General features: G+C 43.5%; 3 protein-coding genes across 6 annotated transcripts; 2 read left to right on the forward strand and 1 right to left on the reverse strand.

The window, feature by feature from the left end:
- The first annotated feature begins 4809 nt into the window (after positions 1-4809).
- Positions 4810-7968, forward strand: LOC146383227 (stanniocalcin-like). The gene is made up of 5 exons (XM_084932557.1): positions 4810-4996; positions 5520-5662; positions 5736-5843; positions 6213-6316; positions 7436-7968. The coding sequence occupies exons 1-5, from the start codon at positions 4885-4887 to the stop codon at positions 7731-7733; spliced, it is 765 nt and encodes a 254-aa protein (XP_084788683.1). The 5' UTR covers positions 4810-4884; the 3' UTR covers positions 7734-7968.
- A 1613-nt stretch (positions 7969-9581) lies between these two features.
- On the forward strand, positions 9582-25783 carry LOC146383228 (uncharacterized). 2 transcript variants are annotated; one of them, XM_084934469.1, is made up of 12 exons: positions 9582-9715; positions 10121-10262; positions 10858-10982; positions 15963-16129; positions 16224-16347; positions 16760-16947; positions 18579-18723; positions 21767-21903; positions 21998-22121; positions 22809-22999; positions 24468-24615; positions 25380-25783. In XM_084934469.1, the coding sequence occupies exons 3-12, from the start codon at positions 10901-10903 to the stop codon at positions 25454-25456; spliced, it is 1383 nt and encodes a 460-aa protein (XP_084790595.1). In that variant the 5' UTR covers positions 9582-9715; positions 10121-10262; positions 10858-10900; the 3' UTR covers positions 25457-25783. The 2 variants fall into 2 exon arrangements, with proteins under 2 accessions (XP_084790595.1, XP_084790596.1); XM_084934470.1 differs by having other exon boundaries at positions 9600-9745.
- A 2991-nt stretch (positions 25784-28774) lies between these two features.
- fgfr1b (fibroblast growth factor receptor 1b) lies at positions 28775-47584 on the reverse strand. Of its 3 annotated transcripts, none has more exons than XM_084934474.1 (17): positions 47348-47584; positions 43213-43341; positions 40871-40972; positions 40620-40792; positions 40416-40539; positions 40083-40273; positions 39792-39936; positions 39520-39710; positions 37976-38121; positions 37523-37644; positions 37129-37239; positions 36837-37027; positions 35629-35751; positions 35475-35545; positions 30243-30380; positions 29726-29831; positions 28775-29223 (listed from the first exon to the last, which is right to left on the reverse strand). In XM_084934474.1, the coding sequence occupies exons 2-17, from the start codon at positions 43307-43309 to the stop codon at positions 29128-29130; spliced, it is 2127 nt and encodes a 708-aa protein (XP_084790600.1). In that variant the 5' UTR covers positions 43310-43341; positions 47348-47584; the 3' UTR covers positions 28775-29127. The 3 variants fall into 3 exon arrangements, with proteins under 3 accessions (XP_084790600.1, XP_084790597.1, XP_084790599.1); XM_084934471.1 differs by having other exon boundaries at positions 39508-39710; positions 40871-40975; XM_084934473.1 differs by having other exon boundaries at positions 40871-40975; positions 47348-47583.
- Between the last annotated feature and the right edge of the window lie 11283 nt (positions 47585-58867).

The raw sequence follows: 58867 nt of genomic DNA on the forward strand, positions 1-58867 counted from the left end.
ACAGGCTGAGGATGAGCTCAAAGCGGGATCTGACTGACAGAAACAACAGCATCAGCTGATCATCTCAGAGAACCGGCTCTGATCTCTGACACGATGATGTTGTTAGTGAAGCTGGAGGCGAAGCTTCGGACTGCAGGCTGGGTTTACTTTATGCTGCTCTTGTTTCTCAGACCGAAACTTCTTCATTAAAGCCAGAAACGGTAACATCTTGTGAAAATTGGTTTCATTTTTAGATCGCTGTCAGAAACTCTTCATCCAGTTGTAATGAAACTGGAGTCGTATGGATCCCACAATGTGTGACCTTTGACCTCTACTCTGGCCATGGAACTCACACTAAATATCTTTTTTGAGGTTTGACACGCACACACACACACACACACACACACACACACACACACACACACACACACCATACTGACAGTTAACCCCGCCTCCCTTCATTGCTGTGATTGGCTGCCCAGTATGCCACCCTGCCCTTAGACTTGGTGTTTTTCAGCTTACGTCACTTCTTCTTGTGCTTTTTAAATGTGTGCAGTAATAAAACGTTGTGCTGTGTTTCTTGTTAGATAAATGTTTTCAGCAGGAAGTGAGTTAAACACCTGAGGATGATGATGTTAGAGCGGGGGGTTGGACACGTTTACTCTTTGATGGTGCTCGGACCTGTGCAGAGGACAGATGAGGCTGCAGGATGTTTCCTTGATATCGAGCTTCATGCTTCATATCATAAACTGTGATGAAGATGAGGAGTTCTGTATTCAGCAGGAGCTTCGTCCCTGAACATGATCCTGACCCCGGGTTCACCTGCATCGCTCACACTTCATCAGACAGGAAGCGCTTACACACAGAGCAGCTGCTGGTGTGAGTGAGTGAGGCTCAGGTAGAGCGGCTTCATAAGAATCTTTTACTCCTCCTCCTCTTCATCCCTGCCCTGAATGAGAACATCAGACTGTGTACAACACAAGAACAAAGCTTCAGACAGCAGACAGTTCACTCTGACCTCTGACCTTGCTCTGTTTCCTGGGAACAGAGTGAGAAAAGAGTGAGCAAAGCCTGAAAATTCACGCACCCGAGTTTTTGTTGAACCTCCTGACAAATGAAATATAAACCTTGCACCCGTTTCACATCTATGGGCATTTTTGTACCTATTTAAAAACTTTCCAGAAAAACTTATTTCAGTTTTTCTGAAAAAAGAAATCACACTGCTGATGCAGAAGTCTCCAAAACTCCCCCAAACTCTCCAAAGCTCCCATATAAAATATAAATCTCCTGGTGTTCAGGGCCACGCTCAGGTGAGGGGCTGCTCTCAAGTGCTGCCGTTTTTATGGCAGCAGGTTTTCCGTGGGGGGAGTTGATGAAGCATGACGGGTGCAGATGGTTATCAGCACCTTTGACCTCCGTGCTGATGAAGTCAGCAGAGCTGTGCAGGTTCACCGGTTCCTCTGGTCGAGCGTGTCTCCATCTAAACGTGGGAGCTGATAAGACACGTCGATTTTTCCACACCACCCACAAAACGCTGATGATGAGACAAAGAGCGAGTTTAACAAGATCCAAAAAAGAGAAGCCGAGCACTTCAGTCGAACAAGACGAGGAGCAGAGACCTCTGATCACCTGTTCGCGGTTTCTGCTTTTATGGATAATCAAATAATGAAATGAAGGTCTTTGTTTTCACTGGTTCTCACTTTAAAGACATGTTTCATGATTGCTGTGTATAGGTTTTTTTTTCCTTGTGCTTTTCTTGTCTTTAATAAAAGTTTAATTATTGATTATTCAGTGAAACACGTCTGACTCTCATTATGATGCATCAATTATCAACCAAGTTAAAATGGTTTCATGAGTTTTTAGATGAGATTCTGACATTTCTGTGGATGGCACACATACCTATATTTAAATAACTGATCTGGCAATACATCACGTTAAACCAGATGTTCTCCCTCTCGCCCTGGTACCGGGGGCATTGGGGTTCAAACAATTAAAATGCATTGATATAGTTTACAGTTAACATACGCTTTTAAGCAGAAAACAGTAAACTTATTTTAAGACAATCATGCAGAAGCTCTCAATGTGGTGGGCCACATTTGGCCTGCAGCCTGCAGTTTGAGACATGTGCTGTCAGATTAAGGACCTATAATCAGAATCAGAATCAGAATCGTGTTTATTGGCCAAGTATATGTGCAGACACATACAGGGAATTTGGTTCCGGTAGATGGTGGCTCTCAAGCATAGCAATGTAAAACACACACACACACACACGCACGCACACACACACACACACACACACACACACACACACACACACACACACACACACGTGTCTATATATACACATTACACATACATACACAAAGCTGTGTAACCAACTATAAATAACAAATCTAAACTTATATACATAAAATACAGAAATGAATGAGGTGGAATGAATACTACAAAATGTACATAAGGTGCAGCTGCAGTCTGGCAGTGGGAGCAGTGTGACAGGTCAATAATATGACCTGTATAATAACACAGAGAAACCAAGAGCAAGAGCTTGGCGACAGCGGGAAGGAAAAACTCCTTTCAAGCAAGAAGAAACCTCCAGCAGAACCAGGTTCACGAGGGACGGCGACTGGCTGCTGGTGAAAACAATAACATGATTGATTTTATACACAAAACCTGATTAAATATAATTTCCTCATCAACAGCACATTACTTATTGAAATCTGATTAGATTATCAACAGATCACCATAAAGATACACAAACTTGGGTCCACTTGCTGCATTTGCCAAACGTCCTGTCAGGAACCTTGGTGTAACTCTTGACTCAGCTCTGACTAAATCTCTGGTCCGCTCCTGTTTTTATCACTTGAGAAACATTGCTAAACTGAGTCCCATTGTATCACGCTCAGAATTAGAAATTGTCATTCATGCATTTGTTTCATCTTGTCTGGATTATTGTAATTCTTTGTTTACTTGTTTATGTAAAGCCTCTTTGGAGCATCTGCAAGTTGTTCAGAATGCTGCTGCAAAGCTTCTGACCAAGTCCTCCAAGTACTTCCATGTCATACCCCTGCTGATCCAGCTGCAGTGGCTCCCTATTAAATTCAGAATCCACTTTAAGGTTTTGACCTTGACTTTCAGGGCTCTGCATGGACAAAAACCAACATATATCAGTGAACTTTTACATCCATACATTCCCAGCAGGTCCCTGAGGTCATGTGATCAGGGCTTGCTGGTTGTCCAACACATGACCCACGTGACCCCCAGACTGTGAAACTCTCTCCCTTTGAGCCTGAGATCTGTGGACTCAGTGGTCGCTTTTAAAAAACAGCTAAAAACTCATCTTTTTAAACTTGCTTTTGGTTGATTTTTATTTTTACGTTTTAGCTTCTGTGAAGCACTTTGTGGTTTTTATCTTGAAAGGTGCTATATAAATTAAATTTTACTTTTTTTTTTTACTTTACAGCAATCACACACACACACACACAAAGCACGGATCCCACGTACAGGACATGCCGATCCGGTACGGAAACTGGACATCTCACAGATTCCCAAAGTCCAGATTTCATCGCTCTTCAATCAAAATTCACTGAACCAGCAGCAAAAGTAGATCAAAACTACACTACACGTCAACACCCCCCCACCCCCCACCCCTCAAGAAAGCCTAATTTTTACCATTCAGTACTAAAGCAATTTCAAGTTTCACAAATTATGCCAAAATGCAAAACGCTTAGCTGTGTCTAGTAAAACCTCTGTCATCATTAATAATCACAGTTACCAGTAAAAATCTGTTTAAATAACATAAAGGTTAATAAGTGTCAGGTGAATGATGTTTTTTTAAAAAAAATAAAGTGCTCATAAATGTTTTCATGTTGTTTTAAACTGAAGGAGAAAAGTAGGCTAAGCTTCAGCATCACACTGACAACCAGGACGGGACCACCAGACTCCATTCAAAAATCTGCGAAATGTACCTGGACAGACCTGTGAGCAAGTACTAAGTACTTTTACTTTACTCCAGTTCTCGATCCTAGTTTGTGTGTGTCGGTGTGTAAGTGCGTGCTTGTTTGTTTTCTCTCACAGGAAATCTGGAAACGTGACTGGAATTAAACACATCCACTTCCCACGGTAAAGAAAACACATCACAGTCACGTCACAGCAGCAGCATAGCGAAACCTTCCGCTTTAATTCCACCGTTAGTGTTAGAGTGAGCGAGGCTGACCTCGTGAATGTGACCTTATCCCGAGTTGATAGGAGACATTAGGCTCGTTTATCCTGATGCTTTTATTCTGACGCTGCACACGTGTACATGTAAACACAGGTGAACTTCCGGATGTTGATCTTCGGTGTTTAGATTCAGGGTTCAGGACTACCACAGGCACTGGCTGTCGCTGACCTGCCGGGAGTCCGTCGGAGTCTCCAATATTGAAATAATATTTATTTAATATTTTTGCAGCATTGAATTAAAAGTATGAATGCAGCAGTGCTGGTGGAGGGTTCGGCTCATTTAACCTTCCACAATGTGAACAGTTGTTCGCTCCGATCAGTTGACCTCATGTTATCATGTTAAAGCTCTGCTGTACCTGACACCATATTCATGTTCAGGTGTGCTGAGGTGACACTTGAGCTCAGGAGAGTTTCTGTCACATTAAATCAACCCTGAAGTCCAAACTTTATGCGCTGAGTTCACTGCTGCTCGGAAATTCCTCCTCTGCGTGTGGAAATAACCAATTAACTCCGCAAGTTCATTACTCCTCAATAAACCATTAACAGCCCCCCCCAACCGAAACCTTCCGCTCTGATTGGTCCGAGCCCCGCTGACTGTGTATAAATGCAGGAGACTCAGCTGGAGACAGCAGACACACAGCACCTTCTCCTCCTGCTGCTTCATCTTTATCCTCAGTGTGAGGCACCATGCTCCGCGGCTCCGCTCTGCTCCTCCTCCTCCTCTGCTCCTCCTCCGCCTTCGAGCCTCTGCCGGAGGAGGCGGCTCCCCGCCGGGCCCGTTTCTCCGCCAACAGCCCGAGTGAGTACTTCTGTTACTGCACTCACAGTACTCTGCTACAAGTACAAGTACTGCAGTGAACGCGTTAATGTTTGGAGTCTGTACCTGATTATTACCGGATCAATAAGCTGATATTTGATCGGTTATTGGCTTTAAATCTTCTAAACACAGCAGCAGGTGTTCTTCATCACTCTTCATCCTCTCACTTCTGTCTTTCGTTAAAGTATTATTAGCATAAAAACTGTCTTTTAAAAGAAAGCTGAAGTTTGATCAGCGACCATTAATGGACTCATGTATTGGTTTTTGAAGGGGTGGGGGTGATCATCTCAGTTCCAGTATTGTACTGATAACTTTAGAAAACTTCCTGTCCTCCCTATTTGTAAAAACATAATTTATGCGTCACTTTTTTCTATTCAAATCACATTTTCCTTCCATTTGTTTGCATCATATTCAAGTCACATCTGTCCCATATGCGACTGCTTGATGGGTCAATCATCTGGAAAGCTCTGTGAGTCCAGTGTGAAGCATGTTTGTGTGTTTGCAGCTGATGTAGCCAGATGTTTGAGCGGCGCCGTGACCGTCGGCTGTGGGTTCTTCTCCTGTCTGGAAAACTCCACCTGCGACACCGACGGGATGCACGAGCTCTGCGAGCTGTTCCTGCACACCGCCGCAAGCTTCAACACCGAGGTTAGTGACTTACTGTCCACCTGTCCTCCACCTGTCCTCCACCTGTCGTCTGACCTCAATGTTCTCTCCACAGGGTAAGACGTTCGTCAAGAAGAGTCTGCACTGCATGTCTCAGGGAATTTCGGGCAAAGTCTTCCAGTCCATCCGCCGCTGCAACATCTTCCAGAGGATGATCGCTGAGGTTTGCCAGCTCACAAACTTCTATGCTGCCTTATAAAAATCACTTCAGTTCTTTTTTATTTAGCTTTTGCTCATGAAGTTAAAGCTCCATATTATATAGATATTAAAAATCCCAAGGAATGTCTCACAGCAGCAGCTGGTGAAGGTGGGGAAGACAAACTCTCCTTTAACTGCAGACAACTCCAGGAGAACCAGGCTAACCTGTTCAGTGTCTCCATCAGTTTATATATGAAAACACCTGTATCACTGTTAGCTTTAACCTCATCCTTTTAGTGTGGTAGCATCCTGTTACCTCTGCAGGTTAGCAGGTTAGAGGAGAGGAGAAAGTGCTTCTATGATCCTAAGTCAGTGTTTGTCCATCTCATCGAAGGTTCAAGAAGAGTGCTACACCAGCCTGGACATCTGCACTGTGGCTAGGACTAACCCTGACGCCATTGGAGAGGTGGTGCAGGTGCCTACTCATTTTCCCAACAGGTGAGCACCCAGTACACATACAAAATGGTGAGGCAATGCTCGCACCTGCTTTAGAGTGGAGATGCTAAAGCAATAGCACGATAGCATACATGGTACCTAATTTAGCTTCTTAGCATGTTTTATAAATCTATAATTATAAAATTGGCCTTAAAGTAAAGTTGCAGCTACACCTCAAAAGTACATGCTACTGCCCCTCAGCTAGTTTCTGGAGGATGGCCAGTTAGAAAAGGGGGACATTTAGGGAGGGGTTCTTAAAGAACTTTGGGCTCATACAGTAAATTTCAGTGTGTGGTTTGACAGACATGGTATTCGAGAGTCCCATCTGTCCTCTCACGTGCTGTTGTATGGTACATATTTGCTGCTGACCACTGTTTTTTCATACTGTACATTTTTACTACATAGTTTACTGTGGACACTGTTAAGTGGAGCCTGGAGTAAAACCTTCATGTGATGTTTGTATAGTGGTGGCAATTAAAAATATTGTTGTAAGAACGTAAAAATATCTTAAGAACAAGTTTAAGAGGAATCATTATATTAGCTCCTGTCTCTTTAAGAACTCTTAAAAAAGCCCTTTTTCTTCTGATTGGACACCTTCCGGAAGCCTGCTGAAGGGCGACTCCTGGTGCTTGTAAACTGTATTACTCACTAACAAAGAATTAGTTTTACATTAAAGTTATTTCTCAGTTATAAATTGAGTTTCATCTGGAAATTCCAGAACTTTCTTTTTCTTCTTACAGTTTGTGATATTTGTTCAATTGTGTTATTGAATTAGATTTTTTTTTTTTAAACTAAGAATCTAATGTTCAGACGTATTCTGTGTTGTGTTTTAGTATTATTTAGGTAACGATTTCAGGCTTTCATCTTTGATAGTTTTTGAGATATTCATGTTCAAACATGGCCTCAGTCTCAATGTGCAGAAAAAACAGGCCCGAAATGGGTCGACGGACAAATTTTAAGAAATCTTCAGCCGTTAAAAACTTTTTTTGATGTATGAAACTAAACTTTTACACCACTTATTATAAATGTTTAAATTTTGTACAGTAAAATTTTGATGCAAATCTGAAACTGTCAAGCAGAAGGCCAAGGTCTGAGATGAACATGTGCCTGTTTGGCCTGCAGGTACTACAGCACCCTGCTCCAGATGCTGCAGGCCTGCGACGAGCAGACGGTGGCGGCGGTGAGGGCCGGGATCGTGTCCCGGTTGGGCCCCGACATGGAAATCTTCCTCCAGCTCATCCAGAACAAACCCTGCACCGCAGACTCCGGCTCAGCCGCCTACAATAACCCCTCCAGCTGGAGGAACATGCCCGTGTTCAACATCCAGCCGGGCTTCAGAGGCCGAGACCCCACTCACCTGTTCGCCAGGAGGTCTGTAGACAGCCAGGAGGAAGAAGACGGAGTTAAAGCCCACGAGTAGCTGACGCAGCTTGATATAAACACACAGCCAGCCCTGACTACACATACATCAGTCCAGCCACCGACTGACTATAAAAGCAACTTATTATTATAATGCATATTTATTTTTATTAAGTTAATTTATGCAGGAGGACAAGAGGCCACGGAGGTGCGGAGATGCTCTCACGCTGGCCGTGGAGCTCATTTACTCCGTGTTGCTCATCTGTGCTGACTATGGTTCTGTGTTAGAAATAAACAATGTGATGTGATGGCTTTCAGCTCCTGTCATGTTCTTGTATGAATCCGACTTCCTCTGGGTGGGCGGGGCTTCGGTAGAGTGACAGTGCTGAGCGTGGAGAAACATGAATCGTTCTGGGTCAGTTTGAAACCTTTTATTGACACTGGAATGAGTTCAGGAAGGGCAACAAAAAAATATAACCTCAACTTAAAACAGAGGCCATTGAATAAACTAGAACAAAGCAGAGCTGCAAACCTGAACCTCAGCTGCCCGACAGTTCAGGAGGAATCGTTATTGATCTAAGATGATGCCGTTCAAAATCACAAAGCAACAAAGCGTGACACGCAACAGCCGGCCATTTTTATTTATACAGAATGTTTAAAACAACAGAAGCATGTCATGCAGTGCCATTAAAATGTGTTTATGTTTATTCAGTATTCACATTTAAAGCTATACAGATTCATTCAAGTTGAAATGATTGGTGATACCGGTCCTGTATTTACTGTTTATACGATCATTCTCATGTAAGACCCTGCAATTCACCTTCAAACAGCTTAGAAAGGCCCTGGAGGGATCTGATTGGCTGCAGGGCAGCCAATAGGAAAGTGGAGCAAGCCCAGAGAGCAGGAGGAAAACAGCACAGCTCACATTCAGATAAAATACAGTAAAATATGTAACATAAGGTCAAATGCGGTGGTATTTTTACTTTTATTTAGTGCTCCTTCACACTCCCAAAGACATCTCTGGTATTAGGAGGGAGCAGACGCGGGATCAGGGTTTTCTGATCAAATGACAACAGCTCAGAGAAAACTGTGAAGCTGCTCCCAAATAGGAAATGACTCACAGAAATGTGGAGACCAGCAATCACAGACAGTCAGTGACGTTCAGCAAATTCAAGCACATACGAGATTAAAAAAAACAACAACTCTGCCAAAGCAAAGTGGGCGGGTCCCAAGAACTCAACTTCAGGGCGAACAATTCAAGCAACTACCAATGAGGGCACAGGATACTGGTAACTGACACATGCTAGTGTCTAAAAAACACACTAGAGGAAGCTTCGATGTGTACCTCCTGCTCCTGCTCAGCGTGTTCCCTCTGTGTTTACCTTGTCCACTCCTGGAATTTCCAGTATTCTCCGCTTCCTTTGGATTTTTGACTTTGTTTTGTCTGTTTCTGGATTTGTTCATGTGGATTTGACCTTTGTTGTGCTATATCTGCATTCGTGGCCCTTTGATGATACTAATCCTGCTCAAAAATGTAAAAGAATACCAGCAAAACATTTTAAAGTTACATTATTAGGTACTATTGAAGTACTGTGAATACTGTGAGTAATACTGCTTTAATATGATGTATTTTTAGTGTCATAGTTGCCCCCACCTGCTGTTATTGAGGGAGCAACTGTAACAGTCATAGGTTTTGCATTAAAATTAATTTACAGTTTTGTCCCTATTAGTGAAAACGCATAAAGTGCACTGTTATATAATGAGTGTATTTAATAGAGACCGCCTGGCAGATTGTGGTCACTGAGTAAACAGGGACAGAGTAAATATGACCTTGTGTAGGCGTTTCATCTCCGTGTTTCTCTTACAGTGAATGGACGACCCTCGTCCCGCCCTCAGGGGGCATCTGTAATCACACCACCAAGGTTTTAACCATAACTAGAGCCGCTGGTTCAGGCGTAGACGTGCTACGGGACACTTCTGTCGAGGTTGGTGCCTAAATCCCAGGACGAACTAACGTGTCAGTCCTCTCTGTTTCCACTGACGGTGAGTCATCTGCTGCATGAATGACTACAGGTACCACTGCTGTGACCTTTGACCCCACCAGTGCTCAGTCAGGCTGTTTGCTTTTGCTCTGCTCCATCATTTAACTAAAAATAAAATACTAAAGTTACATGAAAGTGAAAACACAGTGAAAGCTATAATAAATTTAACAACAAATAAAGAAATACACGGTGAGTCCAGCTTCTCTAAATCATGCCATAAATGCCATTAATGTATTTCTGTGTTGTGTTGATAATGTTATATATTCTTATATTCAATAAGGAATTAAACATATGTCACACAGAGGTGTGGCTTTCCGCTTTCATTAAACCAGGGTTATTATGTTCTAATATTTATTATTATTATTGTTATTATTTTATTTAGCTTCAAGTTTCCTTTTTATTTCAGCTCTGATGGAGTTTGTTTGATTGTCTGGTTATAATCACAGACAGTAAGTCTGTCAGATTTAAGACGTGCAGAACAACATAACAGTAACCCAAAGACTCCAGTGGAGATCCCAGCCACACAAACATCTGCACGAAGCCTCTCGGTAAGTTTACAGATGAAACACTGTACAATAAAAATAAAATAAATACAGTAAAAGCAAAGAGATCGGTTCATATCAGTGAGAGGTTAAACAAAAGGAGATGATTCAAAGGCCTCTGACCTTCAACAGCCAGCACACTCTGATCCTGTTAACAAACACAGATAGACTGAACAGCTGTTTGCACAGAGGGTGAGTGGAGCGCCCTCTGTTTTCAATGATGCTGCAGATGTGTTACAGTCACCTAAAGTCATCCTGTCTTCCTTCTCTCACTCCAACCGGTCGCAGCAGATGGCCGCCCCTCCCTGAGCCTGGTTCTGCTGGAGGTTTCTTCCTGTTAAAAGGGAGTTTTTCCTTCCCACTGTTGCCAAAGTGCTTGCTCATAGGGGGTCATATGATTGTTGGGTTTTTCTCTGTATCTATTATTATAGGATATACTGTACAATATAAACTGCCTTGAGGCGACTGCTGTTGTGATTTGGCGCTATATAAATAAAATTGAATTGAATTGAATTGAATTGAATTGAATTGAATTGAATTGAATTGAATTGAAGACTCAGTGACATAATGGTGGTTGAGTTTGGTTTTGTTGTTGCTGCAGAGTGCTCAGAGTGTGGACGTCCCTGTAAGTTGATGCTTAGGACATGATGCGTTTCTGGTCCCTGCTGCTGCTGGTTCACTTCTCTCTGGCTCAGTCTGGTCTGGACTCAGAGTGCACAGACACAGGTAAGAAGTGTCATGGGCGCTCTGTCTAAATGTGCTTTTGCTGACAAGCATTCTTCAAGAAAAACCATCCCAGTGTTTGCCACCTACCATCGTTCACTCCCAAACACAAACATAATGAGACAGGCAGGGCTGGACTGCGACAAAAAATCGGCCTGGGCGTTTTGACTAGAGACCAGCCCACCAGGTATTATAGGAAAAGCCATAAAGCCTTTGAATGAAAACAAACGCTGTTGTGACAGTGATGTACACTGTCTTGTTGGTATATGTATGATTTCTATACATTTTACATCAGATGAAAACTTTGGTTGTAAGATTCAGATAATTATTTAATAAAAGCGAGACATTTTAAATGAGAATAAGAAAGAAAAGTATTTCTTTGTGCCCCCCTCTCCCTGTTAATGCCCTACCTGGCCCCCAGGCAAAACTTTGCCAGACCCACCCCTGCACAGTTACCAGCCGTCAGCTACAAAGGATCCTGGTGTTATTTGTCTCTCAGAAACAGTTCATTACTTCCCTTCAACTCATTCTTGTCACCTAAAAGGTAAACCTGTTTCTCCATCACCTGTTCAGTTCTGATGAGTCAGTAAGGACGTCTCCTGGTTTCATCTTCATGTTTCCCTCTTCCCTCTTACCACATATCCAAACCGATATCATGACCAGCAGCTTTTACAGCTGTGGCTCCAGCTGATACTAGAAATTAATATTAAATAAATTCTAACAACAGCTAATCAACCTTAAACGTGCTGCTGTTGTTTAGCACGACATCCGCTGGTTTCCTGTTTCTGGCTCAAAGTGGGCAATAAACAAACAAGAGAGACGATCAGCTGATCATTGATCAGTTTCATGATTGAAGTAGCAACAGGAGAGGGAGGGACAGAGAATGAGAGAAGAAGAGGCAGCTGTGCAGCAAAGACAGAATAACTCCAGCCCAGCAAATGCCTGGTATGCCCAATGGCCAGTCCAGCTATGCAGTCAGCTGGTGGGTAACAGGCATCTCTGAAAACGTTAGAGCACTTTTGGAAATATGTGATGTGTTGATAAATTGAGCAGATATTAGAAGTTTACACAGCACCATTCTCGCACGAAAATATCTTAAAAGTTTATTTTGTGACCCAGAAAGAGTAATATTTCAAACTCCGCCACTTTGTGTTCCTCCGCCACTGCCTCGTTTGAGTTTTGGACGAAATGGATTCTGGGATATTGCATTTCGTCATTTCGAGCTGATTGGAGACGAAAACAGCCAATCAGATTTTTTTGCATCCAAGTCTGTGATTGGCTGGTTTTGTGGCACAAATATAACGTTGTACAGAAAGAGTTGAGCGGGCACGGGCAGAAATGTTGAGAGCGCAAGCAACACATTGCGAGCAAGCGCAACTGCAAAAACTGAGTGAGAGGGGCTGCTATTGTGTGTGTGTATGGATAATAGCAAACACTGAAATACATTTTTTGCACGCAGCAAAATGCAACACTTACACCTGCAATTCTTCTTACATGCGCTCAGAATAGTGGCACAAAAATAACGCCATGGCCCACCAGAACTGATTTGTCTCAGCCACTGGCCACGTGGCCGCCCCCCCAGGACTCATTCATTCTGGACTCTATAATATTGTTTTCTTCAAAAATAAATCTTTTGAATTAAGGATTAATCGTGGATTTACTAATGTCAGATAGAACTAAATGCTAATTAATGCTCAATTTCAAAACTCAGTATAGACCCTGGTCATGTGGAATCCTTACTGAGAAGGTAATCCGGTCTTTAAGTGATGACGTGACGAATCCTGCTTCTGGGTCTAAAGTAGTCTGCGTTTAATGTGGCTTTTGTGTTGTTAACATGTTTAATGTTTTGTATTTTCTTCTATTTAATCTCAAAAAGCTCCTAAAAACAGTCAGTGATCACCAGAGGTGGGTCGAGTATCCAAAAATTGTACTCAAGTAAGAGTAGCATTACTTTAAAATATTATTACTCAAGTAAAAGTGAAAAGTAGTTGTCAAAAAAGTTACTCAAGTAAGAGTAAAAAAGTACTTGGTGAAAAGACTAATCAAGTAGTGAGTAACTGTTTGAAATGTCCGATTTATTTTATAAATAAATGCTATCAGACAAACAAAAATAAATAAATATACAAATTTTAGTATTTTCAAAAGGAATGTATGTAAAAACATCAACAAATTAAGGCACAACAACAGTTTTTTACAACATAAAGCTATTTTCACCAATACCTATGGTAAATGATTTAAATAATTAAACAGTGCAAACCATTTCCAGTGACAAGATATGCTGTAAACTTTATATTCATTTTTGCTCCAAATGGCACAGCAGCCTCAGAGAAAACATTAGAACGAGGCATCTTCAACATATGTACATACAAGGCAGCTCAGTTTACCATAAATTGTATGGGTGTGCATCTATTTCTGCATATTTAGCAAAAATGTGCCATTTCTTCACTCAGTGAGGTGATGGTTAAGCTTCAGCAGCAGTTTGCTCTCAAGGTTTTTTCTGTGAAGCTGTAACTGTTTAACAGTGAACAGGAGTCCTGCATGACAAAGAAGTCCTTCACAAGCTCCAGATGCAAAAAGAGCTGTATTGACTTTGATTGAAAGCTTCTTGATGTGGGGAAAGCCATGCAATAAATCCACACCTCCAGTGAATGGACATGAAAGGTACCTCTCCAGCTCCCCTGCTTCTGGTTTTCCCAACCCCATGGATCCATCATATTGTACGAACGTGATAATTATGTATATTGTAATAACGTGATATTATATCGTTCAAACGTGAAAAGTATATTGTTAGAACAATATACTTTTCACGCTATATCACGTTATAACGTGATATAGCTCTATACATAACTATATATACATATATACATACATATAAATATACATAACTGTTTTTGGGGCAAATAAAATGCAAGTAGGGATTAAAACTGCAGAATTAATGAATGCTGGAAATGCTAGCGCTTGATATAGTGTTTTGATTTTGCTGCCACTGGTACCCACAATGCAATGCGTGAAAGTCACTTGGTCTGTCGATCTCTATTCTTCCCATTCTTTGCTCAGACGAGCTGTCTGGCAGAAACTGAGGAAGTCTTTTGCTTTCTTGGCCATGCAGCTCTTTTCAGCAAACTACCACTTTCCCTAACAGCCGCATTAGGGGTGGGCGATATAAACGGTATTCGGTAGAAACGATATGAATTTGGCCAACGGTAGAGATTTTGACTATTCTGCTCTACCGCAATAGCGCATGTTGATGGTGTCATCAAGCTGCGCCTGTTATGGTCAAAGCATCACAGCGGTTGCAAGCAATATCATCTGCAAATTATGCCAGGCGACAGTAATAGCGAAGAGATGAAGCACGTTTTGGAATATGAGTAAAGCCAAAAACTGCGCTTCCTCCACAACCGTACTTTTGATTCATTAATGTTGAATTCTCTCACAGCTGCTCTATTCCTATGTTGCTGCAGTATATTAATGACTAACCTCGTATTGTGGATGGATTATCTCAGTTGTTCTCCTGACTGACGTTTGGTCTTTTTACAGCATCCTGCCATGCGATTGCATTTGTCCCTAACCATTGGGAACCCCCACTTTTATCGAGTGGGAAAAAGTTAGCTTCACTGTGTTTATGTTATGCTAACATAGCTGTATCGCTAGCGATCACGTAGCACATCATTATATACCAGCTAGTCCAACTTCAGTAACCCTAAAAAAGTCACTGCTGTTTAGTTTTCTGTCTTCATTTATGTCGGGAGTGAAAGCAGAGCTGTGTGTTTAAATTTTTTCAAAAATCTCTCAGTCAGAACATGCTATATCATGTTTAAGTGGAAACTAGCGAGCTAACTTCCTGCTAACTTCTAACTCCGTTAAATTTAATAAATTCTGTTTTCATGGATGCCTGGAAGTTAAACTTAATTGTTACACCTGGTAAAGCATCAACGCTGATCATTTTATCAAAGATGAAAGAATTTAGACAGTTTTTAACTCTCAGTGATGCCACAGTGTTCGTTTGACTTTGGGACCTGAAGTGGATAGTTTTGGACCCAGATTACTCCGTGAGGCTCCTGACTATGGTAGCCATAATGCTCAGACAATCCATCAAGTGGTGCGGCTTCGTAGCTTACCAAAGTGGTACTAAAACATTTTTGACAGATTTTTAAGTGACATGTACCACATAAAATCGGTTCGAGGTCAGTAAGCACAACCAGAATTCATACAGGCGCAACGGATTATAAGATGCACTGTTGATTTTTGAGAAAATTAAAGGATTTTAAGTGCGCCTAATAGTGCGGAAAATACAGTATACAGAAGAAAAGAAGATATTGCTAAACATATTGTTACCGCACATGCTTCAAGTTATACCGCAATATGGATTTTAGGTCAGTTTGCCCAGCCCTAAGCCCCATCCACATGCACCTTCACTCTTTGGTTTAGTCTAGTTTTGAAAGATTATGCCAACTCTTATAACTAACTTTGTGTGAAACAAATGTTATTAAATGACCAACTTACCAGGTCCCAGATACAATAAAAAGAACTGAGGAGGCAAACAGATGTTCTGTGGTTATTTGTTTATTGCTTGACTTGAGGCAGTGCTTGGGGATCAGGAAAGGGCTCCGAAGCTTGACTGAATGTCAAAAATGGGAAAGCCTCCAAAGATAAATGTTCAGATACAGCTCTTGTTGATTCTTTGACTGTCCTGTCTCTTGTCCCAGAACTGGGACCTGGGCTGGCACACTACTGGAAAGGCCTGATGTTTAATTGGTATTGGCTCGAAAGCTCTGACTTATCCAATAGCAATACATCTTTCAACATTTTTCAGTGTCAGTAAATTTATTTATCTTCAAACACTTCAAACATTTATCACCATAAAATGTTTGAATTGAACAAGGTGGACACTGGGAATGTCTCAGTAATAATGGAAGGTGTTTAGTGGCAAAGAGTTCTTCACTGTAAACTGATGAGGTTTACCTCGTGGTGTCTCCTCACCAGGGATGGCTCCACAGTGGGTACAGCCAGAAATGAAGAAGCTCTATGCTGCGGTTGTCTCCAACACGATAAAAATGCAATGCAAAGCAACAGGACACCCGGTTCCCGCAATACAATGGTACAAGAACGGGAAACTGTTCAGGAGGGATCACAGAATCGGAGGCTTTCAGGTGTGTTTCTGGCTGTAAAGTGGAAATTTTAGAGGCACAACCAGATTTTAAGCTTTACTTTATTTTCTGTCTTTACCTGTGCTCAATCTTTCAGATCAGAGAACACACGGGGACTCTAATAATGACGTCATTGGTTCCCTCAGATAAAGGGAACTACACCTGTTTGGTGGAGAATAAATATGGGCGCCTCCAACACACCTACCAGCTGAATGTACTTGGTAAGAGAGATTATCTGGCACACAGGGTCGTAATGTTAGTTTAACATAAAATGACAGAAAGGTCTCGGTCCAAACCAGTCTTGTTATTTTTCTTCAGTGTCCTTCCATGAATGGGTAACAGTATTCATGTCACCCATGACATGAATACTGTTACCCATTCATACTGATTGTGAATGGTACTGTGACCGATAGAACCAGAACACTCAAAAGTTCATTATTAACATTTTGCTCACAAACTGTTTCACTGCTAAATGTAAAAAGCCATTCTGGTTCGTGGATGACTACAGTTAGAAAATCAATCCGCAGGTACGTCCTCCAGGTGTTACTGGTGACATGCTGTTCTCCTCTCTGTGGATATCTAACTCATTCGTAAAGATTACCCCTGTCTTCATCTCCAACCCACCTGTTTCAGAGCGTCCTAGCAGGCCCATCCTGCAGAAAGGGCTGCCGGCCAACCAGACGGCAGCTGTTGGCAGCGACGTGGAGTTTGTGTGCCGCGTTTTCAGCGACATACAACCTCACATGCAGTGGCTCAAACACATCATCATCAACGGCAGCAGTGTGGGACCGGACGGGCTGCCCTATGTTCGTGTTCTTAAAGTACGTACCAACACCACCAAATTCAGCTTCAGACCAGTTTTAGTAATTTTCTTTTGTTAGCTTTATTTTGCTGTGTGACACTCTTTACATCTATAATGAAGGAGGATAAATCTGATCTCCGTCAGAGCCCTTAGAATATGTTTCGTGAAATAAGCAGATCTTGGCTTAATTGGCTAAGTGATGAGGGTGAATTTGGTAGTACACACCTCTCCAATTAGAAGGAATACACTTTGTATCCCGGTGGTTTTCCCAGTGCTGGGAATGAGAGATATATTGCGTGTGCATGTCATAATAAAGCTGCTGTGGCAGAATATACATCAGAAGTCCCCAAAATTTGCAATTTGTCTTCAAATCTTTGTTTTTCCTACATGAATAGATGATCCCAGTAGTCTTGGCTCGAGACAGGTGAAAACCCCCCACAACACTTCTGTCCTGCAGTAATACCAACTGTCCACTATTAGCTGGCATGATGGAGTAACGAGTCAGTCATGTGACCAAAAACTATCAATCAGATGTGCAAATATCTGTGCAGTTATGAACAAAAAACAATAAACAAACATAAAACCAAACAAATATGAAAATATATCATTATGAATATGAGCAGCTTAAAAACAGAAGAAAACCCTGAGATACATTTCAAAGAAATACACTTAAATTTGTTAAACATCATGACATAATACAAAGGCGCTTGGCACCCACTGCCTAGTTTTAGTCCACAGCATTCTTAAAACCGCCTGCTCCTGTAAGGAGCTGCATTGGGATCCCTTTCCCAGCACAAGACTAATCCAGGAGGTTGGTCTAACAGAGGAGGTTGCTAAGATAGTGTGAGATGAAGGCACATAATCTGCTGCTCCCAAAGGAACAGATCAAGAAAAAAGAAGACTTTCACTCAGGTGTGTCAACCTCTCATAATTTCCAGCCTCTGAAAACTAAAGTTGGGGTTTTTTAAAAGACATTTGCAATAACAACATATGGGAACATCACTTTTTGAATCATTGTTCTAACAGCTTACTGCCATTCAGGAAGCAATGTCCTGCTGGGAAAGCTGTTGAATTATGGATGAAAGCTGAGTTAGCTGACTAGACCTCCGATTCATCAGTCCAGTCTCAGCAACAGGAAATCTAACTGAACTGGAAATAAAGATGAACCAAATCTTTATGCTTCAATTTATGATTTTGTGTTTTTAAATCCTTATATTTTCTCAGATTTGTGACAGGTATAAAGTACACCCACACACAGTGTGACACATTAACAGGTGTTTTATTTCCAGCTGTTTCTGACACGCTTGCATGGCTTTAAAGCTGCCTCCTCCGGCTTTCAAACCGCACAGCTCAGACAGGTGATGAAGAGCAGCTGTGTGGGTAAGCCTCCCCTGACACCACACTCTGAACCCACTTCTCCACCCCCCCTGAAATCACTCTGATTTTCAGAGTGATCTTAGTCTCCTGCACTAGACTGTTGAAGTGGTAAAATTAAAGTTTGCATCCATGAACTGAATTAACTGACTTTGTGAGAGATTTAAGTTTGACTTTTGAGTTTCAGTTTGCTGATGGTGAGAAATTTAACTCAGCTCTGACCTTTGAGGGACACTGATGAAGGATGACACAGATTTTTGTGTGTTTCTCTCTCAGGCTGCTGGTTTGAACACCACAGACGAAGAATTTGAGGTGTTGACTCTGAGGAACATAACCCTGGACGATGCTGGAGAGTACACCTGTCTGGCTGGAAACTCTGTTGGGTTTGACTACAGATCTGCATGGCTCACTGTCTATGACGGTACATGAAGATCTGTACAGGATAGAATACAGAGATATGATCTCAGATCTCTCCTTCTCTGTTAATATTAATATATTGAATAAATATTTGTTCTATGATTCAATGAAAGTATTGAATGAGGGACACAAAATGTTTAGAAGTTGTCAGATGACAAGCAAAGAATCTAAACTGGTAGTTAACCAGTTAATGTTAGTTAATGGGACCACTGTTCGGGTTTGCTCTGGCTTACATGGGTTTTTGGAGACAAGGTCAGTTAGTTCATAAACAGTAAAAACATTGAGTGTCACGGCTGGGGCAGCAGTCGTGTGGTGTTACGAGAAAAGGACCCAAAATGCAGGTACTGGCTGGGGTGCGAGTGAGTGTTTATTTAAAGTGATGGCGAAGTACAAATACAGGAAATAAGGAACAGGGAGCTACTAAAACCTAGACTGGAAAAAACTAATAAATAAACCTGAAAACATAAGGACACGGGACGATACATGGAGATGACACGGAGGAAGCAAGGCAGAGAGACGTGGAGAAACACTGAATAACAGAGACGAACTGACAAGGAACACAGGCAGGCACACACTATAAATACACACAAGGTAATGCGGGAATGACACACCAGAGGGGAACACAGCTGAACCTAATTAGACACGAAGAGACACAGACCTTCAAAGTAAAACAGGAAATTTACAAGCTGTTCTACAACACTAACTTAGGGGCACGAACAGAGCACAGAAGGGAGAACATTAAAACACTAAACACAAGAACCAAACCCTAAGAACTAATACAAAATAAGAATTAACACAAAATCAGAAGAAACTAGAAAATAATAATAAACTCAAAACGCTGGGTCACCGGCCCAGGACCATGCCATACAGTCTGATAAGGTGTGTCACCCTATTTCATAGAAATATATGCATTTCCCTGTTAACCTCTCAACATCCACCAAGTAATTCGCAAACCACCTAAGTTTATGGGTAGGGGTGGAGTTTGTCAAACGCAAAATCTGGAACAGGCCAGAGTTAACTCAAACCCCACCTTTTAATAAGGCTGTTGAAACAGAATGTTGCACAATACAAAATCCACAAAGCAATGTGCAGAACAGGATTCAGAGTTTACAGGGAGGAACTAGGATAGCTTAACAGAAGCTGAGGCAAAGACTGAGGGCCGAGGACCACTCTGAGTATACAGCAGGGCAACTGGGAGAAGTGAAAACACCTGGGGAACAAGAACAGCCCTAAACGTTACCAAACCCAGCAAGGAGAAGAGCCGGGAACCATGGCGCAAATGGGAAAACCTATCAGAATTACCACTGTACCAAATGTAACACCTCAGGTTTTTAAGAGTTGTTAGCTCCAAGTGAACCCGGTGCATTTATTTACAGTGAAAAATGTAAAACACAGTTCAAGCCAGTCAGGGCAGCTGGAAGGTCTTATACACCTCCCTGCACTTAATCATTACTTTGTGGAGGCATGTAAGGATGACATGAGAGCTCATCACATTTTATATCAACTTTAATCTCAGCTTCACTCAACCCCAGTGACTTCACAAGGCGGCAAAACATCTCCTAGAATCCAAAACATCACTCCTCCCTCTTCCCTTCTCGCTGGGTATGAGTGGAATCCCCTGGTGGTTTGCCACAACTTATTATTAATCTCTGTCTCTCTTCCACAGCATATTTTTAGTTCTGTCTTCCTTCTCTCACCCCAACCGGTCGTAGCAGATGGCCGCCCCTCCCTGAGCCTGGTTCTGCTGGAGGTTTCTTCCTGTTAAAAGGGAGTTTTTCCTTCCCCTTATCACCAAGTGCTTGCTCACAGGAGGTCAGTTGATGGTTGAGGTTTTTCTGTATTATTGTACGGCCTTTACCTTACAATATAAAGCACCTTGAGGAGGGAGGGGTCTGCAAAATGCCGGATGGCTCTTGGGCGCCTAGGACCCTGTTCTCGACCTGGAAGATGGTTTCTTTGGGGTGCAAATTTGTGCTCCTTAAGCATGTTGTGTGTCACAGAAGGCAGTTTTTTATGATCCTCAAAGACGGCTAGAGCACCTGGCTGGCAACCGCTCAACCCTGCAGAGCCAGCTGGGGCCACGGGAGCCCTGTGTTGCTGAGGTGGACCCCAATGCCGAGGCGCAAGTTGAAAATTGCCACCTTATGAGCAGTGAGAGGTCTGATGTAAATGACAATCTGCGGAGCACTGACATCATAGAGACTCATATGAATAATGACCAGTCTGCAGGTGTTTTTGACATAAATCAAAAAAATCAAACAACTTTTGAGTTTGTGTGTGAGGATCTTTGTGAAGATGACAATGTGTTTGAAAATGTTAAAGCCTGAAGAAAGTGTGGAGGATTATGTGGCAGTGCTTTATCAAAGGTGCCCAATTCAGCAGGGTTTTATTAATTTCAATTAAATTCTATTTTATTTAAGAAGTGCCAAATCACAACAGCAGTCACCTCAAGGTGCTTTATATTGTAGGGTAAGACCTGTAATAATACAGAGAAACCCCCAAAATCAGACAACTTTCTTTGAGCAAGTGCTTGGTGACAAGGGGAAGAAAAACTCCCTCTTAAATGGAAGAAAGTTCCAGAAGAACCAGGGTCAGGGAGGGGCAGCTATCTGCCGTGACAAAGACACACTGTGGAAGAGAGCCAGAGATCAAAATTAAAATTAGATTAATACAAAAGCATTTGAAGTGAGCAAGGTCTCCACTGGTCTCTAGCACTACCTTTATATTGGATGATATATAATCTGGATTTGTTTTAACCAAGTATGATAGACTTGTTGATCATATTATCATGGGAAAATGCATGGATTTCTCTTTTATGTGCAAAGGTTCAGCCTGTGCACATTCATGAGCACCTTTTTTAAAATGACGCTCTTTAATTGTGAAATCCTCTGAATAATACTTAAAGAAAAGTGGACAACCTGGGGAATGTTGCACAGGCAGTGAGAAGCTGCATGCTAACCCTCAAGCTGATCCTCTTAGTTTCAGTCTTTGTGTTGGAAAGATGCATACGCAGTATTAATCATGATGTTTTCCTTATGTTGTCTCAGATTCACTGCCACCACAGTGGGTGAGGCCGGACAAGAGACACATCTACAGAGTTCCTGTCGGGAAGACGGTGAAGTTTCACTGCCAAGCGACAGGAAAGCCGCTTCCTGCCCTGCGATGGTACAAGAACGGAAAAGAGGTCAGGATGGACCAACGAGTCAAAGGCCTCTAGAAACAACTTCAGCTTGTAAAGCTTTACTTCACCCTTTCTGTATCTTTCTTTAATCTTGCAGATCAGAGACCACACATGGACTCTAATAAAGGAGTCAGTGGCTCCCTCTGATGAAGGGAACTACACCTGTGTGGTGCAGAATCGACACGGGACCCTCCAACACACCTATCAGCTGAATGTAATTGGTAAGATTATCTGCAGCATGTATACACGGCATACAGCATGCTTTATTGCAAAAACCAGATGGTTCCAGTACTTTGGACTGTGTGTGTCGACCATAACTCTGACCTTCGGTGGGTGTGTCCGAACTTTTCACTGGTCCTGTACAACCGCCCACACCATCAAGGAGGTTGCATGACTGATGGAGGCGGTTTGGCCTTAACAAGTAAAAATAAAATTACAGCACTTTGAGAAGTATAAGAGTGGAAATGCTGGAGTGAATAAAGTGCTGATTTGCTGTAGAGGTGTCCCAAGGGTATTCTTTGTTTAAACCGCATTAAAGCTCACTGAACAAAGTCAACAACAACATATCAAATACACCTAACATTAAAATGTGACCATGTGAAAGAAACACAGAACTCCCTCCAAATCTGAGATTGCAAATATAACCACATAAAAAGTCAATATCACTAAACTATGGCACAGTGAGCTTTAGTAATAACATTAATGCATTTTCTAAGTACTTACTAAGTGGACAAACATAACGTCAGTAAACTACAAAACGTACAGAGTTTCATAAAGACTTTATCCAGACTAAACATCCTCATGTTGCAGGCAAACAGAATGGCTATCTGTCTCCTCCTGCTCTCTGTGGACATTAGTCGTTTGTATGATCTTGCATCATGCTAACCTTAAACCTTGTTTTGTTACAGAGCGTTCTCCTCAAAAGCCAGACCTGCATGCTGGGCTGCAGGGTAACCAGATCGCTGTTGTTGGTAGTGATGTGGAGTTTGTGTGCGCAGTGATCGGTGACCCACAGCCTTACATACGGTGGTTCAAACACATCGTGATCAATGGCAGCAAAGAAGACATAGACATATTTCCTTTTGTTCGTCCTCCCAAAGTACGTACACCACAATCAGGCAGCACTACAGGCTTATGTTAGTATTATTTTATGTCTCCAAAGTGTTTTGAAGCTAGATTAATGTTATTCTGGTCCATGGTGGGGTAAGGGTTAACGTCATCAAACCGTGATCTTTTCCTAAACACAAGCTCGTAGTTTTTGTGCATGAGTGTAACAGGCAGAAAAAATGAATGGGAACTGCAGCTCCAGCTCCAAAGATGCACATTCTCTGTCATCACATCTGCAACCACTTGAGTGAAGACTGGAGCTGAGCTGTCATCTGCTTTGTGGCTAGGGAGGGTACCGGGCAGGCCTGACACATTCAAACATATAAAAAAAATACCATTTATAGGCAACAGTCAGGAAGATCGACAGCTGCAACCTCCAGAATTAGAATGGTATTTTGAGGATGGGACACTGAGCCCAAATGGGACAATTTCTATTAAATTGTCCCATTTGGGCTTAAACCTCTCTATTAAAGAGGTGTCTTATTGGAGCTGCAACATCAACCCTCAAACCACCTGATGGACACCAGAGATGCAGTAGAAGGAGTCCTATCAAATTTTAGTTAGCTTGCGAGCCTCGGGAGGCAGCTGACATGTATGGGAGGGTAGAGTATAACTTTGGGTGTCACTAAAACAAAAACTCACATGTTGGTGAAGCCATGAAGCAGGACATTTAGTCGCTCTCAAACCATCCAAAGATCAGCTGCTGACCTTAAATGGGGTCACCTTCCTCCACCTTTTCTGTAGAGGAAGGTGAGGGGACAAGGGTGACAAATCACCTATTAGCAGTCAGATGCTATGCTGGTGTACTGGCAAAGACTCCACCTGTTTGCTCAAATTCAGATTCATCAGGAAGGCAGGGATGAGAATCAGCACCTCCAAATTTGACGCAACAGTTTTTATCCAGAAGATGTTGGATTGCCCACTCTGGTTAGTTTCCTTCCAAACCCGAGTAAAGTGAAGTAGGGCATTCGTAGAGAGCTTGGTGGATTGTCTGCTGTGCTGGGTGAAGGTAAAGCCGTCGATTTACTTGTTAATCTATATATTTACCATGATCTGTGATGATGAGCTGTGGCCTTGGACCAAAGGCATAAGAGTGCAGACAAATGTGGTGGAAAAGAACTCCCTCTGAAGGATGTCTCGGCTCAGGAGGGTTCCAGAGACGATGGATGGGCAGAAGTTAAGACTTGTATAATGTGTTACAGTTTACTGCGCTCTTACCTGCATATCACCACGATATGCCACTAAACCATGGGATTACTTTTCCTTTCCCACACATGGACCGAGTCTAGTCCTGTACTAAAAGAAAAGTAAACTAACTGGCGTAAACTGGCCTTTAGTGTCACACTCTTAAAGTTCTCTCAGACTCCTGACCCAGTGTTTAGAGCTGTATCGACCAGCTTTGATTGGAACTTTTTGAGTGAAACATGTTTGGGTGATATCCATGTCCCTCTCCCTCACAGGATGAGGATCTGAATATGATGGATTATGAGGCAGAATCGCTGCTGACTCTGAGAAACGTAACTCTGGCTGATGCTGGAGAGTACACCTGCCTGGCAAGCAACTCTGAAGGAGTCTCTCGTCACACTGTATGGCTCATAGTGATCGATGGTATGTGACCTCATCTCTCTCTGTTCACCTGTTCATGCCCACCTGGTGTCTGGTGAGCTGCTTCTGGGTAGGATTATGGTTAGGGTTTCATGTTAACCACATGCTGGTTACCTCCCAAATCAAGTCATTTTGATGCTGTAGTTCGTCTATTATAAAATAAACAGGCAGACAGGAAGCTAACCCTGGAGATGTTAAATGCTTATTATTTGTGTTGTAATTTGGTAATGGCGTAAAACAAAGGCCTAATTTTTAGAAAATACAAGATATTAAATAAGGACTGTTAGTTTATTATGAGTTAATTTTACAGAGTACCCAAACTAATTACCAATTAGAAAGAAATAACCAATCATTGGTAGCTACATCACATCAACATTGCTAATGGATGCCTGTATAATAGAGGGTGTGCAACGATTATTTCCCAGAGGGCGATTCTGTTTACCTGATGTTTGGATTGGGGTGGGATCAGTCCTGACTCTAAACACTGATCTGTGGGCCGACCTGTTCAGTGTTTAGCAAACACTGCGTTAGGGATAAGGGAAAAGCACTGCTGACGCTTTCCCCTATGGTTTCACGATGGTTGGGAACCTTTTGTTACATTTTAATGGAGGTGGTAATTCCCCCCAAAATGGCATTTCTCTTTACCGAGCTTATCATACCTTACACAGAGAGCGCCATCTCTCAGAGGAGGGAGCCCTCAGCTGTGAGATTTCTGTGAAGTGAGCAGATCTGGTTTTAAATGCTTTTCACCTCGCTTCACTCTGCAGAAGCATCGCTGCGGCTCTTCCAGAGGTCTTCTCCAGTCCACTGCTCTTCAGCCCACACATGTCAGCACTGGACCTAGTTTATGTCAGTGGTCCTCTCAAGTTCTGTTAAAAAGTCTGTTGATTATCTTCAGTTCTGGTGGTGGATGTTCAGAGTTTCAGATAATAATCTCAGCACAGTCATCCATGTGAACCCAAAGTTCAGACAGTTGCAGTCATTGCTGCAGACTTTTTTCAGACTTCACCTGAGCGTTGGAGCCTCCTGCTGTGTAGCTGGTGGTGGATGGATGGAGGTTTGTGCTTCGCTGATCTGGATTCTATAGCTCTTCTCTGACTACATTTGACCTCTTTCACATTGGCTCCTTTATGTGTAATGACATGTGTTATAAGAATAAATCTTTCATTTGATACTTTGTTTACTGTGCATCGTGTTTTTTTAAAATCACCCTCACAGATTACCAAAGGAAACTCATAAACACTGAATGATCCTCTCATTGATTACCACTTTACTGACAGCATTTATACCAGTAATCAATAATCAATAATTACCTAATAACCCACATTCATCCAAAGTCTCATTCTCAGGACTCTTTAAAATGTAAAGAGAACATTAGAGATCTGATATCGATCTGCAGCAGATCCTACCGATAGGTAGCTAAAGAACAGCACATTCATCGACTTCTGATCACAGATATTATTGATTATTGGAGGAAACTGCTTCACTGATCACAGCAGTGATTGATTCCCTGCTGCTTCTGTTGGACTTCTTAGACAAGCATGACTGTATGTGTGCTCGTTCCTGTGGGGAGGCAGGTCCTTTGATTCTGTGGTGTTTTTGTGGTTGTTTACGTGAAGTTTATAATTTAGCTCAGCGGTCCCCAACCCCCGGGCCTCAGACCGGTACCGGTCCGTGAGTCGTTTGGTACCGGGCCGCGAGAGTTGAGGCTCAGGTGTGAAATGTATGGTTTTCAGGGTTTTTATCGGTTTTCAGCGTTATTTTGTTATCGTTTTGATCGTTAACTTGGTTTTCCTTGGTCTTTTCACGTGTGTTATGAATAAATTTTCTTTTTTTCGGTACCGGTACTAGTTTTATTTTGTTGTATTTATCCGCGACACCTTAAAGGCCGGTCCGTGAAAATATTGTCGGGCATAAACCGGTCCGTGGCGCAAAAAAGGTTGGAGACCGCTGATTTAGCTCATATGTTACATTTAACATCTGCAAGGAAACACAAGCTGTGAAGCCAATAAAATCCCCAAAATGTCATGCTAAATACTTATTTTGTCAAATCTTATAGTGAGAAATACTTCTCTCAATAGGTTATATTGAGGTTACATTGACACCTTCTGGTTTAAATTGGTATTACAGCAGTGTCCAGCCTAATTTATGTTGTGTCTGCAGTTGTTTCTTCATTAATTTCCTTAGGGATTATTACAGTATTCTGATTCTGATGAATTAAGAGCTTATTGTAAGGACCTTTAAACAACATGATCACTTCACTACTTCTAATAAATAACTGAGCTTGTTTACATGAACAACCTGGTTTCATGTTATAAATTCAATAAAATGGTAATATGGATTTGGATTATCAATCACTTTTTTATTTTGTTTTTGATCGAAGTCCCCTTTTTGGGAGTGCTTGGGCCTTTCAGGGCTGAGGTATCAGTTCAGTGTGGGGCTTTACTCTGGTGATCATTCATCAATAGCGGTCCTTCTACAGCGTGAACAGTGTGGTCATGTCATTCAGGCTGATTTGTTCTGTAAAAACTGAAATTAGTAAGATGGATATCGATATCAAAGCTGTACTTTGTGGCCTGCTAAGCCCACAGGGCTGGTGCCAATCACATCTTCATCTGTCGAAGATACAGTTAAACTCTGAATCACAGAGAATATTTTGCTCTTTATGGTTTATGGTGTCCTTCATCACTGTTTCCCAGTGAAATGTTGGTTTTCCTGATTTTTCTGACACCACATGAAAGCACCTTCGTTCACAGGTAACCCAGAGTCACATCCACACTCCTGCAGGTGTAATGTGAGCAACCCTCAGCCATCTGTCACTGAAGGTAACGATGGGTCTTCAGCTCACTAGTCTGGATGATTAGCCTCCATCAGGCTTTTCCTGGAACCAGAAACACAGCGCTACCGAAGTTTCTGCCTCTGTACAAGTGAAACGAGAGGGTTAGACCCCAAGAGAACAGGTGAGGTGAATGAAGTTTAAGGTCAGAGTTTTACTCTGTTATATTTAACGTTGCAAGATCAGATCAATGATACAGAACATGAAGAACAAACTGAGGCATGATTAGGGGATCTAATGTTGCCTTTACTAAAGCAAACCCTACACCACCTTCATCTTAGCCCAGTATTTGTAACCTCACCATCATTGACACACTTACACACACCTGAGATAAGCTCTTTAAGCATGACCATGACCATCTCCTCATCTGATCAAAGAAAAGGATCACTTTTAGCCACCCATCAGTCAAAAAGGCCACGCCCCTAACAATGCAAACTCCCCATGAAGAGGAAATTATTTAAAAATGATCAACAGAGACCAAGCAGTTTGTGCATTGTAAAAGTGTAAATGTGTAAACCTGTTTATTTGTACTGTAAAGGTTTAACATGGGAGTGTATGGAAACCACTCAGTGCTGCCTCTGCTGGACACCAGAGGAAGTGCAAGAAGATTGCAATAACTGTTTATGAATTACAGATAACTTTAGTCCCACAAAAATAAAATAGACCTGTTGAGATGAGATTTCCTCTTACTTTTTTACCTGCTGATCAGTTATGCTAAGCTAAGCTAAGCTGAGCACAAATGTGAATAACTGAATCTGAAATGTTTCCTGTGCTGCAATCATCACATCTTACCAGCAGAGCTCCCTCTGGAGAGGATTTAGACATTCATGGAAGCCTGGGGGGAAACTGATGGTATTAGCGCAGGAAACAGGAAAGACAGGCTGAAGCAGACAGACAAGCACCTGAAACACCATCATGTTTCCTCTCTGTGGGAGCAAAACGCCATGTTTGTGTGAGCCATGATGAAGACTCTCCTCATCAATGGGGCCTCCACTTCTGAGGCCGTCCTTCTGCGCCACACCATCTCAAACCCAATATCATTCAAATATATATTCAGACAGAACTTTATAAGAAACCATTTATGAACGCGCTTGCAACCGATCCTCTCGTCTGCACCAGGATGATGTGATCAAAGTTATTACAGCTCAAATTAAAGTTGACCTTAGTTATTATGACGAAAAACAAAGACTAGAAAAAAAAAATCAATCATCAGAGACATTTTCTAATGTCCATGCTTCCTTAGACTCATCGTTTCAATTTCTGAGGAAACAAACAGCTGCTCATGAAGTTATTCTAAAGAATAACTCACATTTAATCCACAAAGCATTAAAAACTCTGGTATTTTAATATGTTAATCAGTTATTTTACAGATCCAAGAAAGAAAATCCATAAACGAGGCATTCAGGAGCATCAGGGAGATTTGAGTTTTACACATTTATACAGACTCTCGCTCCCACCTTGACCCTTTCATGTCCCGTTTCTCAGATGAGACAAACTTTATGTACAATATTCACACTGAGGACGTCTCGTCAGTCCGTGCTGTTTCCTGATCTCAGCTCAGTCCAGCTGTTCTTCACATCAGGCCGCAGCCAAGCAGCTCGTCCCAGGGCCGCCGCCGCCACTGCTGTGCAGGAAATGGGAGGAAGATGATTCAGGAAGGAGAATGGCTCCCGGGAGGATTATGTGGAGATGGAGGAGTAAGCTGAGGAGGCGCTGACCGGGGAGTACTGGACCGGAGTGTACTGGATCAGAGGGACGGCCAGGTCCAGGTACTCCTGCAGAGGCAGAATCACACATTAGAACAGGAAGTGGAAGCTCTGGAGACTTTAGCTCTGTCACATGACACCAAAACTCGCTTCTAACTTTTCTTTGCTCAATGTCACATCAATGCTCTCTCGCCAAGAGACCCACGCCGCTTCAAATAAATGAATACAATCATGACCCCACGTTTTTGAAAGGTCAAAGCAAAGCTGCAGTTCCTCTGACGTCCAGCAGAGGCTTCAGCACTGAGGCAGTCACACAGCTCTGCGTTAGCCAACTGCAACTAAGATGAGAGAAAACCAACACAGACTGTGGTATAAATTTCACAACAGCTCACAGATAACTTTAAATTTACAGAAATAATAAAATAACTGTCTCAGTCTTCCTGATGGTTAGCGAGTGCTCCACCCATCAGTTAAATGTTTAAAGAGGAACGAGAGGGACCAACTGAAGAGAAACAGCTGAAGTGGAGGATATTTGCAGGTTTTACTCCTTAACAAAGAAACGGCAAGTCACCTGGTTGGCCATGATGGAGACAGTTCGATCCAAATCCTCGACCAGCTGCTGGAAGGTCGGCCTGCGGGACGGGACGGCATGCCAGCAGTCCCGCATCATCAGATACCTGAGACCATGCAACACACGCTTTACTGCGCAGGTCGGATCAACACATCAACGAACACAATACCAAATAAAACAAAATATCCTCTTTTGATCACAGATGTTTGCAGCTGTGTCTCTGACTTTGTGTTTCCTTATTTACATGCAGTCACGTGCGACTACACAAGCGACCTTCAGATTTGGCAGAAGGTTTGTTAGCGGCAGCTGTCTGGAGATACTTGGTTGACTAGTTTCAAGTGAATTTAGAGCATAAAAGTCGTAAATGTTGGATTTTTAAAGTCAGCTCATCCTCCAGGTCTCATGTTTTCAGATATTGGCATTTAATGAAGCTGTCTCTTCTGCTGAGTTTTCCAGGAATGACCGGCTCCTCTGCTTAAGTGTCAGACTGAAGCGTTTGATGTGATGATGTACTCACAGCTCCTGAGGGCACGCCGATGGTTTCTCCATGCGGTGTCCCTCCTTCAGCAGCTTGAAGAGCTCCTCGACAGGGACGCCGGGGTACGGAGACCCCCCGAGGGTGAAGATCTCCCACAGCAGGACCCCGAACGACCAGCTGTGAACACAGAGATAAACGAGCAGCTCTGTAATTTGCTTCCAACTGTCACATAAAAATCCTCATTTATTAATAATTGAAATATTAAATAGCTATTTCTCTATTCCTCTATATCACTATTTCTATCTCTCTGCTTCAGCTGAAGACAACATCTGAACCATCAAACATGTAAACATTAACCCATGATCTTTAGCACCAGCATCTAATTTCACACTCCATAGATCGGAGCTGTCAAACAGCTACTTGCTGCTTTAACGTCATCTTCTGCTGGGGTGGAGGTCCACTCCAGGCTGGGATGAGTTTCACGAGTTGGAGGAGAGCAAAGCGGGTGATTGACAGACATTTGTGTCGAGCTTTGAGGGTGAAGTTGCAGATTTACAGCTCGTTCTACGTTCCTGCCCTCACCCGTGAGCACGAGCGTGGGAATGAGCTTCCAGAGGGGCTCCAGGGACGGGAGTTCAGGAGGAGCTCAGAGCAGATTTGCTCCTCCACATAAAAAGGAGGCAGGTTCAGCATCTGAACAGGACGCCTCCTCATGATGAGTTTCTGGTCTAATCGGAGGAGACCCCAGTGCAGACCCAGGACACACCGGGCTGTAGGGGCGGGCGGACTGATCAAGTATCGACAGTATCGGTGGCAACACAGGTATTGGCATCAGATCAGTACTTAAGTTTGTTCAGTGTTGTACCCATTCATCAGACAACAGGCGTGTCTGCAGCCACCTCCCTGCTCTGCTGTGATTAGTCGCCCTGCGGTCACATGAGCAGCACTGAGCAGAGCTGTGCAGGCTGCAGTGCGTGTAGAGCTACTTCACAGCTGTACGTGAAAACACTGCAAACACGATGCTGCTGGAAGGAAACCCCTCACACACACCCGGCACAAAGGTCAGAGGTCACAGTACTTCAGACAGACAAAGAATATCCAAGTGGCTCACACAGAGGTGAAAGCGATGTTTCAGTCATGACATTGGTCATGACTGAGAGTTGAGAGTCAGCATCAGCTAATGTTAAAGTGTTTTTGGCCATTATACTATATCTCACAAAAGTGAGTACACCCCTCACATTTTCGTGTTTTATTGTATCTTTTCATAGGAGATATGACACTTTGATACAATGTAAAGTAGTCAGTATGCAGCTTGTACAACAGTGTCAATTTGCTGTCCCCTCAAAATAACTCAACATACAGCCATTATTGCCTAAACCGCTGGCAACAAAAGTGAGTACAGCCCTAAGTGAAAATATCTAAATTGTGCTCAATTTGCCATTTTCCCTCCCTGGTGTCATGTGACTTGTTAGAGTTACAAGGTCTCAGGTGCAAATTGGAAGGTGTCTTGAATTTGGTGTTATTGCTCTCACACTCTCTCATACTGGTCACTGGAAGTCTAACATGGCACATCAGGCCAAAGAATTCTCTGAGGATCTGAAAAAAAGGATAGTTATTCTACGTAAAGATGGCCTACGCTATAAGAATATTGACAACATCCTGAAACTGAGCTGCAGCACGGTGGCCAAGACCATACGGCAGTTTAACAGGACAGGTTCCAGTCAAAACAAACCTCGCCATGGTCGAACAAAGAAGTTGAGTGCACGTGCTCTGCGTCATATCCAGAGGTTGTCTTTTAAAAATAGATGTGTGAATGCTGACAGCATTGCTGCAGAGATTGAAGGTGTGGAGGGTCAGCCTGTCAGTGCTCAGACCATACGGCACACACTGCATCAAATAGCTGTTGTCCCAGAAGGAAGCCTCTTCTAAAGATAATGCACAAGAAGGTTTGCAAACACTTTTCTGAAGACAAGCAGACTAAGAACATGGATTATCTGTGGTCTGATAAGACCAAGATAAATGTATTTGGTTCAGATGGAGTCAGGGATGTGTGGCGGCAACCAGGTGAGGAGTACAAAGACAAGGGTGTCTTACCTACAGTCGAGCATGTTGGTGGGATTGTCATTGTTTGGGGCTGCATGAGTGCTGCTGGCACTGAGGAGCTACAGTTAATTGAGGGAACCATGAATGCCAACATGTAACTTACTAAAGCAGAGCACGATCCCCTCCCTTCAGAAACTGGGCCACAGGACAGTATTCCAACATGACAACAACCACAAACACACCTCCAAAAAGACCAGTGCCTGGCTAAATAAACTGAGGGTAAGTATGTCTGTGAAGGTTCTCAGTCATCCAGGTCATCGTAGTCAAAGGAGCTTGCAAAGAAAAGCGTCTGGACTTCTTTAAGTTTACTTGAAGACGTTTCACCTCTCATCCGAGAAGCTTCTTCAGTTCTAAGGTCAAATGGTGGAGAGTCCCAGATATAAACCTAGTGGGAGTATCCCCCCACAGAGGGACAAAAGGACCCCCTGATGATCCTCTAATCGCCTGAGCCAAGGTGTGAAACTGGGTGTGGGTCCCAATCAGCCAGAGTTTCGGGTGTGTTCATTGTGAAACCTGGCCCCACCTTATCATGCGAATTCCTGAGGTCAGATGGCCCAGGATGTGAGTGGGCGTTAAGGCGTCTGGGAAGGGATCTCAAAACTGGATTATAGATGGCAGAGAGTTGGTGTCGTAAACCCCCGCCTCTGTTCAAAGATGGTCGCTCACAGTGGACATAGATGGCTTCTTTCACTCCTCTTTCAAACCATCTGTCCTCTCTGTCCAAAATGTGAACATTGGCATCCTCGAAAGAGTGTCCTTTATCCTTAAGATGCAGATGGACTGCTGAGTCTTGTCCTGTGGAGGTGGCTCTTCTGTGTTGTGCCACGCGCTTGTGAAGTGGCTGTTTGGTCTCTCCAATGTAGAGGTCTGGGCATTCCTCGCTGCACTGTACAGCATACACCACATTGTTAAGTCTGTGTTTTGGCGTTTTGTCTTTCGGGTGAACCAGTTTTTGTCTGAGCGTGTTGCTGGGTCTGAACTGCACCGGGATGTCATGCTTGGAGAAAACTCTCCTAAGTTTTTCTGATACACCGGCTACATAGGGGATGACAATGTTGTTGCGTCTGTCCTTCTTATCCTCCCTCGTTGGTGTCTGGTCTTCTTTTCTGTGCCTCTTTGCTGACTTTAAGAACGCCCATTTAGGATAGCCGCACGTTTTGAGTGCTTCCTTTACACGTGTGTGTTCCTTCTTTTTTCCTTCAGGCTTAGAGGGAACATGTTCTGCCCGGTGGTGTAGGGTCCTAATTACTCCAAGTTTGTGTTCCAAAGGGTGATGGGAGTCAAAGAGGAGGTACTGGTCCGTGTGTGTGGGCTTCCGGTAAACTTCGATGTTGAGTTTGCCGTTCTCTTCAATGTGCACAGCGCAGTCCAGGAAAGGCAAACAGTTGTCCTTTGTGTCTTCCCTGGTGAACTTGATGTTTTTATCCACAGCGTTAATGTGCGCAGTGAAGGATTCCACTTCTTGTGTCTTGATTTTGACCCAGGTGTCGTCCACATATCTGTACCAGTGGCTGGGTACTCTTCCTTTGAAAGAGCCAAGAGCCTTCCTTTCCACTTCCTCCATGTAAAGGTTGGCTATGTGTCACCTATTGTAGCCAACCTTTACATGGAGGAAGTGGAAAGGAAGGCGCTGTGCACATTGAAGAGAACGGCAAACTCAACATCGAAGTTTACCGGAAGCCCACACACACGGACCAGTACCTCCTCTTTGACTCCCATCACCCTTTGGAACACAAACTTGGAGTAATATAATCCAGTTTTGAGATCCCTTCCCAGACGCCTTAACGCCCACTCACATCCTGGGCCATCTGACCTCAGGAATTCGCATGATAAGGTGGGGCCAGGTTTCACAATGAACACACCCGAAACTCTGGCTGATTGGGACCCACACCCAGTTTCACACCTTGGCTCAGGCGATTAGAAGATCATCAGGGGGTCCTTTTGTCCCTCTGTGGGGGGATACTCCCACTAGGTTTATATCTGGGACTCTCCACCATTTGACCTTAGAACTGAAGAAGCTTCTCGGATGAGAGGTGAAACGTCTTCAAGTAAACTTAAAGAAGTCCAGGCGCTTTTCTTTGCAAGCTCCTTTGACAAACTGAGGGTAAAGGTACTTGACTGGCCAAGCATGTCTCCAGACTTAAACCCTATTGAGCATCTGTGGGGCATCCTCAAATGGAAGGTGGAGGAGCACAAGGTCTCTAACATCCACCACCTCCATGATGGAGGAGTGGAAGAGGATTCTAGCAGCACCCTGTGAAGCTCTAGTGAACTCCATGACCAACAGAGTTAAGGCAGTGTTGGAAAATAATGATAGGTACACAAAATATTGACACTTCTGCCCCAGTTTGGACATTTTCACCTAGGGCTGTACTCACTTTTGTTACTAGCGGTTTAGACATTAATGGCTGTGTGTTGAGTTATTTTGAGATTACAGCAAATTTACACCGTTATACAAGCTGCACACTAACTACTTTACATTGTGTCATATCTTTAATGTTGTCCCATGAAAAGATACAATAAAATATTTCAACAAATTTAAGGGGTGTGCTCACTTTTGTGAGCTACTGTAGCTGTTACTGTAGCAGCATATTTTCAGCTCACTGAAGTGTGTTAAATCATTTTTTAAATAATTATATATATATACACTCCAAACATGAGCTATGAAACACGTCTGTGCTGACTGTCCGCTTTGTTTCCAGCCTGCAGCACAGTTAAACTACAGACGCTGAGATAGACACCTCTACATTCAGCTCAGTTTCAAAATAAAAGCCGGAAGGTCTGTTTTACTGTGTTAACTTCTTATTTTGAAAGTAAAAGTCACAGTGATTTAATGATCTTTTCGCAAACTGATGATGGTTTGTCATAAATCAGTACGCACCGCGCTCCCTGACATCAGCTGCCTCTATAAGTTAAATATATCGGCATCAGTAATATTAGCCCTGTATTTACTTTGTATCACATAGCACTACTGGGGAGGAGGAGGAAGACAGAGCGGGGTCTAGGCATCTCTGCTGAGACTGCTTCTCCCTACCAGTGTAAATTATTTTAAAAACACACATTAAACATGATGTGATGAGCTCAAAAAACAGGAAGCCGTAAAATGCTGTAAAATCACAGGAAGAGGAAGTCTTGGTTCAAGTGCTCGGTAGGCTTCAGAGGACTCACACGTCACTCTGGTGTGTGTAGATTCGGTCAAACAAAGCTTCCGGCGCCATCCACTTCACTGGCAACCGACCCTGCGGACACATTCAAACCCAAAGATCAGCACCCTGTCACCTTTGGCTTTCACCCCGCCAAAATAAAAGTCTGTCCGACTTACATTGGTGGTCTTCTTGTAGTAGTCGATGTGGTGGATGTCTCGAGCCAGACCGAAGTCAGCGATCTTCATTACGCTGTCTTCAGTGACTAGAACGTTCCGGGCCGCCAAGTCTCTGTGAATGCACTGAAGCACAGGGGAGGGTCAGCCTTTACATCATGACACCGAGAATTCAACCGACAACCCAATGCACTCACAACACAGCTACCCCCCTCCCCCTTTTATTCTTAAAGAATAAAGACTGGAGACTGTTACAGATTCAAATATTAGGGATGGATACAAGAGGAAAACCAAAATAACAACACTGGTCCGGCCGGGTTGAGTCAAACGACGATTTAATGAATACACGCGTGGGAGATGGACACCGTACGCAGACAGCATCAGATCTCAAAATGGTGGAGCATTGATCAAACTCTTATAGCCTCTAGTGGCCCCCACCTAATCATAAAAGCCTAAACATTCACATTCTTTCTCTCACACGGCGCCTAAGCTACGACCTTGGCTCCCTGTTTATCTGCTCCTGCTGAGATGGGGCAGAAAACTCCAGTATGTTCTGTTCTCTTCTAATCAGACAAATAAGGCGATGACTTTCTGCAAACAGTATTTCTTATAACTCAGCAGTATAATGCATCATAAAACAATATCATTCATTCACAATAAACCAGCAGTCTAATGTAATGCAAATCAGTTTAACAAATGTAATAGTTATCACCTTCTTCTAATTCAGGAGAATAATGCAAACTAAAACTACATAATAATTCACAATCTTCAATTAGGGGTCTAACATGGCATAAAATAATATTATAATCCCACAAGACCCCTTCAGTTCATCCAGCTCCATATTTTTAGTAAGTTTGCACCAAGACCCAGCACAAGACAAAAAAATGATGATCAGTTATAATTGTAGGGTCTTTATCTCACAATATAAAACACCTCGAGGCACCTGTTACTGTGCTTGGTGCTACTTAAATGAAATGGAATTAAACTGAAGCACGATTCTTCTGAGCAGCAGAGTCCAGGAATAAAAGTATGGAGATGGGTGTACCTAATAAAGTGGCTGTGAGTATATTTCTGCACTGCGTGTGTCAGATTTCTCGTCAGACGCTCTGTGTTTACTGGCAAAAGAAAACCGATGCCCACAGAGCTCACAAGATCGTTCAAGCATGAAAAGGAGCAGAGTCTGCGCCCTGATGATGTAAAGTCTCTCTGACCTTCTTTGATGCGAGGTATGCCATCCCTCGGGCCACCTGGTACGCTGCCGACACCAGCTCCCTGACCTCCAGGCTGCCCAGCGACGCCTGCCTGGAGCCGCTCCAGTATTCCGCCCCGACCGGCCGGCGAGCTCGCAGATACTCCCTCAGATTACCCTGCGCAGCGTACTCCACCACCACATAGAGAGGACCTGCTCCGGGTCATGGCGAACCCAGGAGAATGAAAGAAACGCATTAATAGCAAATAGTCACACGGCAGGAATTTAAAGACCTCAGACGCGGCGGTGCTCACCGTCCTGCGTGCAGGCGCCCACCAGGTTAATGATGTTCTTGTGTTTGCCGATCATCTTCATCATTTCCATTTCAGAGATGAGGTCAGACAGATCCTTCTCCGTGGCATCGGCTGCACGCAGCAACAACACGTAATCTTTCAGCGACAACCTCAATGTCATGCCCCCTGCAGCTCACACTTGCACAAGTTTCCACATTTATATTTGGAGCTCTGCTGAGACTTCACTGAGCACCACGACAGTCAGAACTTTACTTCCTTATAAAGTAATTTGCATTTATTTTATTAGGGACACACACACAAGCTGGAATGGAGAAGCTAAGGTGGAGGTGGGTTGCAAAGAGGCAGCTGCAGGGGGCATCTTTCACCCTAAACTGCTGCCTGCAAGTTCTCTCACCTTTGAGCATCTTCACGGCGACTTTGGTGACCCGTGTCGGTTTGTTTTTGTCGATCCCGATGGCCTCGGCCAGAACCACCTGACCGAAGCAGCCTTCGCCCAGAGGCTTCCCCAGAGTCAGCCTGAGGACGACAAATAAACGGTCAGCAGATACAGGAGCACGCTGAACTCACTCTCACTTTCATTATATTTAAACCTTAAGGACAGACCGAGAAGACGAGGCTGACGTAATTTCAGAAACATGCTGTGCAGCTGACAGTGAGCTCTCCAACTCAGTCTGTAAGCATGTTGTTTGGTCGTGTTAGTGATAGATCAATGGTCACAGAGACAGGCAGGTTACATTAGAATGTAACAGATGAAGAAATAACAGTGCAGTCTTTGCCCTGATGTCAATTGCTGCAGCAATCTCAGGTGCAGATTGGGAGGGGCGAGGGGCAGAAAAGGCGTGGTTACCGGTCACGAGGCAGCTCCCATGCAGGGTCGTAGGGAAGTTCGTACTGGGACGCGCCCACCAGGACGGTGGTGGCCGCGCTGGAGAGACGAGACTGACGCATCAAACAAATCCCCGATTGCAGTGAGGACGACGACTCGACTGACACCTGTGGACGCAGAATTCAATTCTATTTTATTTATACAGCACCAAATCACAACAACAGTAACCTCAAGGTGCTTTATGTTGTAAAGTAAAGACTTTACAAAAGTAAAGTAAAGTAAAGACTTTACAATAATACAAAGGAAACAAAAAAAACAACCATATGACCCCCTGTGAGCAAGCGCTTGGCAACAATGGGAAGGAAAAACTTCCTTTTAACAGGAAGAAACCTCCAGCAGAACCAGGTTAAGGGAGGGGCAGACAGTTGGGGAGGAAGATGGGACAAAGACATGCTGTAGAAGAGAGCCAAAGATGAATGATAACTAATGATTCAATGCAGAGAGGTACAAACACATGTGAGTGAAGAAACACTCAGTGCATCATGGAAATCCCCCAGCAGCCTACACCTATTGCAGCATAACTAAGGGAGGATTCACGGTCACGTGATCCAGCCCTAACTATATTCTTTATTAAAAAGGAAAGTTTGAAGTAGTGCTGTCAGCGTTAATCTTGTTAGAATGATGCTAACGCCATAACCGCATTAACGCAGCAAATCTCTGTTAGCGAGTTAGCGCGGATCGCCCCACGCATGGGGCTGCATCATGGTGCAGCCATGGGCTAACTCGCTAACAGAGATTTGCTGCGTTAATGCAGTTATGGCGTTAATATCATTTTAACGAGATTAACGCTGACAGCGTGAGGAGCAGGATTTTGAATTCTGGATTTAACAGGGAGCCAATGAAGAGAAGAAAATATGGGAGAAATCTGCTGTCTCTTTCTAGTTCCTGTCTGTACTCTTGCTGCAGCATTTGGGATCAACTGAAGTCTTTTCAGGGAGTTTTTAGGACATCCTGATAATAATGAATTACAGTTTTTATTTGCCAAGGTAATGCCATCTAGAGTAAGAATGGAATGGAGTCTAAAAGACACATTGATGGTTTCGAGGTAGTAACTCAGAAAGATCAACTGGAGAACAATACTAAACAAATATCAATTGTAGTGAAAATAGCTGTAGATAATGTGAAATGATTCTGAGTAATTTTATCTCTAATGGTTAAAATTTTATTTGTGAAGAAGTTCATGAAGTCATTACTAGTTAACGTTAAAGGGATGGTTGGCTCAACAGAGCTCTGACTTTTTTGTCAGCCTGGCTACTGTGCTGAAGAGAAACCTGGGGTTGTTCTTATTTTCTTCAATCAATGAAATAGTAAAATGTTCTGGCTTTGCAGAGCAGCAAACTATTTCTCCAGGCTAAATGATGATCTTCTAAATTTGTGATACGCAATTTCCTCTCCAGCTAATAAGTTATCTGGTTTAGGGTGCGCGTTTGAGAGCACATCTTAAAAAGGAGAGAGCGAGGGCGCCTCACCTGTCTCCTCACCTGTCTCCTCACCTGTCTCCTCACCTGTCTCTTCAGAGGCATGCTCTTGGCTAATTTCTGCACGACCAGCTGGTTGCTGAAGTCACTTTTCTTCGGGACACAGCAGAGCCTGCAGATGACTGCTGTGGCGGTGAGGACGACGATGATGAAAAACCCAAGGCAGTAGATGAAGATCTCCAGGTACGCCTGCGAGGTCAGTGGGGAGGGCGGAGGGTCTGAGGAGAGATCACATCGGGAACATTAACAGAGATTTGAGCTCGTTTCTGTGCGTGGCAAACCTGCAAACCTTCACATACCATCGACCACAGTGAGCCACGCAGAGTGGTGCGACACCCCAATGGAGTTGGCGGCCAGACAGGTGTACTCTCCAGAGTCTTCCAGAGTTACACTCCTCAAATTCAGCACCTCCATCTCTCTGTCTGTGGTGTTCACGTTAGCAGTCTAAGAGAGACAAAGGGAGTGGCGCTCCTGGGATTATTCATGTTGATGTAAAGCGCTGCTATCCAGGCAGCACGCAGGTATCCCCTGAGGTGTGATCGGGGTATAAAGGGAACAAGTTTGACTACATTTATATCAGCTTTCCATACTTTGAGAACACGAGCGTAGGGCAGTCCATCCGGTCCCACTTTGCTGCCGTTGATGACGATGTGTTTGAGCCACTGGATGTGAGGCTGTGGGTCGCTGAAGACGCGGCACACAAAATCCACGTTGCTGCCAACCACTGCCGTCTGGTTGGCCGGCAGCCCGGCCTGCAGGATGGGCCTGTGAGGAGAGCGCTCTGAAACAGGTAGGATGGAGATAAAGACAGAGGTAGAATAAGAGGACAAGAATGATGATTTGCTGTGTTTTTGTTCAGTTTGGAGGAATATGGGGTTTCACAGAGCTTCAGCTGTGCCTGAAATGTTCACCATCACTCTTACCGACTACATCCAGCTGGTAAGTGTGTCGCAGGCTTCCATATTCGTTCTCCACCACACAGGTGTAGTTCCCTTTATCAGAAGGAACCACTGACTCCATAATTAGACTCCACATGTGGTCTCTGATCTGAAGGACAGAACAAAGGTAAACGAAAAGGATGAAAAGGAAAACTAACTCTGAAGCTTCCTCTGATGTCACAAACTCACCTTGTAGCCTCCGATTCGTTGGTCCTTCCTCAGCTCGTTCCCGTTCTTGTACCAGCGCAGGGAGGGAAGCGGGTTTCCCATTGCTTGGCATCGAAACTTCACCGTTGTGCTTGCAGGAACGGCGTGAAGCAGCTTCTCCATCTTGTCTGGCATCACCCACTGCGGCTCCAGCGCTAACGAGGAGACACAGCCACGTAAGCATCCTGATTACAAACACCTGTCTGAGAGGGAGAGAGCAGTTTGAAGCTTACGCTGCTGCAGCTTCTCGCTGCTCGTCGACAGCTCGTCGGACAGCTTGTTTTCCTCTGACGAAGACTCGTCATCTTCTTCGTCTTCGGAGGATTTCACTGCGTCTGCTTTAAAATAAAAGGCAGTATGTTTAAAGCATGCAGCTTTTACAGTTCTGCATTAACCTCAATGACCACACATGATGTGTATCACAGGAAGATGACTGAGAGCATCTCAGAGGACATCAGACGGTCTGATTCCACATTCAGAAGAATAAACTAACATCCGGCCCTTTTTAGACATGAATCGGAATCAAAACACTTTAGTAATCCCAGAAGCAGTGATGTCACAACGCTCCAAGACAGAACAGAAACTATATACTATATAAAAGCATTCTAATTTTAAATATCCCAGTATGTTACACAAATCAAATATATGGTTGACACTGAGGTGCCCCTCTTGATGCTTTGATTCTGTGGAAAAGCTCATACCAGAAGAAGTGTAATGCCAAAATGAATCTGTAAGACCTGATGGGAAACATCAGCTTGTGAAATGTGCACATTTAACATGTGGCTGAAATAAACTGCTAACTGTAAACAGGGCAACAGCTTTAGAAGACTTTCGTTCCAGATCAGGAGGTCGGTTTTCAACAAGACAAACCTACAGCAGCTGGTTTCAGACAGAGGACCGAGGCCCAGGGTCAGATAAAGAGGGATTATTATGAACTGTGAATCATGCAGAGCAGCTCTGGGAGAGTCTGAGAATGAAACCTGGAGCAGGAAGTGAGCAGAACAGTTTCAGCTTAAACACTTCAAAGAAATATCCTCAGCCGTTTCATATTCTCTGACCAGCGGTCACAAACAGAAAACCAAACCAGCATCAGGAGCCTGGAAGGCCTTCTGCTGTAGACTGATGGTGTAAGAGGCTCTGTGGCTCTGAAAGTACAGCTCCTGGTAAACACATCAGAGAAGAACAGTGAGACAGGGCCGGGCTCGAGGGACGCTGTTTACGAGAAACCAGCTCAGGATCATTTTCTGTTACTGCGTCTGCCACAAGGAGGCGTGGCTTCAACCTGAGCCGAGCAAAACAAGAAACTACAGATTCAAACAGTCAGCTGGAGTCCAGATGGTTGGACCGGCACATACCCACCCACATACACACAGACACACACAAACACACACACACCCACACCACCCGAGGCAAGCATGTTTGTTGTGTCTGTGCTGCACAGCGCTTCATGTGTTCTCACAGGACCAGTCTGAGCGCTGTCCTCGCTCTCACCAGGAAAAAATCACTCTAAACGTTTTCAGATGCCTTGCAGCCACAAACAACCAAACCTTGAAAAGTCACTTTCCTGTTACAGAACTTCTCTCATTGGAAACTTTTAGGAGCTTTTATATAACATGGAGACAGAAACACCGCGACCACAGTCAAGATCAGATGTGAACGAGCCTCAAACAAAGGAGGGCGAGGCCCAAACAAGCGCTGCAGCACTTAAAAAGAGGCTAACGTACCGGCGCTGCCAGGAACCCGATTTATCATCACAGCGCCACGCTGAGCACCAGGCTTTAACCATGAACTGTGGTTATTCAGATAACCACAGCTCTCTGCTTCAGGCTAAAAATAGTAATAAAAGCCAGTGACAGTGACAGTAAAAAAAGCCAATTAAAAGAAACAAGTTATTGTGTCTCAGATTCTCTGTTAAGGAATATTTGTGAGTTTATAGCGTTTCGTTTTCATTTCAGTTTTTTAGAAAAGTGTTTATGTGTTTATCATAACTCCCACATTTAACAGCGTCTGAAGCTGCAGCCACGCCGACGACACCCCGCTTTACTTCACTGCAGAAATTCACCTGCACATGCTTCAGTTTGGTTTCATAAATTAATAAAATGCATAAATTAAATATCCACCTGCTTCAGAGTCTCCAAGAAGAGAGATGCACTTCTCTGGCAAATCTTCAACTGAATTTTAGGAGTTTGGATTAGTTAGTTTAGTAATATCTTCCTTAAACACCAGGGTCTTACAGCAGGGCTGTCACAGCTCAGAGCTCAGCCTCAGTGTTTACATGTATGAATGGCTCTAACCGCTTCAAGCCTCCATCAGGAGGTTACATCGTCTCGTTCCATGCTGGGATCCTGGATCCAGTTAAACTGAAATGCTAAAGCCAGCTGTGTAACTGTGAGGATTTGCTGCTGCTCGCTGGTGTCAGTTATACTGACGTGTCTGAGTTTGGGACATTAAACACGGCTTTAATTCTAGTTTAAATGAAGCAAACTCAGGTTAAACTGTAGGAGGTGTCTGAAAAGTGACTTTAGATACGTCTTTCAGTCATGGTGTCCACCCTCAGACCTCAGATGCTCCTCACCTGTGTGCGTGTCCTCTGTGGCTGGCCTGGACTGAGCCGGAGGGTTGTGAACCAGCAGAACTAGCAGAACCAGCAGGAGGCGGTGAGGGCAGGACATCGTGTCCAACACAGCGACGTGCTCCGAACACACTGCAGCGACAACAGACACACAATGTCAGACTTCCTGCTTTCTCTGAGAGTCAGACTAGTGCAGGTCACCGAGGATGGAAATCTGCCTGCTTCAGATATCTGTCAGTTTGAAATTAAAAGGCTGCGTACTGTATGATGTGAATGATTGGTGAGCAGAAGAATCCGAAATGTGCAAAATGCTGCCACAGGGAGGGTTTGTTCCAGTTTTAAAAGCTTTTTTCTACCTTATAAAAGTTTAAAAATACAAAAAACAGTGCTTCAACTTAAACTTAATACACTTTTTATCATTATTATCATTTAGTTTGTTTAAATGTACAATCGTAAAATGAAAACAGGAAGTCAATAAAACAAACGAGCTGTGATGAAACGTGAAAAGAAGATGAGTGAAGCTCACTCACATGCACTACAGCATCATTCATGTTTTGGCTACGGCTGCTGATGACCTTTGACCCCTCCGAGGTGACTCACGCAGCACAAACTGCATACAATGATTGTGGTCATGAATAAACTTTCTAAAGCTCCAACCTCAACGCTCCGCAACATTTAGGAACTTTGTTTAAATTCCGGGTCTGTGCCAGGAAACCAACCAATTGAAATTAACTTCACCAATTTTGACAAAGACCACGGTCTGATATCAGCCAGAGCTTTTGATGGATACCAGAAGAGTTTGGTTGATGTGCAGCTGCTAAGAGATATTTAACCAAATATCAATGAGTGTGAATAGACACACTGCCAAAAGCACTCACTTCACACACACACACACACACACACACACACACACACACACACACACACACACACACACACACACACACACACACACACACACACACACACACACACACACACACAGCTTGAGTGACATCCACCTGTCCATAGGGTTTAATATAACAGCTGAAGGGTTTCCACAGGTTTAGGAGTGTTTATGGGAATTTCTGACCATTCTTCCAAAGGCACATTGTGAGGTCAGACACTGATGTTGGAAGAGAATGCTTGGCTCTCAGTGTCTACTCTAATTTATTCCAAAGGTGTTCTGTCGGGTTGAGGTCAGGACTCAAGTTCTTCCACACCGAACTCGCTCATCCATGTCTTTATGGCTTTTGCACTGATGTGCAGTCATACTGAAACAGGAAGCTCCATCCCCAAACTATTCCCTGTGCCAAACAGTTTGGAGGTCTGTAGCGACTAACTCGACAGAAAGTTCCTCTGTGCACTTTGATCCTCAGCATCCACTGACCCCGCTCTGTGAGTTTACGTGGCCAATCACTCAGTGGCTGAGCTGCTGCCGTTCCTAATCACTTCCACTCTGTTATAATCCCACTAACAGCTGACTATGGAATATTTAGTAGAGGAAACGTCACGCTAGACTTGTTGCAAAGGTAACATCCTATCACAGTACCAGGGTGGAGTTCACTGAGCTCCTGAGAGCGACCCATTCTTCCACAGATCTTTGTAGAAGCAGTCTGCATGCCTAGGTGTTTGATTTTGTACACCTATGGGCATGGAAGTGATGGAACACCAACGATCTAGAGGGTGACTGAATACTCTTGGCAATATAGCGTATGTACCTGTGTGGATCAGAGAAAACCCAAACTTTTTCTTTAAAGTCGTTAAAGATGCATGCTGCACAGCTATTCCACTGGAGAAAGAACAGTTCAAAGGATGACCCTGACATTCATGCCTGAGGTGAAGCAGCAGGAATGAACAGCTCCTCCTGACTGACCAAGACAAGCAGCATCTGACAGGACGCCTCCAGGCTCATTTGTTTCAGTCCCAACCAACCGGGATGAGACCCCCCATGTGAAGACACCATTCATACAACACACATACACACTCACACCAGCATTGTTGCACTGGGAGTCAAACAGTGAAGCATCCTGTCACTGAGGACTTCATGGCCCATCCTCTCTGAGTTTCAGAGCTGAGATGTGGTCCTGTGTGAGCCTCAGCTCCATCCAAAGTATCACTGAACTCTGATTATTGTTGATTTTTATTGATTATTGTTGATTGTCTGTAATATCTGTGGTGCAGCTCTCTTCAGTTTTGGTGCTTTCTTTATTTTCTTTAACTAAAAAATCTTTAAACATGAAAAAATCTCTACGACTTCCTCTCCTCATTTCTGAGCCCGGATGATTACTTTTTCCTCAACCCAAGTGTGAACTCGGGTGTGATGGGTCAGCTCAGTCGGGGCAGTGCTGATGGATGATGAGGGTGGTTTCTTAAACCAGCCTGATGCTTTCATTAGGAGTCATTTTGGAAGCTGCCTCCACGTCACTAACATCAGTCAGAGCAGACCCTCTGAATGAAACCTTACCTGCACTAGACTGTGTACACCTGTCTATCTGACACATCCACTCCCAAAACAGCTTCACCCTAACACCACCCTGATCTACAGCTTCAGCTCAAACACCACCCTAACCCTCTCCACTCCATCCTTACAGTCTGAACATCACATATTCTTATTTATGAGTGTTTACAGAAGGAACCGACTCACAGACACCTACACCACATGCATCACCATCCACACCATCACAGACTCACAGACAGAATGATCATTTTAATGTGGTCGGAGGTAAATAACCTTAAAGCTTGAATCAGTGCCTGAGCTCGTGGTTACTCATGATTATTAGGGTTAGTCTAGTTCAGAAATATTCTTCATGCTATAATAAAATACGGCGTGTGTGTCTAGAAACTTCCAGCTGCTCACATGAGAGGAAGCTGCGGTTCTCCTGCAGGGATCTGAGGATGGAAGGAACCATTTGGAGCTTTCAGCTACTGGCACGATGCAGAACCACCCTGTGTAGCTCCTGTCCTGTGCAATGAATCCAGTTTTAACTTGAAAAACTATTTTGGCTTCCTGCAATGACTGAGCATGACTAAGGCGTCTCCCTGGTGTCACGGTAACGCTATGACCTCAGAGAAACCCACCCGAGTGTCAATCTGACCCTGGCCAAAGTGAGGCTGACGCACCGGCACTGCCAGGAACCCGATTTATCATCACTGAGCCACGCTGAGCACCAGGCTTTTACCAATCAGGGATTTCTGAGACTAATCTGGTTGGTGGAAGAGACTTTGTGTGAATCTGACACGCTCGAGTAAGCAGGAGAGCGAGCAAACAGCCAGTCACAAAGCAGTGCGCTTCAGTCTCTGACACAAACGCCAAAACATGCTTCAAACCCCATCAGACACCTGAAGTCACGCCTACTGCTCGCACATTTCAAGAATAAAGCAGAGTGATGATGATGATGATGATGATGAGATCACTGTGAACCTGTTTACAGACACAAACAGGAACAGGAAACTGTAACAAGCTCCAACTACACCTTCACAGGCTCAGGTGTTCTGTTCTGACCTCACTGGTGATGATGACGATGATGATTGTGTGTGTGCTGGCACAGAGGAGGACTCACACACAGCCTGCAGCTGTCACTGACCCACTAACACAGACAAAATATTAGGAACACCTGTGCCTAATAAGCTTTTGGTCCTCACACTGCAGCAAAGCCCAACCTGTGAGGGTCCCTGTGGTATCTAACACAGGATGCTAGCAGCAGCTACTCAAATACTTCGAGTCCTGTGTACTGTGAGTCAGAGTACTGCAATTCAGACCTCTCCCAGTTCAGCATCAGTCTCTGCTCCGCTCTCAGCACAAGAAAAAGTGTGTGGCTTCTGCTTTACACTGATCTACTCCACCTACACCACCTACACCATCACAACTCTGGTGCCAGCCTCCTGCTTTCAAACTAATCATTTTACATTAAACTGTTCATTTTTCTTCATGTAATAAAGCCTGAGACACACACACACACACACACATACAGTAAACCCCTGGTCGGAGCATCTGGTCCGGTGTGCGTGTCAGAGAGAGAGTACACCTGTACCTGTGAGCAGGTGAAGCTGTGAAGCTTCAGAGCCCTGCGGGTACAAACATATTTGAGCTGACCTCAGAATAGTGAGCCCCCTCCCTCCTCAGAGCAGTAGTACCTCCGTTTTTCGCAGTACTTACAGACACACAGATCCCGGTAAACCTCAGATCAGAGTACCTGTGGAGCTCCACGGTCTGCGGAGGAATAAGCGTTAGTTAGTCCCGGGAGTGGGCACCAACAGCAGCCTGCCCGCTACTCCGTCTGCGGCTCTAGTTCACGTTAAAGCCCCGGCGGAGTGATCCAAACTCCTCTTGCTCTTCGCCCCGAGAGCCGCGCGTGCAGAGCACAGTCCCTCACGGTGTTTGTCGGCGCACAATCAGCGGGAAGGCCCGCCCATAGGGGGCGTTTCTTACCCTCCTCCCCAGCGCACCGTGGCAGGGCTGCTTTACCGGTGCTGTGGGGACGCGTGTGGGGACAGAAAGGTCCCCACACTTGTAACTTCCAGCATGGGACATCGGGCTATTGGGTGTGTTTATAGCTAGGTTTAAGTTTGGTTTAAACATAGCCAGACTAATCTTCTAAGTGGCCCAGGGCAAACACTTTTGGCCCCCTCTTAGACACACAGAAAGAAAACAAAACCTTTACGTCATTGGATTAAGAAACTTCATCTGAAAGACTGATATGTCAGTGTTGTTGTGGTTGGGCTGTACAGTTTTACATGACCATTTACAGTTTCTGGAAATTCTGCACTTTAAAAACAACCACAGATGACACAAAATGCTGTACATTAGAACTAAATAATCACAATTTCATAAGATATAAATAAAAGCCAATTAAAAATAATAATAAATAATTCATTAGTTAATAAATATTTTAATTAAAAGATAAACTAAGTCTCACTGCAGTCAAAAGCCAAGGAATAAAAATGGGTTTTAAGTAATGCTGACAGCACTAGTTTTAAGATGTGTTCTAAAAGGGGGCTCTCTATTGTGCAAGGGCAAGTTATTCCATAATCTGGAGATCTGTCTCACAGCATTAAACTGTTATTTATGAAGTGAGTGTTAAAAAACAAGTGCAGTTTAAATCCATGTTTAACCCTAACCCTAACCTCTTTGGATCACTTTCCTGTGATCATAATCAGCTGTTTAGTCTTGCCTCAGTTACATCACCATAAGCTCTCACACAGCCAAGCTTCAGTCACTTCAGAGCCCTTCACACTGATTTAAATTCTCTCCTGGAAGCCTAAATTACCTTAAAGTTGACCCAAGTCTTCACTGTTTGATTTTATTATCTGCTCGATAGGCAGTGTTGGGGAGTAATGTAATACATGTACCACCGTTACATATTTAAAATACAAAATATGAGTAACTGTATTCCGTTACAGTTACCGTTTAAAAAGGTGGTATTTAGAATACAGTTACTTTGTTGAAATAAATGGATTACACGGCGGTACTTTCCTGTTTCATATTGTTGCGGGTCAGGACTGTTTGGGTTTTGTTTGACAGCTATGGTCTGTTATTGCAGGCGGCAGCGTTATGGTTGCCAAGGTTACAGGGTGACACGCTCTGTGTGTTTCCTGGGTGAGAGAGCGCCTTTTTGTTGTTGTTGTTGTTATTGTGCTAAGCTAATAGGCAGAATGCTACAGGCATAGCCCTAAAGAATGTAGCCTCATGGGCAGTGTAGTCCGTGCTGCAGGGAGAATGGACTGCCAAACCCGTTATGTGTCTGTGAGCACGAGGAGGGAGAAAAAGGAAAACTACGGGCTGTCATCGAACAGAAACGGGAGCTGGAAGCATGTAAATATAATAAAAACCACTGCAGCCAAGAAGAGTGCCTGACGAGCCCAGTTGTAAGTAAGCTATTAAAACTCAACTGTACACTGTGTTCGTGTTTTCCTCCGAAACAATAAGTTCCGTTGGAGCAGCCTTTCAACGCCTCTCTTTGTCTCTCGCTAGCAAACTTGACCCAGACAACAAAGTAGAGCTAGTTTTTGGCTACGAGAACGACACGAACCCGACGTATTAGCCAGAGGTCCCTTTACTACGGTTCGGAGCCGCGGACTTTCAGTAATAGTAATAAATCACATTCATGTAGTTGTAAACAGCATGATAATATATTAAGTAATCCAAAGTATTCAGAATACGTTACTCTCATTGCGTAACGTAACGGAATACGTTACAAAATACATTTTGGGGCATGTATTCTGTAATCTGTAGTGGAATACATTTTAAAAGTAACCTTCCCAACACTGTGGATAGGAGCTTTACTTTTTGTCCCCGCAAAGTCACTGCAAACTGACTGTCCCCATAACACTGATAAACACCTACACTACACACACACACAGATGGTTTCCATTGTGAATTCATTGGCAGATTGGTATAATGTGTGTTTGAGAGTGTCAGGCTGTGAACAATGACTCTGACTGTGTGTGTGTGGGGGGGGGGGGGGGGGGGGGGGGGGGAGAGAGAGAGAGACAGAGGCAGTATTGTGAGTCCATCCAGTCACACAAAGTAAGGTCAGAGTTATTAGAGGAGTGGGCAGGATGGACGCTCCACTGTCATAAACATTTGGGAACAGCTCATAAATCAGAGTATTCACCATAACAATGCACTTACGTCTTTTTAGATAAAAAGCCGTTAATAAAAACTACTTTGTGAAAGTACTCCTGTTCTAGTGTGGCTATAAGCATTTTACCAGAAAGTCTCCAACCCAAAGTTAAAGATAAAGACTTACATTACCATTAGCATATATTACATATTTACATATTTTAAATTATCTATTCTTTCCTCTCTGAGGGCTGCAGGCCTGCCTCCAGAGATGGAAAACTACTCGAGTATTTCCTCTTGTTGTTTTTATCTTATAATAATAATAATAATAATAATAATAATAATAAACTTTATTTATAAGGCACACTTAAAAACCAAGGGTATGCCAAGGTGCTTAACAAGTAACATAGAGAATAGAAGTTAGATAATAGAAATAGGACCAAAGCAAGTACTAAGTATGCAAGCAGGTAGCTGTCACTGATACATAGGAAAGCAACAGGTACAGAGCAAACAAGAAGTTAAATGAGCATAAAAGTGCATAATATAAAATCATAAAATAAATATTAACTAGAGGGAAAGGTCTGGGTTGGGTCAGAAGTAGTTGAGTGGCAGATCTGAGTGTTCTAGCAGGAGTATGTGATTTGAGAAGTTCACTAAGATAACTTGGCGCTAATTTATTAATAGTTTTGAATGTAAGGAGTAATATTTTAAATTGAATATGGTACTTTATGGGCAGCAGATGCAAGCTAGCTAGAACAGGAGTAATAGGGCAAAATTTCCTGGTACCAGTCAAGAGGCGGGCTGCTGCATTTTGGACTGTTTGCAGTCTAAGAAGAAGAGAAGAGGGAAGACCGTAGTACAAGGAGTTACAATAATCCAACCTGGAGGTCACAAAAGCGTGAATAAGCTTCTCCAGGTCCTCATGCGGAACATAATGCCTAGCCTTAGAGATAAGGCGCAGTTGGTGGAAGCTAGATCTCACTACAGCAGACACTTGCTTATCGAGTTTGAGCGAGCTATCCAGCAGTGCAATGCGCCGCGGCGCGCGTGCACAAAAGGGTCCAAATGCAGACTCAAGCGCTAGCAGAAAATGACACTTTATTATAACAACAAAAGGCGACCCAGGAAAACCAGAGGAGCAAAACGAGGAACTAAAAAACCCGGGGAAACAATGACGCGAGGAAGCCGGAATCGGGACCGTGGGAGGCTGCAACAGAAAGGGGAGAAGATTACTAGGGAGCCGGGAAGCGGGGGAAACACATTAAAACTGAGTTAGACTAGTTGGCTTACGATTAGAGCGGGACCGTGGGAGCTCGGGAGGGAAGTCCGTGAGAAGGAAATCCGTGGAGGTAGTGAATGGGCCAGATGATGCACCGGGTGATCCAATTGAGCAGGAGGACAGGCAGGTGGCAGACGCTGAACCCCGGATCGAAACCACAGAGAGGTGATTAACGGACTGGCGTGGAGCATCCGTCAGCGCCGGGTTAAGTAGCTCTTCAGGTAATCACCCCGATGGAGAGCAGGTGTGCCGGTGATGGCCCAGCATGGGGGTGTGGTTACCCGCGCATCACACATTCCACACACGCACACAGGACCACGGACCGTGACACAGCAGTACACCCAAGTTACTGACATAGTCACAAGAAAAGCTAGCAAAGGAACCCAGGGCAGCACAGAGTTGGGCATGAGGGATTTTACTGTTGAACACCACAATCTCAGTCTTCTTATCATTTAAAACAAGAGAATTACTCAGGAACCATTCTTTGACCTCCCGCATGCATTCTTGAAAGTAGTGCAGGGACACAGCAAGGTCATCAGTAAGTTCAAAATAGATCTGTATGTCATCGGCATAACAGTGGAAGGCGATATTGTATTTTTCAAAGATTGCGCCTAGAGGGAGCAAATACAATGAGAAGAGAATAGGGCCTAAAACTGATCCTTGAGGCACACCACAACAGACCGGAGCGGAGGAAGAGGAGAAGGTGCCTAAGTGAACTGATAAGGATCTATCAGCGAGGTATGATTTAAACCAGTCGAGGGCAGTGTCTCTAATACCCACAGTGTGCTCAAGTCTTAGTAATAAAATGTTATGGTCCACCATATCAAAGGCCGAAGAGAGGTACAGGAAAACTAGGACCATAGAGCGTCCAGTATCAGTGATTACAAGAATATCATTAAGAACTCTAACCAGTGCTGTTTCAGTGCTATGCAATGGCTTAAAGGCAGATTGAAATTTCTCAGCAATATTGTTCGTGTCCAAGTACGCCTGGAGCTGGGAGAGAACTAGTCTCTCCAGGATCTTGGACAAGAACGAAAGCTTCTCTTATCTTTGGTTCATTTGCAGGAGCCAGCACAGGTGCTGATATCAGGTGCTTTCCAGGTGCTTCAGCCACTGTTTGTAGTCCCACTCACTGATTCCTGTCCTTATATGTTAGAAACGGCATCTCCTCCACCTCTCAGTACTCTCCACAGACTGTATATAAAGGACGCACATGTGCTTCATGTGGGACAGACTTGACTGCAGACAGATTGGCTAACCGTGCATGCTTTTAGCTACAAACATAAGGCCTGGGGCCAGAATCAGCCCGCCAAAGAATTCAGTCCGGCCCAATGTGTGGCTTTCAAAAATGTGAAGGTGGCCAGAAATTTTGGTCTTTGAACTGTTTTTATAAGTTTTACAGCTTTTCTCCTGACAGTAACCTCCATCATGGTCAAATACGCCAAAACAACAAAGTAATAGATGTAAATGTTTAAAATTACTGTAATTTTAAACAGTTACTGAGCTCAGACATCAGCTGACAAGCAGGATCATTTACTCACAGACTACACAGTCAAACCACAGGAGTCACCCCCTGCTGTTGTTGTGCGGTATTTTCTGTTGTGTTGCATTCAGGGCCCATGGAAACCATACAACCTTGCAGCTCCAGTCTGACTTAAGGTTGTGTCTTTTCAGATCAACACAGAGACGTTTTGGACATAAAGTTCACTTCAGAAGGATTTAGGTTAAACATGTGGACCAATGAAGAAGAGCATCTCTGACCAGAGCTTTACTGACCTACAACACAGCATGTGCTAGTCTCTCAGTGAAGGCACTAAAAGTGTGATATGGCCACTGTCCTGTCAGCTGAGACAGTATGGTCAGCACTGTACTGAGAGACAGATGTTTGATTTTTCCTGTCCTAACTGAATAACTTTGCTGTGTTCATTCAGAAAAATCCTCTGAATAACCACAAAAAGCTCTGAAAGTGCTAAAAGCTGCTGACCTTGGATCGAAGCCAGCAGTGAGAAAATTCCTGTATTTATAATAGAAGCCACACAGGAGACGAGGGAAGTTTTCTCTGGATGGTGTCCATGCATTAATGCCCTGCAGGGTTGAAGCATCCTGAGGAGGATGTGGGTTTGATTCCTGGTAAAGTGTGGTCACGGGGCTCTCAGTGCTTTCTCCGCACCTGCTTTACAAACATAGGACGGACTTTGGACTTCACAGCACTGATTAATGTCTGACTGCTGGTTAATAAAAAGCTCCGCAGTCACAATATGCAAGGTTCATATCCTCTCTCTGTGCATTACTCTCTTCTTGCCTGAGCCAACTTGTTTTCTCAGCATTACTTATGTTCTTTTACCTGAAGAATCTGGACAAACTGGGCTTTTAGCCCAACTTGAGTTAAAAAAAAAAAAGTCTGCAGTGGAGCCCTAAAGAATAATGTGTAAATATGTCTCCTTTAAACTGAATCCGGTCGTGTTTATGTATCCCAGCTGTGTTCCTTTCATGGATAACATCACTGAATTGCTCTGCCAGCCTCTCTGAGTCAGCAGTCAGTCCCGCAGCCTGGCCACTTGGATCCAGTCATTATTCTGGACTTTGCCTTGAGCCAGAGCAGCCCCAGGCCCAGCCCGGCACTAACTACCGAGCCTGTCAAACCACACAGTCAGACCCACCCAAACCCAGAGCCAAACCAGAGCACACCAGAGCCAGGACGCACCAGGCCAAGAGGAAAACAAAAAAGGCACCAAAGCTAAGCACAGGATGAGCGTGCACTCTGCTGCAGGTCTGCAACACTTTTCTGAGCAGGAAAAAGTGTTTGTGGATGATCAGGAAAACTCGGCAACACCCAAGTTCATGATCCAAAAAACTAAACCTTATGAAACAGTACGTTTCCACACTTACAGTAAAGCAGTCAGAGGTGGAAGCAAAGTACACTTACCTGATTACTGTACTTCAGCTGCATTTTCTGGTATTTACTCGAGTATTTATTTTAGTCCCAGCATTAAACGCAAACATCTCAATGTCCTCTCATCTCATTTTTCCAACCAGGCTCATTACTTTAGCTTTAAGACACCGAAGGGGAGTTTTTATTTTCCCCTCCAAACATCGTAAGTGACTCGCAGGAGGAACAAAAACACAGAAGATGATCTTGTTGGAACATCCATCACTGCTTTTCATGCTGAAACAGTCAGCAGAGTATACAGAGTATTTTTTAACACAGGTACATGCATGCATAGTCTGTACAGCACAACTGACCACAGTGATTTAGAGGACCTAAAAACAGGCAAACAAAACACAAAGATAATTTTTTATTAGATTTACAGCCTCAAAGTGACAAAGTAGACAGAGTGCACATCACAGGAAACAACACAAGGATAAAAGAGCTGAAGTAAAAAACTGCAAACATTAAACAGAAGATTTAGGTTCCATCCACGTCTGCTCCTGTCTGCATGACATATATCCTCGGACAAGACCAAAACCCCAAGCTGCTCGCAGTGCATCCAACAGAGTCTGAATGTGTGAAAGAGGCCAACGTTGTGTAAAGTGCTTTGAGTGCTCAGAGTAGAAAAGCGCTGTATAAGAACCAGTCCCTAAACTCAAAGAAGCTCAGAGTTCAGTTTATTTATGCAATAAAAATAAAATCCTGAGAGCGCCCATAAAAATGAAAAACAAAAAAACAAAAACAAACAGAGCAAGACAACTTCTTCGGATTTTCTGACGGTTAGTGTCTGCATGACTGTTTGCATTTAAATATTTGTTCTGAACTTGCTAAATCTGCCCTGCCCTCTGCATCCTCCATATAATAATACAGAATAACTTCACTGAAGATAAAAATGTTCAAACAAGAACACTGTAAACACCTTACAATGAATCTGATGCAGTTAAATTCATACTCATTTAGAGTGAGTTATACTGTCATAAAGAAAGGCTGCACACGTTTCCTGCCATGTGTTTGTGGATGCAGATGTTTGACCCTAAATATGCTCACAGGTGTTGTTGAATAAAAGGTTTCTTTAAGATCGTGGTGAGTTTAATGTACGTCGACTTGCGTTGGTGGCCTGGAAAATATTTCATCTGTGGCTGTGATTTTGAGTCTCTCTCCTGCTGGAACACTCAAACTTCATGTCAGAGTTTTCCCGCTGTGGTGTTTCTGCTCGTCTTGCACAGCTGGATGTTTCATAGTGTGCTGCATGTTTGGGGTTGTTCTTTTCAGGTCCTCTTCAGCTGCGGGAAGCCAACAAACCATGTTATGCAAATTAGAGCTGAAGTGACCGTGAAGGCCGAGACAGACCGTCTAAGCAGCTCAGAGATCATTTCACAGCCACCAGGGCTGGAGGACAGAGGGCAGAAAACCTGTCATGGGCCCCCAACCACCAGCTGATTATTAAAAAAGCAGGCTCATCATTTATTAGCATCTATATATCAAAAGAGACCAAACAGCTTGTGTATCGGGCTGTAAACATGTTTGTTTGTGCTGTAAACGTTTAACATGGGAGTCTATGGGGATTGACTCACTGCTGCCTCTACTTGTTATTAGGGGAACTGCAGAGTGCCCCCTGTACAACCTAGAAAACGTCACATTTGTAGCAGCAGGAAGTAAATGAGACTCATCATTTGTAGGCTGGAAAAGACTCTACTGAAGGATTCAGGCAGAGAAAATAACAGAAAGAGACTTTTATATGACCCACTGCAGAGTCTGAACAAAAGAATTCAAACACAAAAACTGCTACAGGGAGCAGATACTTTGATAAAGGATGATGGATACATTAGAGCCTGAGTGGAGTGGAGAAAACAGGAGGGTAACAAGACACAGATGAAGACAATCAGACAAAAAGGAAGTAAAACCTAGAAGAAGACACAAGAGCGAAAACCAACACATTAACATTAACCAGGAAAAAAGATCTCAAGAGTCACAGGTTGGTGGTGTTCTTGTTGTCCTGCATGAACATGATTATGAGCAATCACTGCAGCATTACTGAGAGTTAAAAACTGTCTAAATTCTTTCATCTGTAATAAAATGATCAGCGTTCCTGCTTTACCAAGTGTAACAATTAAGTTTAACATCCAGGCATCCATGAAAACCGAATTTATGAAATTTAATGGCGTTAGAAGTTAGCAGGGAGTTAGCTTGCTAGCTTCCATCTAAATATAATACACCATGTTCTGACTGAGGGATTTCTGAAACAAATTAAGACGTACAGCTCTATCACTCCCGACATAAATGAAGACAGGAAAGTAAACAGCAGTGATGTTCTTAGGGTTACTGAAGTTGGGCTAGCTGGTATATAATGATGTGCTACACGATCGCTAGCGACACAGCCAGTAGCAGTTTTTGATACGGGCGGTTGCCCGTGGCGGCATCACGGGCATCGGCAAAAAAAAAAAAAAAAATTGCTCGTACTCATGCTGCCCCGACATCAGCCAGCGCATATTGGGAATGGTACAGGCACCGATCGGTTTTCTATCGGCCATTTGCTGGGAGTAAGGGCGCCCTCCGTTTGCGAGGTGCACCTGCTGCTTGCGGCGCAGGGAGGAGAGGGCGGGGCGGCGGGGTATTCTCTGGCTGGCTGGAGCAGCATCTAATAACCAACTCGCAAAATAAAACAAAATAAAAACAAACCAACAAACACGAAAACACCAGACATTATGATACAGACTTATAATTTGCACCGATGTTTTTTCGAAATTCTATACGCGAAAAGTGAGCGCGAGAGCCCTCGGTGCGCCTGCTTGCTGCTGAAGTCAAAGTAAAATTTTGTCATCTCCGCTACATACAGTCCAGTATATAGAGAGACGAGACGACGAGGCTCCAGTTACAGCAGTGCAAGCAAACAAAAAATAAATATAAGCAGAGTAAGAAAATAAATATACACTTTAGGACTCGGGGTAAAGGGATCAATAACAATTTAAAATTTATACTTTATATTTTGATGATTTAATGTCTCACACACAACCTGTGGAAAGGGGTTCATAATGATGTAAATCCAAGCCCATTATGTATTCATGATTTGAATCCTGGGTTGTGTGAAATCCCAGAAATACACCTTAGACAAAGCGAATCTGTGAACTAAGCTGTAGGTCTATTAGGTTATTTTGTGGTGATCCTCGAGTTGGGGGATTTGTGTTCATACTGGAGTCCAAAATTAAAACCAATGGAAGATGGACAAGAAAAGTTCAAAGCCATCAGGTGCTCAGTTTAGAAAAAATAGAAAAGAAGAGGAGGAGAAACGAGCAAAAGATACAGATAAGCAGATGTGTGATTGGATAATGGCAGGTCATCCTGAAACAATCAGAATCAGAATCAGAATACTTTATTAATCCCTAAGGAAATTATGTGGGTTACAGTTGCTCCAAGAAGAAATGGTAAAAAATAGCAACAGTAACAGACTAAACTCCAAACAATACATTATGTTACAGATTTTAATATTAATTAGTCATTGTCAATTGTTGATTTGTCCTGTTCTCATTGTATGACGAATTATGATGGCTGTTTGGTAGCGGTTTGCATACAATGCATACTCTCTCTCTCTTCATGTGTGTGTGTGTTTCTCTGGTGAATTTTGACAACAGTTTTATGTTAATGTACAATCCTTAATATGTTTTATGTGTGTGTGTGGGGGGGGGGGCGGCGCCAGAGGGAGTGTTCGCCCAGGGCGCCAAACAGGTTAGGACCGCCACTGGACGCAGCTATGTTAGTATAATATAAACAGTCAAGCTGGAGGATGAATGCTAACTTCTTTCCACTCAATAAAAATTAACGTGAGGGTTCCCGAAGGTTCGGGACAAATGTAATCGCATGACAGGATGCTGTAAACGGACCAAACTTCAGTCAGGAGAACAACTGAGATAATCTATCCACAATACAAGGTTAGTCATTAATATACTGCTTCATGGGCTAGGCTGTAGTTACATCGTAAGGTTTTAAAAATGACGCTTTAAAATGAATAGCGATAATAATAAAAACCGTGAGAGGCTGACAGTGATCACTGACTGTTTTAGGGGCTTGTTGAGATTAAATAGAACAAGATACAAAGCATTAAAACATGTTAAATACACAACAGCCTTATTAAACGCAGGGTAGTTTGGGCCCGGAAGCAGAATTCATCACGTCATCACTTAAAAACCGGATATAAAAGGTTAAATTTAAAAAATAAATAAATAATGAAAAAGTGTTAATCAACAGATGAGCACAGAGAGTACATCTCGTCCTCAGGTTCAGGCTCACCTTCACCTGCACAGTTATGATCCAGGTTCTGTACCATCATCTCCATCCAGCAGACTATTCAGATATGCATAAACCCAGCAATAACAGAGATGTTGAAAATCATCTGAGGTGGAAACAAAAACATGGAGTTTCAGTAAAACCTTCTGTCAGGACACTGCAGCAGCTCTGTAATATCACCAGACTGAGCATCAGCCAATCAGTGTGAGCCACACAATGCACACAGGTGTTGGGTGAAAACACAGGTACATTAAAGGCAGGTCAAGTTTAGACTTGTTTGCTTCAAGTTAAAGCCATGGTTTTCAAAATAAAAGCACTGTTAGAGACGTTTATGTGGAGGTCTGATTTAAAAAAAGAATTTGCAATTGTTTGTGTGTCAGTGTGTTAGTGCAGCGGTCCCCAACCCCCGGGCCTCGGACCGGTACCGGTCCGTGAGTCGTTTGGTACCGGGCCGCAAGAGTTGAGGCTCAGGTGTGAAATGTGTGGTTTTCAGGGTTTTTATCGGTTTTCAGCGTTATTTTGTTATCGTTTTTATCGTTAACTCAGTTTTCCTGGGTCTTTTCACGTGTGTTATGAATAAATCTTCTTTTTTTTCAGTACCGGTACTGGTTTTATTTTGTTGTAT

This window comes from Perissodus microlepis, chromosome 7 (genome assembly GCF_051167445.1).
Source record: "Perissodus microlepis isolate ML-2025 ecotype Zambia chromosome 7, ASM5116744v1, whole genome shotgun sequence".
Classification (NCBI taxonomy): Eukaryota; Metazoa; Chordata; class Actinopteri; order Cichliformes; family Cichlidae; genus Perissodus; species Perissodus microlepis.

What these genes read in the sequence shown, in the direction of transcription:
- LOC146383228 (XM_084934469.1), top strand. Translation starts at nt 10,901, where the DNA reads ATGATGCGTTTCTGGTCCCTGCTGCTGCTGGTTCACTTCTCTCTGGCT. An exon ending in CTACCAGCTGAATGTACTTG is followed by an intron (nt 16,348 to 16,759) that starts GTAAGAGAGATT and finishes CACCTGTTTCAG; the next exon opens with AGCGTCCTAGCAGGCCCATC. An exon ending in ATGGCTCACTGTCTATGACG is followed by an intron (nt 18,724 to 21,766) that starts GTACATGAAGAT and finishes ATGTTGTCTCAG; the next exon opens with ATTCACTGCCACCACAGTGG.
- fgfr1b (XM_084934471.1), bottom strand. Translation starts at nt 43,309, where the DNA reads ATGTCCTGCCCTCACCGCCTCCTGCTGGTTCTGCTAGTTCTGCTGGTT. An exon ending in GGGCGCCTGCACGCAGGACG is followed by an intron (nt 37,028 to 37,128) that starts GTGAGCACCGCC and finishes GACCCGGAGCAG; the next exon opens with GTCCTCTCTATGTGGTGGTG. An exon ending in ACTACAAGAAGACCACCAAT is followed by an intron (nt 35,546 to 35,628) that starts GTAAGTCGGACA and finishes ATGTGTCCGCAG; the next exon opens with GGTCGGTTGCCAGTGAAGTG.
- LOC146383227 (XM_084932557.1), top strand. Translation starts at nt 4,885, where the DNA reads ATGCTCCGCGGCTCCGCTCTGCTCCTCCTCCTCCTCTGCTCCTCCTCC. An exon ending in TTTCTCCGCCAACAGCCCGA is followed by an intron (nt 4,997 to 5,519) that starts GTGAGTACTTCT and finishes GTGTGTTTGCAG; the next exon opens with CTGATGTAGCCAGATGTTTG. An exon ending in CCTACTCATTTTCCCAACAG is followed by an intron (nt 6,317 to 7,435) that starts GTGAGCACCCAG and finishes TTTGGCCTGCAG; the next exon opens with GTACTACAGCACCCTGCTCC.